This window comes from Sprattus sprattus (assembly GCF_963457725.1).
Source record: "Sprattus sprattus genome assembly, chromosome: 18".
NCBI classification, from domain to species: domain Eukaryota; kingdom Metazoa; phylum Chordata; class Actinopteri; order Clupeiformes; family Clupeidae; genus Sprattus; species Sprattus sprattus.
In genome coordinates, this window is record NC_137916.1 from 24,744,185 (window position 1) to 24,813,877 (window position 69,693).

General features: G+C 43.1%; 8 protein-coding genes across 9 annotated transcripts in view; 4 read left to right on the top strand and 4 right to left on the bottom strand.

Moving 5' to 3' along the window:
- LOC308379624 (syntaxin-binding protein 4) overlaps window positions 1-1,581 on the top strand; it is a gene marked incomplete at both ends in the record, with an annotated part of 40,347 nt that extends 38,766 nt beyond the window's left edge. The window contains 2 exons of the mRNA XM_080856840.1: window positions 571-622; window positions 1,536-1,581. Coding sequence (XP_080712966.1) covers window positions 571-622; window positions 1,536-1,581 — 98 coding nt within the window. The remainder of the gene's footprint in view (window positions 1-570; window positions 623-1,535) is intronic.
- A 2,528-nt stretch (window positions 1,582-4,109) lies between these two features.
- rrn3 (RRN3 homolog, RNA polymerase I transcription factor) lies at window positions 4,110-15,767 on the bottom strand. Its single transcript, XM_080856839.1, has 17 exons — window positions 15,292-15,767; window positions 15,120-15,176; window positions 14,939-15,028; window positions 14,718-14,847; window positions 14,555-14,614; window positions 14,384-14,447; window positions 14,211-14,280; window positions 11,867-11,965; window positions 11,240-11,332; window positions 10,774-10,906; window positions 10,262-10,392; window positions 9,801-9,931; window positions 8,938-9,122; window positions 8,335-8,443; window positions 6,692-6,844; window positions 6,206-6,293; window positions 4,110-5,595 (listed from the first exon to the last, which is right to left on the bottom strand). The coding sequence occupies exons 1-17, from the start codon at window positions 15,385-15,387 to the stop codon at window positions 5,443-5,445; spliced, it is 1,842 nt and encodes a 613-aa protein (XP_080712965.1). The 5' UTR covers window positions 15,388-15,767; the 3' UTR covers window positions 4,110-5,442.
- Window positions 15,768-17,482: 1,715 nt separating this feature from the next.
- LOC308379634 (uncharacterized protein) lies at window positions 17,483-18,031 on the bottom strand (the record flags this gene model as incomplete). The annotated part of the gene is made up of 1 exon (XM_080856852.1): window positions 17,483-18,031. One exon carries the CDS (start codon window positions 18,029-18,031, stop codon window positions 17,483-17,485), a length of 549 nt encoding a protein of 182 aa, XP_080712978.1.
- Window positions 18,032-19,235: 1,204 nt separating this feature from the next.
- mpv17l (MPV17 mitochondrial membrane protein like) lies at window positions 19,236-22,405 on the bottom strand (the record flags this gene model as incomplete). Its single annotated transcript, XM_080856850.1, has 4 exons — window positions 19,236-20,384; window positions 21,393-21,422; window positions 21,701-21,771; window positions 22,102-22,405. 4 exons carry the CDS (start codon window positions 22,403-22,405, stop codon window positions 20,196-20,198), a joined length of 594 nt encoding a protein of 197 aa, XP_080712976.1. The 3' UTR covers window positions 19,236-20,195.
- A 1,451-nt stretch (window positions 22,406-23,856) lies between these two features.
- Window positions 23,857-36,517, top strand: pdxdc1 (pyridoxal-dependent decarboxylase domain containing 1). Of its 2 annotated transcripts, none has more exons than XM_080856837.1 (23): window positions 23,857-23,999; window positions 24,810-24,886; window positions 25,385-25,453; window positions 25,929-26,003; window positions 26,651-26,800; window positions 26,903-27,092; window positions 27,359-27,427; window positions 27,518-27,596; window positions 27,689-27,773; window positions 27,933-27,981; window positions 28,127-28,228; window positions 28,437-28,562; window positions 28,682-28,732; window positions 30,759-30,819; window positions 31,165-31,235; window positions 31,659-31,764; window positions 31,921-32,092; window positions 32,954-33,075; window positions 33,305-33,426; window positions 33,758-33,850; window positions 34,062-34,158; window positions 34,439-34,531; window positions 34,917-36,517. In XM_080856837.1, the coding sequence occupies exons 1-23, from the start codon at window positions 23,979-23,981 to the stop codon at window positions 35,192-35,194; spliced, it is 2,358 nt and encodes a 785-aa protein (XP_080712963.1). In that variant the 5' UTR covers window positions 23,857-23,978; the 3' UTR covers window positions 35,195-36,517. The 2 variants fall into 2 exon arrangements, with proteins under 2 accessions (XP_080712963.1, XP_080712964.1); XM_080856838.1 differs by having other exon boundaries at window positions 23,916-23,999; window positions 24,797-24,886.
- Window positions 36,518-37,391: 874 nt separating this feature from the next.
- Window positions 37,392-50,265, top strand: gspt1l (G1 to S phase transition 1, like). The gene is made up of 14 exons (XM_080856841.1): window positions 37,392-37,771; window positions 39,459-39,503; window positions 42,167-42,415; window positions 42,927-42,960; window positions 43,078-43,155; window positions 43,362-43,542; window positions 44,097-44,251; window positions 44,363-44,506; window positions 44,656-44,749; window positions 45,379-45,459; window positions 46,034-46,207; window positions 46,940-47,029; window positions 47,212-47,380; window positions 49,534-50,265. The coding sequence occupies exons 1-14, from the start codon at window positions 37,582-37,584 to the stop codon at window positions 49,584-49,586; spliced, it is 1,737 nt and encodes a 578-aa protein (XP_080712967.1). The 5' UTR covers window positions 37,392-37,581; the 3' UTR covers window positions 49,587-50,265.
- A 3,396-nt stretch (window positions 50,266-53,661) lies between these two features.
- Window positions 53,662-61,731, top strand: nde1 (nudE neurodevelopment protein 1). The gene is made up of 9 exons (XM_080857172.1): window positions 53,662-53,780; window positions 54,678-54,802; window positions 55,134-55,287; window positions 57,087-57,235; window positions 57,560-57,696; window positions 59,142-59,327; window positions 59,732-59,817; window positions 60,433-60,560; window positions 61,071-61,731. The coding sequence occupies exons 2-9, from the start codon at window positions 54,717-54,719 to the stop codon at window positions 61,117-61,119; spliced, it is 975 nt and encodes a 324-aa protein (XP_080713298.1). The 5' UTR covers window positions 53,662-53,780; window positions 54,678-54,716; the 3' UTR covers window positions 61,120-61,731.
- A 2,536-nt stretch (window positions 61,732-64,267) lies between these two features.
- Window positions 64,268-69,693, bottom strand: part of myh11b (myosin, heavy chain 11b, smooth muscle) — a gene marked incomplete at both ends in the record, with an annotated part of 26,205 nt that continues 20,779 nt past the window's right edge. The window contains 6 exons of the mRNA XM_080855966.1: window positions 64,268-64,490; window positions 65,495-65,667; window positions 66,207-66,315; window positions 68,214-68,422; window positions 68,810-68,933; window positions 69,337-69,422. Coding sequence (XP_080712092.1) covers window positions 64,268-64,490; window positions 65,495-65,667; window positions 66,207-66,315; window positions 68,214-68,422; window positions 68,810-68,933; window positions 69,337-69,422 — 924 coding nt within the window. The remainder of the gene's footprint in view (window positions 64,491-65,494; window positions 65,668-66,206; window positions 66,316-68,213; window positions 68,423-68,809; window positions 68,934-69,336; window positions 69,423-69,693) is intronic.

Sequence of the window (69,693 nt, forward strand, 5' to 3'; positions counted from 1 at the left end):
ACCAAATGAAAGGACAGGAATACAGTGCTGTGAGCGACCTAGACGGTGATAATCTTGCCAGAAAATGCCAGTTAGATGAAAAGATTAAAACCCCATGGCGTGATTGTGTGTGAGGTGCTTGGCTCCGCTGTTGTTGTGATGGGGCATTAATCTGTCTCGTTTGAAATGCGGGATTGGAACACATCTGAGATTATGGAATCTTCTTATCTGTGAACATATGCAAAGATGATGCAGACTATCTCTGCAGGGGTGAAATTGCTTCAGTTGTGCCTGTGTGTATGTCTGTGTGTGAGGGTGTTTGTGTGTGTGTGTGTGCCTGTGTGTATGTCTGTGTGAATGTCTGTGTGTGTGTCTGTCTGTGTGTTGTGTGTCTGTGTGTGTGTGTGTGTGTGTGTGTGTGTGTGTGTAGGTGTGGGTGTCTGTGTGTATATGTGTGTGTCTGTGTGTGTGTGGGTGTCTGTGTGTGTGTGTGTGTGTGTGTGTATGTGCGTGTGTGTGTGTGATTGTTTGTGCAGGAACTTGAAGTGAAACCCTCACCTCCTTGTCTTGTGTTCTTGTGTTGCTGCTCAGCGGCGGAGGTGCGGTGCGATGCTGAGGAGGCTGGGAAGGAGAGCTGCACAGAGTGAGTGTCCAGCCCAACTCTGAACTCCGCCGTGTCTCCACTGTCCCAGTGGCCAGCCCGAGGCTCTAGAAATCAACCTGTCAGCACCTCTGTGTCTCTCCACACTCCTGCAGCAGAGAGAGAGAGACAGAGGGAGAGAAAGAGACAGAGAAAGAGAGAGAGAGGAAGAGAGTGGTATGAATAGAGAGAGAGAGAGAGAGCGAGAGAGTGGTAGGAATAGAGAGAGACAGAGAAAGAGAGAGAGAGAGGAAGAGAGTGGTATGAATAGAGAGAGAGAGAGAGCGAGAGAGTGGTAGGAATAGAGAGAGACAGAGAAAGAGAGAGAGAGAGGAAGAGAGTGGTATGAAAAGAGAGAGAGAGAGAGAGCGAGAGAGTGGTAGGAATAGAGAGAGACAGAGAGAGAGAGACAGAGAGCAAGAGAGTGGTATGAAAAGAGAGAGGGACAAAGAGAGACAGAGAGAGTGACAGAGAGTGGTAGGAATAGAGAGAGAGAGAGAGAGAAAGAGAGGAAGAGAGTGGTATGAAAAGAGAGAGGGACAAAGAGAGAGAGATAGAGCAAGAGAGTGGTAGGAATAGAGAGAGAGAGAAAATGTGAGCTGTGCTCGAGAGGGTGTCACCAGCTCAGAAGCCCATTGTCAGAGCTCACAGTGGCTTAAGCTTCGCTGTGGAAATTGGAGAGGGGAGCAGAATAGGGGGAAGTACATCAGGTGTCACAATGATGCAGCAGTCCAGAATCCTTGGGGATATTTTCACTTTCTCTTCAAGTGTCAAACGCAATTGAATCTTCACATGCTTCAGAACTTCAGAAAGCTCACCAAACAAAGTATCTCGGTTTGATTGAGTAACTGTAATTACCGCCTTGCAAGTAGGATTTATTTATGTTAATTAACTGTTCATTTTCCCTGTTACACAGCCAATCAACTCTGTGGCCACCACCTCCAGACAAGGAGTGTCTCTAGATGAATGGATACAAAGGAAATCACTTCCTGACGTTATCTTGGCTCAGAGGATATGGCACTTACTGACCTGAGACAAAACTGTAGAGGCAGAGACTGATCCTGTTGAGAAGTGAACTATAAATATTAGTTGAAAGCTTTATTTTTTCTGGATTGCTTTACTGATTGAAGGCTATATAGGGGATTTTTTTTTCTAATACCACTGTATCTTGTAAGTATTCAATATACCTTGTTACCACGCAAAAGTTAAGTCATATTGGAGGGCACATCAAGGACTGCATGTCCCATGGTGCAACAGTATCACAGGAAATCGATCCAGCCAAGAAGTTATTATGTACAGGAGTCTTCAAAGGGCGTTCATTTTAATTACCCCAAACCCCACACATCTCATTGTTTGATATGATGCATATTTGTATTTGTTCTAAGAAGTGCTCTGACAAATATTTTGTATTTTGACTCCACTCTTTTATGAAGAGAAGCTTTAGACTTGCCTGGCAATCATTGGCTTACCGTATGCAGTTGCTAGTTATAAACTTTGTAAATCTTGCAGTTCAAGAACAACCCCCTTTCTTGATGTCTCCTTCCATGTCCTTGTGGATACCACCATTCTGTTTCACAGTTACGCAGTTACATAATACTGATGCTTTCGTGACCGCATCTAAGAGAAATTACCCTCGTATTTCTGAGTGTGAACTTGGTATCATTAGAGGTGTGTATGTGTCACAGCTGTCCTCTGGTCATGAGTAAATACAGCGCTTGTTAACACAACTTCCTTGGAGAGGATTTTGGTTACCATGATGTGAAGGACTCACCCCCTTGAGTTCATATGACAGTGGTTCATTTCAAATGCTATGTCCACCAGAACATATTATATATCATATACATATATATATATATTTACAACAAATGTGCATGGTTTGAATTATCAACCTGTCCTCATTGCCAACAGTTACTAGAATGCTCGTACGGGTTCATAGAAATGTCAATAAATAAGACTGTGTAAAATATTCTGTATCATATTGAAATATCATAAAGACATGAGCGGAGCTTTCATCATAATCATTAACCCTTTCTGTGTAAGATTTATTCTGTTTATATTACTAACTGCACTTGCTTTACACATGCTGATATGTAGTCCTGTCAGTTTGATTAGTCTGCGGCATATGTGTGGCCTAAATATCTTTTCTTGTATTGTTTTTATTAAAGCACGAACAAACTGGGTTTCTGGGTTGTACTGGTTTCTCGTGACGGCTTCTCATTCATGTATACACGCTGCGTGTTGGAAAATACTGTATATGTTCAGTTGTTTGTGGTTGATAAAGGATAGTCAGATCTTTAGTTGTAGCCTAGGATTTTAAATAAAGTTCATTATCAGCTCATACAATTATTATAACTGACCATAATATCTGAAGAAAATGTAGAAAGCCATAACATTAATTGCAGTTTAATATCACTTCAGATCTGTTTTTTGCAGTGAGTCCTCTGCGCTGCAAAGCAAGGACATTCCCTACACTGGCATATTCCATGACAGCAATATTATTGCATGTTTGGCACCAGAAAGGTGAACTTTTTCAGAAATGCTGGCACCCACTGGCGTCGAGGATTTGTCACTCATCTCCAAATCCCCTGTCTGGCTGAGTGCTGGGACACATGTGACAGCAGCTACACTTCAGGGTTGTGACAAACCGTAGGGGTTTAGGGTGTAAAAAAAAAAAAAAACATTTCAAAAATCACGGTTGCACCTAAAACATACATTAGGAGGAGAAAAAAAGTCTTGTAAAACGCAAAATATTTTTCTTGCCACTGTGTCTTTGTACATAAAATATTATGATAAATTGCCTTCACTATAGGAATAAGGAATTCAGATCTAATACTAACATCTGAAGTGCACATAATTGTTGTTATACACATAGTGCAATCCATCTAATTACACAGTCGTGGCCAGAGGGGGAAAAGGGTCTTGACCTCTGTAAAAAGATACCACATAAAACTTTTCATGAGCAAAAAGTTTCTCTGTACAGATTTTTTCAAAGCAGAAAATTGCTAAAAGGCTGAGGACTGTAAACTCCTTCAATGGCTTCTACAGAGCCTAGCCGGAGGGCTCCTTATAGTTGTGCACTGTGCATTTTCTCAGCAGAACTGTAGCGGTGGCTGTTTTAGAGGTGAGCGGATGGGTCAGACTCGGGTGCCCTGTGCCACGTAAACAGACGCTGAGCACGTGTGTGCAGTCGGGCAGCACCACGCCAGCCTGCCCTGCTGCTTTTAATAGACCCGTTCTACACGCAGCTGCAAAATCAGTCGTCTCACAGCTTCACTACATCTGTGTGTCAGCTTCATCATGTTATACAATGTAGTGAGAGTCCTTGCACCTTGATAGAGCTTGTTATTCCAATAGACAACATTGCAAGGTGTATTAGAGAAACTATAAATGAAGAAGTAAGTATTTCAATTACACTGCAGAGAGATAAATACAAACATGAAGAAATATGATTTTTCAGGACAATTTATTAATTATATAACTCATCCACAGGCGCCAGAGTATTTCGTTTTGCATGTTAATACAAAAATACATCTAATATAAATATTTAACTGTTCAATGTTATCAACCAACTTTACAGGAATTTTAACTCTGATATTTATAACATTTGTTTTTACAAATAGTTCCAAAACCTTGTAAGAGAAAATACAAGTAAGACAGAGAACCAATCATTATTAACTTAATCATTAAGTCCCATTAACTGTCCTGTTAACCTTAACAGTGAACTCTGTTATCTACAATGCATGACGAACCATGCAGAACAACGGATGCTTTAAACAATGGTTGACTTCCATTAGTCAACCATCCCAATTCAAACCTGTATTAGATTCAATAGAACATCATTATTGACATCTCTAAATGTCCGCTCAGACATTATCAGTATCTGTGCCTCTAGACAAAAACACTACCTCGCTCACGTCTGACAGGTTAGTGTAATAGTTCTGTTCTGGGACCAGTTTAGGCTCATGACTGATCCCATATTTATATGCAAGGGGGTTCCTGACTCCTGACAGCAACAGCACTGCACACACTCACTAAAACTCTTTGCCCATATGAATGGACCACCAACGTTTCCGCAGGAAATAATCCCTGTAAGCCCTCGAGGTGAATGTGACCTCAGACGCAGAGAGCAACTCCAGACCTGTTTGTAAAACATTCAGATAAATCTTACAAACCCCTTTGTAAATCATTCAGATCAATCTTTTCTAATTCATGGATCAAGAGACGGAACTACAAATCCATTTCAGGACTTGCTCCTGAAGACCAGCTCTGCTTAACGCTCTCAGGGTGACTTAAGTGTCCGATGTGCTGTCGTGAAAATCAAAGTTCTTTTCCGCATCAGTACCATCTTCATGCATCATAGCCGAGTCCTCTGCAGTCTCTAGGGTACCACAGTCCCTTCAGCAGACAGAGGAGAGACTGAACCACTTCCGTCTCCACGGTGACCAGACGAAAACAGGTCCCCAGACTCTTCGGGGAGACGTGTCATTACAAGACACATTTCAAACATTACATTTTTTGATGTGCAACATCTAGCACACACACACACACACACATCCATCCACACACACACACACACACACACACACACGTGTCATTACAAGACACATTTCCAACATTTCATTTTTTGATGTGCAACATCTAGCACACACACACACACACACACACACACACACACGGCATGGATTGCACTTGAGCTTTCAGGACACACAGATCCGAGGTTTAGCTGAGAGCGCCCTTCACGGCTCTGGACCTCATCCGAGAGCGCCAGGGAGGCACCGCATGGGGTTGGCAGGGCGATGACACGCCACCCGCTGGCCTGCGCTTTAAAAGGGCCGCTGGAGGAAGGCCAGCGGGGGGGAGCCCATGCTGCTGGGGCTGCGGAGGTGCGACTCGAACGAGCTGGGGGTCATGCCCATGACCGTGTCCATCTGGGGGGTGTCGTCACGCAGGAAGTCATCCTCCTCCTCCGCAGAGGCCTAAGAGCAGCACACACACACACACACACACACACACACACACACACAGACACACACACACACACACACACACAGACACACACACACAGACACAGACACAGACACACACACACACACACAATTAGAGAGGGTGTACTACTTCAGAGAGAACTGGGGACATTTAATATCGCCGTCTGCTGTATGTGTGGTGCGCCATCAAATATGACACACAATGATTTGGGTGATTCATGGCACTGCCCACACACTATTTGCTTTCCATAGAGAGTGTGTTTGTCTAAGGGTATGCAAAATAGAGACAAACAGTGTGTCTGTGGTCATCAATATATATATTTTTTTTTCTTTCAGCAGGCGAAGACAATAGCTCGATTGAATTGCTCTCTGTGAATGCACTGTATTGTTCTCTGGTTAAGCAAATAGAGTTGCGACAATGCAAGCACACTATTTATGAAGGAAACGCTAACCCACAAGACACATGACTCAATGCAAAACATCAGGCTATAAATCACAATGCTCTCTTGTAGGAGCGAGCAGAGGTTTTTTCAAATATGCTTCTCAGCAATCCACGTAACATTACCACCAACCCAACCAACACGTGCAAACTTGCACCTACTTTTCTGATGTCCTTCTTTGGGGCGTCAGTCATGTAGTCAGAAGGCTCCTCCCACGCCTGAAAGATGGGCTCGATCAGTTTCCCTGATCTGTGGACAGAAGGAGGGAATAAGATCAAAACCAACGCCAAGCCAAATCTCTCCTTCAGACCGTCTCTCTCAGGACAGAAATATACACAGAAAAGAAACAGAATATAAGCCAAAACATCTCAGTCACTCTGCTTTAAGATTCTCTCTACAAGAAGGATATAAACCAAAGACTGCAGTTGCATTGTTGTTCTCAATAGAGTGTCTTATGGTTCATTTACAGTGTCAGTTTTCAGTTGGAAGAGTGCAGTAGTGCCAAAGTTTCATCACAGTAACACACAGGAAAACTTCCTCATACAAAGCACACACACACACACACACACACACACACACGAACACACACACACACACACACACACACACACACACACACACACACACACACACACACACACACACACCTCTTGAGCAGGTAGGGGTCAAAGGGGAAGAAGCTGTCCAGAGGATTGGTGTTGGCCGACACCGAGTCGCCCCCTACTGAGCTCCTGACGACGGGCAGCGTGTTGCGGTTGTTGCGCTCCATGATTGTGTAGCAGAAGACGAGCTGGTACTTCCTGTAAACAGAGGGAACAGGGGTTAATGTGACGAGCTGGTACTTCCTTTAAGCAGAGGGAACAGGGTTTTAATGGGGAGTGCTTGACTGGTCAGACAGGTTCCAACAGGTCCTTTTTTTTCGTGTGTAGTTTGGCCAGATAAAAGAAAATGATCCTTTCAATCCTGACAGTTCCGCAACTTGAATTATTAAGCACAATTTATAGAGCGGCAATAACAATTAAAATGGTCTCTAGGCGCTTTAAAGAGCCTATACCCCCCAGAGCTAACACTAAGGGTGACTTTTTCTTTGCCCCATTCCCCTTTAACAGGAAGAAACCTTGACCAGAACCTCAGCTCAGAGACGAGACCATCTGCTTAGGGACGCACGGGTAAAGAGAGAGAAGTTAAGAGGGAATTAGCATTGGAGTCAGTTCCACAATGCTAAAAATATGCTACATTATGGTATGGTTTGGCATGAGCTTGTAAAAGACCTTAGCAATAGCAGCCTGTAGAAAGACTGTTTTCTGATGTTTTTGCTATAATAACTTAGCCTGGATACCAGCCTGAACTCCGCCCACAAAATTTTTTGTCTGGGAGATTCAGTCTGGAGTCGAGCTAGTTGGGAGGGTTTAAACGGCCCCGAAAAGGGATCTGACCATTCAAATTGTAAGGGCGGGCTTTATACGTTGATGGACAGACATAGATAGAATACCGGTATACATCGAACAAAGATGGCGCCGTCTCGGGAGCTTAGTGGGACATATTTGATATGATTTAAGGTATCTACACGACTTTTTTTATGTCTACATTGACTCGGTTAGTTGTGTATACGCAACACCAATGTTGCCTAGGATTGTAGGTCTTAACTTATGCACTCTAGACCATTATTGAAAGGTTATGCTAACAGCGTAGACAAAAAAATCATTAGAACTAATGGTAGCTTCTAGCCTTGAGTGCTAATTAAGTAACGTGAGCAGGCTCAACAGATATTGACAGCGCATTCATTTTGAAAGAGGAACAGAGAAACGCGATCAAGGCATTTGTCGATTGAAAAGATGTTTTTGCCGTCCTTCCTACGGGATCAGGTAAAAGTTTAATCTATCAGATGGTAATAATACCACGTTGCTCTGATTGGTTCTAGGTATCCAATTCAGCGAAGAGGAATTTTCTTTCCTGGTTCGTTGAAACACGCCCCATAATCACAGCCCAGTGGTCCGGTCTCAGACTCATATTCTGACTAGAATTATGAGTATGACATCGTCAGGCTAATAATAACTGGCTCCTTCATCATTTTCAGGTGCTAACAGCAGACTTTGTATAGCAAAAACTACCTACAATTTACACAGTGTAAGAAAGATGTACCTGGTGATGGTATGACTGGGAGGCATGGCTTAAGAACCTGGTGATGGTATGACTGGGAGACATGGCTTAAGAACCTGGTGATGGTATGACTGGGAGACATGGCTTAAGAACCTGGTGATGGTATGAATGGGAGACATGGCTTATGTACCTGGTGATGGCAGCAAACATGTTGGTGATGGCGGGCAGGCAGACTTTAAGCGGGTTGAGCTGGCACATGACGATCCGCTCCAGATTCAGGCTCTGCAGGTACGCCAACCCTAGACACACCCAGACAGACAGACAGACAGAGTCAGATAATATTCACACACCTACACAACACTTCTGAACACAGGAGCAGGCTAACAAAGCTTCATTAACATGGCGTCTTCATGGAATAACTTCATGAGGATACCACCAAGACTTTCACAAAGAGCGCCATCAATACTTCACTCCACTGACTTTTGTATTTTTGTGTGGACATTTTTTTTCAGAGCAGAAGACATTAATATCCTGCCTCACCTTTCTTCAACACCAATCACACAGCTCCCCTCCTGCCTCACCTTTCTTTAACATCCAATCACACAGCTCCCCTCCTGCCTCACCTTTCTTCAACATCCAATCACACAGCTCCCCTCCTGCCTCACCTTTCTTCAACATCCAATAACACAACTCCCCTTCCTGCCTCACCTTTCTTCAACATCCAATCACACAGCTCCCCTCCTGCCTCACCTTACTTCAACATCCAATCACACAGCTCCCCTTCCTGCCTCACCTTTCTTCATGTTGCCCTCGACGATGGCCCTGTGCCTGAACACGAGCGTGTAGAAGACGGCCTGGCAGGCGGCGTAGAAGGGCCCGTGGAGCGTCACGTCACAGAAGGAGCGTGAGTTGGCGTCCTGGCTGTCGATGTAGAGGTGCAGCCAGGGGACCAGCAGGTCCAGGCACGCCCTCACGGTGCTGAGAGGAGACATGAGGAGACATGAGACACGATGGAGGGCATAGGTTTAGACACACAGAAACAGCGACTGGAAACAAGGAGGAAAGTTGGCCATTTTATCCCATACAGTATTGCATTGTGCTACACAAGGATGTCCAGGAACAGGCAGTGGTCAAAGAATAGCTGCGTTAAAAAGGAGCCTTTCCCCAGCCTTGACTGGCTGGCTGGCTCCAGTCTTACTTGGAGATTATTTCTGACGTATGACTGGGAACGCCAATTGCTCACAACTAATGATATATTTACTTCATGCACTTCAATCAATGGAAATCAATTGGGTTTCTGGGCATCCAGTACAGCAAGGCTAAAGTATCCAACACAGAAGTACTCTGGTGTTGCCAACTTCATGAGAATCTAGGTTCAAGAGTTCACTGCCAAGTAAGATATAATTTAATTTGAATCCAAAGTAACGTAATCATTTCATAAAGCCAGCGAGTTTTGAAACAAGGCTCTGGGGTTACCGTGAAAAGCAAAGTAACCAGAAAAGAGAATGTTCAAAAATCCATACAGTTTTACAGCAACCTGACCTGAGCAGACAAAGTCACATAAACAAATGTCCCTAAATAATTCTGGGAACACACACATTGTTCGGGACATCCCCTTAAAGCAACACAAGAGAGGAGATGAGGCTGCAGACTTACGGCACAGGCAGGAATTTGGCGCGTGCCAGGAAGCTGCCCATGTAGCTTGCAGTCGCCTGTCTCAGCACCGAAGGCTGGGAGGGGCTCTGCAGCTGCTTCCATAGGTGGTCTAAAAACGCCTCAGCCAGCCCCTGAGAGACAGAGAGACAGACACACACACACACACACACACACACACACACACACACACACATTATAAAGACAGGATGCAGATTTAAACAAAGGGGAACCGTTTGATACCAGGAATCATACTGTAACACTTCAAGTGAGGACACATGTGAGAATTACAATCAATAAAATGAATAAGGCCAAACACTGATCCACTCAAACACTCGGCAGATTCGCCACACATGTGAAGTTATGCTTCCAGCTGCAGAAACTCTAAATCGTGTGCGTTTAACCTGGCTTCGCACAAGGAGGTCAAACCTCTCCCCGCGGTCAGATGGCGCTCTGCTACTCACCAGGCGGAAGCTGCAGAGGTAGAACACGCAGTACTGCACGTGGTAGGAGGCATGGGTGGGCAGGATCAGCTTGTCGTACACACTCAGCAGGTCCCGGTACAGGGCTTTGGTCTTCTCCAGCTCCAGCACACCTGAGGCAGGGAGAAGGGAAGGAAGGGTAGAGTTCAGTTCCTCAATTCAATTCAATATCCTTTAATTTCATTTTCAAAGCAGCAAAACTATCTCAAGGTGCTTTACAGAGCCCAGGGCCTGAACCCCCTCTGTTTTGCTAAGTTCTTTTACCACCCAAATCCCTTGCAACTGTACTGTGTGGTCTGAAGGCGTATGTATGGAGTGTCATTTTGGATTAGAGAGACCCAAACATTACTTCTGATTTAGCGTTTATCCCCCATCCTTTCATTAGTAACATCAAGCCAAAGTGCTCAAACAATAATTATTGAGGCTGAAGTTTGAGTGTGAACTCAAGGAGCTGAATCACTTCAACACAGTGGAGTCCATATTGAGTCCCTCACCATTCTGGAGGCACTGGTCCTTAATGAAGCCCAGGAGGACGCTCATCAGCGTGTCCAGCCGCTCAGCCACAGGGTGGGCCATGGCGGTGAGGTCTGGAGGGGTGGGGGCCAGGCCCGAGTCTGTGTCCTCATCCTGCAGTAGTCAGAGAAGGAGACAGAAGGACAGGCGTGACTCCTGATCGGAAGAGGACTTACTTGAGACTTATGCGTTAGAGCTGATTTGGTGGCTTTGGATTTCATCTAAAAATACTGCCGACATTGCAGTTTCACAGTTGCAGAGTGTCTTAGTTTCATTTGTATGCGAAACAGTCTTGAGAGACTCTATAAATGTGCCTCTTGAGAGTCAAGGACAGAGTGACGTCAAAGCTCAGATTTATGCCAGAAACGCAACCATGCAAGCCCTGTCTGATTAGCATTCTCTATGACAGGGTTTCACGCCAAGGACGCCAGAGGTGCACTAACTTACCATATCAAACAGGCAGTCGTCCTGTGATTCTTCACTGTTCTTCTGCTCTGCGTTCTCTTCCATCTCCTCAATTTCAGCACGAGGCGCACTGACCTAAAGCAGACACATTCCCACCATTAAACGCTACATTTGGGTCGCCCAATATATTCAACGTCAATTTGTTTTTTTTATACTTATTTCAAGCTTTCCAAGAACTATGGTGTTTGACTATGCGGGCCTGTAAAGCCTTTCCACCACATTATGGTGAGGGGATGCAATGGGGTTTGTACACATCCTGCAATGGCCGTCCGATGCATGACACGCCACTAAAACAGAACAGCAACCCGAACACAGGAAGTGACTGATTTAGCAACTAGTCACTATCGACCACTACCACAAGCAAACGTAATGGCCAACATACTGGGCTTCAACTTTCATTATTCATTCATTCATTCATTATTACCCAAGAGGCCTTCAACCTTAGTGTGGTGTCAATATCAAAAAGACGCCTTTGCGTGGTGTCAATGTCAACAAGAAACCTTTGCATGGTGTCAATATCAACAAGACGTCTCAAGACAAACCTTCGCATGGTGTCAATATCAACAAGACACCTAAAGACAAACCACATCAAATTGATGTGAAACTCACGTCCAATGTTAGCATTTTATTGATGATGAGTTCCAGGATCTCTCGCCTCAGAGCTGGGATGTACACTGCGACTCGAAGCAGGTTAAAGACGTAACACTCCTGGAAAAACAACAATCTCAGTGTGAGGGTCGTCAACTTATTTGGCAGAATACATGATAGAATTTAGAGGTGTGCATTCTCACCGGCCTCATTATTCAAATACAACTCAAAGGGTTACAATTTGATTATATGATACTTGGGCTTCATGCTTTTATTAATAAATCGCAGGGTTTCCGCTACGTTCATTTCAGCGTGGCGGGCCGCCGCACCTTCGTCATTCCCCGCCACGCATCGGAAAAAATCGGAGCCCTGTTTTTTGGTGTGTTATTTGCCACATCAAAGGATTCGTCTGCCTTTCCCGCACTTGATCAGCGTTCCACGGCATCCACGGCTTACCACAGCCGGTTTACATACTCCCCCCGCCCCCTCTCTCGTTTCTGACACACTGGCCCTCAAACTAGAAACCGAACAAATGGATCAGAGGTACGTGACGTTGAATTAATTTTATTTTACATGTGAGAACAAGTTGTTGAACATTGTGCAGGGGTTACATCGTAGGCCTAATATGTTGTAGACGTAGACGGCTGGTTTCTCACATTGCGTCTATTTCGGGAGGCTAAATGTAAATAAGCTTCAGTAACGGTCATTTCTAAACGCACAGCTGTGTGTGGTCCCTCAATGAGCCCTGCACTTGTAGCGGATGACAACAGAGCAAAGTTTGTTAAAGGTAGCAAGTCCGAGGCCTGCGTGGTTTTAAAATAGGCGGACACCTTCGCAGAGCTCATAGATCTATTAGTTAGGCTAAGGACAAGCCGACCAACTTAGCGATTTCGTTCGTAATAAATACAAGAACAGTTAAACAAGTAGCCTAATAGCTAGTAATTCCCGCCGGAGTTTTCGAATCCAAAATGTCAACGCGTCCTCTTCAAAGATAATAATTCTAATGCATTTAGATCGTCTCACTCTGTCCTCTTTTTCAGATGAGTTTGCTGAAATACTTCACTAAAAAAAGGAAAGAGCCATTTCTCAAATTAACCTCGAGATATCCTGTGAATTCATAACCCCACTTGGACATGCGTTCGTGTGTGTGTGTGTGTTTTGCCTTTCAGCACCGCCTTCTCTTGTTTGACTTGTTGACCACTTTGCGGCACCCTGCTTAATGACGTAGTTGTAGCAAGCGCTGTACAGCATCATTAGGCTTCAGCAAGCAGGCTACTATGCGTGCAGTGTAAATATCCCCAAAATAAACACCTGCCCCTTTTGCTAAATCTTCTTATGATGACAGTATCAGTAGTCAGTAACAATAGTCATAGTAGTCACACAATGTATGTGAAGTAGGCTACTGTAAACAGTAATATTTTGTCATCATATTTCAACATGTAATGTTTTGAAATGAAATATAGGCAGGTAGTAGTAGTGGAGCTGGAGAATGCTGCCTAGAACCAAGAGAGTCAGATGTGAGGGAAGACAGTGAGAAGAGCCAGCCAACCAACAACAATAAAAAACCTGGCAAACACAGGGCTTCAGGTTGGGACCCAACATGGGTTGAAAAGCCTAGGTTTAAACCGTGGCTGTATAACACCGATCATGTTTTGCCAAATAGGTAGCTCATGAGGACCCATACTTTGTACACCTTTAAGGACCTGAAATAATGACATTGTCCCGTATTTAGAAACAAAAGTACAGTTCTGTATTGAGCTGAAACTGGGCCCACAATTCGGTTAAAATGCAGGAAATTGCGTCTAAGAAATACAAAATTTTCTGGGGGGGGGGCCCCAGACCCCCCGCTGAGGTGCCACCGCACCTTACAGGAAATCCTGGGGGAAACCCTGAAATGCAAGCACCCTGATTTGAACAGCTTTTTTCAAAAATGACAAAAAGCTTGAATACAGCTTTTTTACATTAAAAGCTGTCTCCTTTTTAAAATAAGTTTACCCCACACTAGGCCTATGACTTAATACAAAATATTGTTTAGACTACTACATTGTAAATACAATTTCTTTACAAATTGAATTATTTTCACATTAAAAGAAATTAGGCCTAGAGGATAATACAGTTACTGTACCGTAAAAAAGAAATATAACACAAACAGCTGGTCATTTAAGATCAGACACGATTTCAATCCATTATCCATATCACAAGGTAAAAAACAGAAATGCACATGTAGGCCTTTCAGTGGTAATATGCAAAACCATATTTTCTTTTTTCTGCATCTATGCAGAATCTTTCACTTTTTCATTGCCATGCATCGTAAATTCAATTACTTTCCCCAGCTCCAATATAATTATGACAGCCGATTACTTACAAGAGTCCTCGATGACTTCTGTACAAAAGGGAAGTGTTCAATGAGAATTGGCATCAAGAACCTGCTTGTCCTGTAGGCACAAAGGTTAAGCGCTCAGAAACATGTTCACACAAAAATAACCATGAATTGCATCGTATTGTATTATTAAAAGCAAGTTCTAAAAGATAACTTACGATGGAACATATCTTGAAATAATTTGCAAGGCTTGATGACAGAGGTCAAAGTTCCGAGGGAGGTCTGAGGAAAAAACAACAACAATTGAGTTCAGATGTGCATTTAAGCATCAACATCATTCAGTTCCATGTTCATTGCCAGACATTTAGATACTTGACACACATACTCACTTTCGTCATCATCGTCTGAATCTGAAATATCCACATCTCCCTCCCTGATTCTCACCCTGGCTGCAAAATGAAAAGACAAGATGTTACAAAACAAAAACACAGGCCAGCGCAAATTCGCGAATATCTTATTGAGGCAGTAAGACCTGCAGAAGTGACCACTTACCAGGTGTAAATTTGGAGACAACCATTTTGAGACAAGTCCTGAGGTACACGGTTTGGGCAGATACAAGGTTACTCAGGAAGGACAGATATTCGTCCACCACAGCTTGACTCCGTCCCAGCCATGGAAGCCGCTGCAAACATTATAAATGGTGGTTAAGTGGTGCACGTTCCACAAGCTGCAACTATAAAGATGAATGCACCATTACTCAGTGGGTTGCTCACCAACACAACGTAGATCAGCTGCTCGTGGTCTTTGTTCAACTGAGTGACACAAGCCCGAAACTCTTGTAGCCAATTTATGATTTGACCATCCTGGCCGAGAGATAAGGTGAAGAGATTAATTAAACACGAAGGTAATTCCACATTATTCAATTCGTATAGTGTAGTGGAATTCGTCACCTACTTTTATGTCGGGGTCTGTCAACTGATGCTTCAATAATTCGTAATCTCCTTTGTCACCCTATACACAAAGAAGACATGAAATAACGATTCGTTTTCTTAAAAGATGCAACTGTTACATTTACGTTACTTATACACGCCATTACATGTAATTCCTTTTTTAATGTTTACCTTACCTGTTTAAATTTAGCCAACGTGTTGGCAACATAATCGCCAAAACGCACTGTTTTCCTCGGGGGGGTATTAAGGAATTCCCGACCCTCTACTTCCATGGCTTCGTATCGAATCTACAGCTCAACTTGCCTTTCTAGAAAATTACAATTAAGACGATGATAATATTTATAGTAGATAAAATATAGCTGAAAGTACACGTATTTCAACCAGCAAAAAAGCACATTGGTTTGCTAACTTATGTCAACTAAAGTTTGCTGTCTGGCTTGCTAATGTTACCTATCCTACCTCACTTAGCCTAACGCAGCTGATATTATGTAACTAACGTTAATCCGTGCGCTACATTACGCTTGACTATTTACTCCTCTACTGTAGGATGTTTTTACTTCTACGTTTCCAGACGGGTATGAGCCTTAACCGGATCACTTTAAATATAAAGAAAACCAGAAGAATTACGAACGCAGTACATGTGCCGACATGCTGCTATTTTCACAACAGGAAATACGTCAGTCAACACAGCTGACCATAGAACAACAGCACAAAGGAAATCTGATCCTAAACAGTTAGGACATCCTGCCATCTACAGCTGTGGAGATGTAACATCATCGGACTATAAACAGCAGCCCTCTTCTGTTTCTGTATCGTTCTGTTTTTTCTTCTTCATGTGTTAATTGTTTGGAGTGAACAAAATGTGATATGCTGTAGGCCTATCTAAAATAACCTACAAAGAGCGAATAAACATAGGCTATCATTTAGAATATTATTTGTAGGGAGAGCATTTCTATATAGATATTTTACAATGCCTTGTGCCTATGAACCTTGTGAGTGTATTAAAATATGTTAGGAATTGGTGTGAATGGGCATTTATATTATTCAATGTAGTAATGTTTTCTCACAACCACCACCACCACTGCTGAACAAACCCTGAAGCTAACCAATGCATTTCACTAACGTCAATAATAGAAGGACACTTCCTTAAAAAGCGGGGTGGGGGTGGGGCCTGAAAACTGTGCTGACCAACTTATTCTTACTAGCCTACTCATTGTTTTCAATGGAATTTTTGCTGATAAATATTAATATAGATTATATGCAAGCTAAAAATATGTGTCTAATATGTGTCTACTGCCCCTCATCAGGAAGCCTACCATGAACACAGACATGATGAACATGTGAAGTAAAAAATGCTGATGATCCCCAATGACAGAGCTGCCACAACAACTGAAGTCTGACGTCATTCCAGAAAAGTTAACCCATATAATATTTCATTCTGTAAATGATCAAGCATGACTTTGTGCATGCTCCATTCACAACACATTCATTATTTACACAGGCAATCTTGCATAACTTATAATGTGGCAAAATAAGTACCATCATCAGTCAATCAAACAAAGAAGCTTCAATGAATCATAAAAAAAAAAACATTTTATTTGAAAAATGTAAAATAAAAAAAGCATCCATCTGGACCTTCAAAATTGTGTTTCCTGGCTGGAATATAAAACATTACAGCTCAGGTGGAGTTGAAGATAGTGAGAGCAAACAGAGATAAGCGGAAGCTACTTAGGTAAAATCCAGCCTGGCTGACCAAAGGTCGGTGAGGTGCGGGCGAAATATAGCCCATTGTTGTTGCGTCAGGTGGAAAGAAAGTCTTTTTTTTATGGCACACACCTTAATCATCAACTGAAAAAGTCCTTATAAAAATTATTCTGATATCAATGACTTTCAAATCTCCCCACAGACAAAATTAACGGTACACAATTAAACATAATTGAGAAAAAGGACAATCTTCTTGTAAACATCATACAAATTCAAGTGAAATGTAAAAAGTCATCTCCCTGAAGTAGAAGAGGCAGCTGATGGACCTTCTTCAATCTGTGGGGTAAAACAAGGGGGAAAGAAGTTAAATTGGTCTAAGGCAGGCAAAAGTAAATTATATAATTTGGATTTAGGCTACTTAAAACAAATATATATATTCTGAAGTGACACAACTTCATTCCCCTTTGTCCTTTGCCTTTATTGCTAATGTTGACTAATGATTAACAGAAGATAAGTCTCTTACGTTTCACTTTATGTCAAGTTTGTGACTAGGTTTGTGTGACTAAAGCTTAATTTATATTTACATACAGCTAAACTGAGCCCTCTAAGAAATGATATAAACTACCTTGTCACATAACAGAATAGCCTCATAATCTGAGGGCTTCATATGGCTGATGTTTCCGTTGTATTATGTGCCACAGGCACATCCCCTTCAATAGCTGCAGACACGGTGTGCACATTTTCTTGGGAACTCATTGGAATTGTCACTGGCACTTGGTGGGTGACTTGCAGAGTGGAGCGACCAGTTTTTGTCCTGGTGGCCCCACTGTGGCCCTGAGCTGACCCTTTCCTCCTGAAGGACCGGCTTATTCCATTAGAGAGACGACTGGAGAATCGCCTCGCCACGCCTGCCAACCCTCTGCCCTTCTTCAACAAGCCAACGTCATCCTCCAGGTCCTCCGGTGGGACCTCAATGTTTCCAACGTACCAAAACATCCACCATATAAGGCTCATGAAAATTATGATTGCTCCCGCATAAATGAGAAAATCGTAGAAAAATACGTCCAGAAACACACCAAGCAGAAGTATAATCAGACCAAATATGTCAAAGGAGACGGCAAACCAAAATGCACAAGAACATCGTCCTAAACCCCGAAAAACAGGTTCCATGTCCAATGAGTTTGGGTTCGGTTTATTTCCTCCTCCGGCCATTCTTTCGAGCACTTTTATCCGTATGTTTTGTTACGCAGCATTTCAAAAGAACCCGTTTTGTTACGGCGTGTAAACTGACACAGGTGAGGAAGCTCACCGCTTCAGACACTTACCTGTCCTAGAGCACAAAGGAGTGGCCGCGGAGGGTGGGAGTGCTTTCGTAATACCTGTGAACAGTGCCTGGGCTGAACGCTTGGCATAGGTTTTTTTTGAGTGTGGTTTAATAGTATTCAATTCATATTCATATTCGTGTACGGAAGCACATTAAGGCCACTTTTGGGGTGATTTTTTTTCTCCCGCCCATGCGGGAGGGTTGTTTCCTGAGTTTAAAGACAGTTTAAGGTCTGATCTCATTTTACATGCACCACTGTCACTTCCACTGTTTGCACTGGCACCATATCAGAAATATTGCACTACCTGTAACTCCCTCACTGGATTGTATGTAAGTTAGTAGAGGTTAATTATATGTGTATTATATGTTAGTATTATAGGCTGTTATATGTTTAGCATACTGTATTGTATATTTATCTTGTATATTAAGTAAGGTTATTATATGTTTATTACGTGTAAATTATGTTCAGAGTACTTGTACAGAGTGTACATTATGTTTTTGTTATGTTCTACTATGTTTTTATGTTATGGTAGGTTTTTTGGCGGCGCCTTGTCTTAAGAATTTCAGTGCCCAGCCTGACCCTGTGTCATTTTGTGCATCTGACATATAAAAGACATGTAATTGTGACTTGTAGATAATTATGACAGAATTTCTGAGAAATTCACCCTTTTCAGTTTGAGGAAAAATAATGTGATTGCTGTTCACCATTAAACCTATGCCAGCCGCTATGTCTTAACCTATACTACGTCAGCCAGAGTTGTTCTGCATACTATACTATGTTAGCCAGAGAGAAAGAATGCTGGTCCTGATTTTGAAAAGATGCCAAAAGGAATTTAATTAGGCTATCAAATAATAGGGCCTGAACTCATGAATGCCTGCTCATCTGTGATTGAAACCATCTTTTAAATAACAACCCATTGTTTTGCACTACCTGTTACATACTAGCTGCAATGTGCTCACCTGAACTAAACTAAATACAACTCAAGAGATTCCAAGTATGATGTCAAACTGTTTCAATAATGAAAATAGAGAACATTCACACTTTTCTTTTTAATTCAGGATGACTTTTCACACAGCCCAGACAATCGGTGTTTTACTCTATTCTTATTCTGGTCCACTAGATAGTTATCTTTTCACAAAAATAGTTTTTGAAAAACGAAAAGGCAAATTGTTACATCTATCGACCTGTATTACTTCTGTAGTGGTTGTTCTGCAACAAGAAAACAAAAGGAATTGCTTCAAAAATAAATATAATAAATAAATGTTTCCTCAGTCAAAGGTCAGCTGTGGACGACAGTCAAAGCACACCAGACAATTTGGCCCATTCAAGATTAGCAAACATGTCATTCAGTTAATCCACACAAATGAGTAAATGTAAGATCTGTGCTATCGAGTGTCCTTACCGGAAGATCACATACAATAACTTAGTTTCATGAAGTCATTCACTTCAAATCCAGCAACACATTCCATTGGAACACTGATAAAATAATGGAGGCTTCTGGCCTCTGTGGATAAAGTCGGGCTGGTCTGTGAGGTTAGGTAAAAAAGCAGGTATTGTGTTCACGTAAACTGTCATTTCATGAGATCAACAAACATCAGAAAACACCACAAAATACGTGCCACAATGACTTGCTGATGACTATATGCTCCAACACAGACAAGGACTTTTACAGAGAACAAGATCAAGTGGATAAAACACTACGGACTGTTGACAAGCTCCTTTCATGGGGGTAAGGTGTTTGGGTAGATGGCAACATGTTGCTTTTGGGTTCATGTACATTTCAAGTAATGGGAACATGGAAACACTTGAACACTAATAGACTTGACCTTTAAACTGCTGAGATTGACAGTTGCAACAGATACAGTGATAAATGACTTAAACACACTAATGACATTCGAAAACATAACAGTGAATACAAAATAATGTTTGACAGGTGAATGACTGGAGACCCTTAGTTATGGGACAACACTGACAACAGGAACATAAGATTCTGAAGGTCTTTCAGGGAAGGCACAAGCTGGACGTTGGATTCGGACGTGCCGTTGGGGATGTCACTTCTCGTCGCTTGACTCACGACGAGCCTGAAGCCTCTTCGTTGGAGACAGCAGAACTGCCAAGGCAACCGTCGCCGTGCCGTCACCACTCTGTTGTGAGAAGCAGAGGAAGGTGGCCCAGGCAAATGCCGAACAGCCCATGAACGCAGTGCGGGCGTACAGCGGCATAAACACAAAGTTCAGGAACTAAAATGAGGAGAGAGGAAGTATGCGTTTTTGTTTGTTGGTGTTAGGAGAGACACAGGAGAGGAAGAAAGAGATAACACTGAAATGTAAACAAATGACAAACAAGAGCAACAACATTTACAAAACAATACTAAATATATTGCTGTGTGTAGAAAACTCAAAGGTGTGGTTGGTTGCAAGTCCAGTAATATTTCTCAACAAAAGCTGAAAACAGTTGTCCTGTTGTCATGAACTGTCATCATTGTGTAGCCTGGATACCAGCCTGAACTCCGCCCACAAAATTTTTGGTCTGGGAGATTCAGTCTGGAGTCGAGCTAGTTGGGAGGGATTCAAGCCCACCGAAAAGTGATCTGACCAATAAAATTGTAAGGGCGGGCTTTATACGTTGATGGACAGATATAGATAGAATAGCCTATACATCGGACAAAGATGGCGCCGTCTCGGGAGCTTAGTGGGACATATTTTATATGATTTAAGCTATCTACACGACTTTTTTTTATGTCTACATTGACTCGGTTAGTTGTGTATACGCAAAACGAGTGTTGCCAAAGATTGTAGGTCTTAACTGAAGCACTCTAGACCATTATTGATCGGTAATGCTAACGCGTAGACAAAAAAAAACATTGAAACAAATGGTAGCTTCTAGCCTTGAGTGCTAATTAAGTAACGTGAGCAGGCATATCTCAACAGATATTGACAGCGCATTCATTTTGAAAGAGGAACAGAGAAACGCGATCAAGGCATTTGTCGATTGAAAAGATGTTTTTGCCGTCCTTCCTACGGGATCAGGTAAAAGTTTAATCTATCAGATGGTAATAATACTACGTTGCTCTGATTGGTTCTAGGTATCCAATTCAGCAAAGAGGAATTTTCTTTCCTGGTTCGTTGAAACACGCCCCATAATCACAGCCCAATGGTTCGGTCTCAGACTCATATTCTGACTAGAATTATGAGTATGACATCGTCAGGCTAATCATTGTGTGCAAGCAATCTAAAATTATGACCCACCTGCATAAATGGCCAATACATCAATCCAGTCTGGAGGAAAAAAGACAGCACAAAAAAAACAGTACAGCCAGTGAACATTCAATAATTCAATGAGCATTGAGAAGGACCATAAGTAAATTTGGCTGAAGTGACCTCCACTAAAGGTAGGCTACCTCGAGTTATCAAAAGTTGGTCTTTTAGAAGTCATGACACACAAGGTGACACATAGTACAGACATGCAGCTCAATTTATCCTGATGCTAACCTCACAACTCAGACATAATGACAGGTTAACCGTGACTGAGCTAACAGAGACATCTTTAACCGTACCTTGTAGGTATTGAAGAATTTCTCCCTCCAGTCCTCGAAAATGTCATCTTTGCCCTCTAAGAAGCTTACCCCTGTAAAGATGAGTGCATGAGACAGTTGACGGAAGTTTACTCACCGATATACCAGTCATATAATGTTAAATATAGGCTGCTACGTATTAAAATGATGTCAGCGCTGCGTAAGTTGTGTCAGAGACCAAGTTCACTTTACAATGGCATTTCGCTGTCCTTCGAATAAGAAAAGATGACAAGCATGACGGGTAGCCATTTTATCCTTAGGATCAATTCTCAAGGTTATTTGTCAATACCTAAACGATCGTCAGTGGGCCTAGCCCTAGCCTTTATATCGATAAAGTTAATTGGCACGCCGGACGGTGAATATACTTAATCATGTTATCTTACCGGTGTAGAAGACACTTGTTGCAAGTGGTGATGCAAAACTTTGGTCCAGAAGTAGTTTGCTAAGAATCATGCCGGCAGATTTTCCCGGGAAACGATGCTCGAGCGCCCGCAACCAGAAGTAGTTGAAGTTTCCATGGAAACTGAAAGCTACAATTGCTACGTTCCTTGTATGTTTCCAGTCTATTTCATCTCTGTGTGCGATAAACTGATGTACAAGATCACCACCAGCGAATAAACATCCGTATAAAGAGACATTAGCAATCCAGGGAAAGCACTTTGCCCGTTTTAAAAGAACCTTCCTCATGGTGGAAACTATTATTAGAAGTCGGCTGAAAGATTCACTGTGACAGGTGATAGAAGTCTGTTATCCAGTGGCACGGTAGGCTGCGCAAGGAGAGCCACAATAAGTTAGACAAGCGCTTGGCCCATTACAGTGTATTTCTTCCATCAATCATCGTCTAGATGTACGGTTGTGGGATGACACAACTTTGATGTTGGTTTGCCAGGTAATTGTTATCAACGCAGGCTTACCACTGTCCTGAAGAAAAAAAAAATATATTATTAGCACCACACTTTAAGAACTCTTCTTGTAAATTGAGTTCATTGTATAGCTTTGAAAGTCAGCTCCTAGCACACTCTATAGGCTACGAGCACAGGCATAAAAGCTGGAGTTAATTTTACAGGAAATATTTAAAAAGCCTTATTCTTAAGCAACAAACACGTAGAAGTTTGTATTACATTAAAGTAGATTCGAATATTTTCAACCATCAAGTGATCTGTCATGATAAAACCCGCAAGAAATGAAGACATGTACCACCGGCATTTTCCGAAGGGATAGCAGGTGCGCAACAAATCCTACGGGTCAACTGCTAATCTGGCCGTATGGTTTCTCGTGACAATCTAAATCCTGCGCATTCGACTGCGCGCGGCTCTGTAAATGTCTGAGTTTGACAGATATCGGGCTCGCGGCATAGACATATATGGCTCGGGGTGTATCCTTACTACAACGCGATCTTCTATACTGCGTATGTGCGCAGCACTTTACGCGCATGAGTATGTCAAGCTACGCAACGCAACAGCTGAGTATTTTCTATTGGAGCGTGAAAAAAGGTTTCAAAGGGATTTAAACCTTATTTGAAAAAAACACTGTTATGAACACGTTTATTATCGTATCATATTTAACTATACCAATCAATAGGCTACTTCTCGAATCACTTGTCAAACCTCACAAATGCACCATAAAGGCAATGCACACCATATATTGCAGTTTATCATAGGCTAAGCCTGTCCTTAATTTACTGGAAATGATAATAGGTTTGAATCACAGGTTCAAGTGGTCATTTTTTATTTCGTGACATGGTAAAGTCTATCCTTTGAACACGAACTTTCCCTGTATCAAAAAAAAAAATCGTTTAAACATTTTATACAGTTTGATTGGACTATATTATAAAAGGCTATGCTGAGAAATTCCATCCAACACTTCTAGGTCGAAACTTTCATGTCATGTGAGATGTGCGCCTCAAGCATCATTTGCCGTCAACTGACACACTGCTCAGAAATCAGGTCCCCCCTCTGTCACCGCTCTACAAGTCCTTCTAGATAGAACGCCAACTGCTGACCCCCTGTCAGTGCTGTTTCGTGCCGTTACGGGAGCGAGAGCGCAGACATACGTCAGCGCTGCCAGCGTGGAATACGACGCGGTTACCATCCAGGAAGTAAACTCACTGCTGCTCAGCAAAAGGACAGTGAGGAAACTAAGGTATCTAAAATAATTGGCGAAGTGGTTAATTCGGAAGCGTCCTTCGGTCTTCACTGTAGGCCTTACTGAAGGGATATAGACAGTCATAGACAGTCCCTGTTCGCTGGTTTCGAAAAGCATGGAACAGCCCCTTGAAAACGTAAGTATAGTCTCTATAAGCTGTCATTTTATCCGGCGGCTGCTACTGCTGCTGCTGTCAAGGCAAGGTTGTTGTCATTCCTTGGGGGTAGTGCAGGGCGAACGGGAATTCCCTGCCGATCACAGTGTTTTCTTGTGGTAATTCACGTGAATTGGACTATTGTTACATTGAAATCCCTTCCCTTTTTACTCGTAAGTAGCGTGGCATGTTTATGCTAACTGGAAACTATAATTAAAACATACCGTAGCTAGCAATAGCCCCATCTGATGACGTATGGTATGGGTATCGGCCAGCGGTTTCGTGCCAGTGGTGATGGGTGTTTTAAAATTAGGTCTGGTAAGTGAGCTTAGATCTTTTAATTTAGCTAATAGCTTGCCAGTATCTCGGCTTTTTTTGCTGCCTCTCAGGTGGACACTGGTTAGATTAAGCTATATTAATCCATGTAGCTTGTATTTTTTAAAGGAATTATTTATCGAGTCTAACATAAATGTCAGTGTCATGTGACACCTCATATGAACCCAGATTCCTGTGTTAAACGGTTGTTTCGTCAGCACACACTCCACACCCAAACTGTATTGTAGCTTCAGACTAAAGATGGAATAGGATATCATTCAGGATCCAGGGCAGTGGCTAAAGAGGGAATGATTAACCCATCTGAAACCACACTCTAGAGGAAAAACCTTTACTATTTTCCGTTTTACTGACCAACTGTTCTCTGAAAATCCAATGCATCTGTTTAAATCAATGTAATACCTGTGACTCTGAAGTTGCTTTGAGTTGGGAAAATTCTTATGTAGACTCTCTTCCTAGATAATGGTGGACCCCATGCTAGCAGAGATGGGGCGAAATCTAAACGATGCCATGAAGATTCTTGAAAATGGTCAAAAGTAAGTTATGGACCAGTCTTGTGTTGTGTTTCAGACGTGCACCATTGCTTCTCCAGGAGGATTGCTAATACATACACTTGAGTGGTGGTATCAGCGGTGACATAATATCAGTCATATCAGCATCTTTATCAGTGCAAAGACCTTAGGTGCTTGACACAAACCACCCCACCAACCCATTTACACACACACGCTGTCAGAGTGTGTGTCAGCTGACATTTCCCTATTGACATACGACACCCATAGTGTTCACATCCTAGATTTGAATTTCAATATCACATGACTTTATTCTGGCTTCAGTCAGACAGTTCTATCATACTGTGTCTGTCAGCAGCTTGAGTCATGTCTCTGTTTAACATGTTAAGCGCTAAGTGTCTCATTCAGCAATGTATGTGGTCTGCTCGTTTCATTTGAATGTGGTCGTGCAAGGAAGGAGATGTATTTATAAAAGTAATTATTTTTGTTAGGAATTGAGCATGTTCTGGTATGGTGTTTTCACAGGGAGGTAGAACAAGACTCAGGCCAACGGCGACTCAGCTGGAGAGATTTCCCAGGACCCCTGCAGGGAGAGTAAGGGTTTGGTCATTTGGTTTTGCCATTTATGAATCAATCACACTGAACATCAAAAGCAACAACTTTTGGTGTAAAAATGATTAAAACAAGTTCACTCAGAAAGGACTGAACTGAGAAAGGACTGAATTATTTGTGTTGAGACCCTGCTTTCAGAACACAGACAGAGAGCGATACTGGGTTTCTCATTGGTTGATCACTTCCAATAACACATATTAATAACTGTAATCTTTGTAAAAAGGCACACATTTTACTACAGAAGTAATTCATACCTTCCTATGTGTATGTGATTTATGTATGTATGTCTGTGAGTTGCACAAGTGCATAAGTGTTTAAGCTACTATGGATGACCTAAATTTCCCTCGGGATTAACAAAGTATCCATCTATCTATCTATCTGTTACAAAAGTGCTTTTTAATGGATTTAAAATCAGACTCTCATATTCCTCTCTTATGGATTTTTTCTCCATGTCCAGAGGTCTTGATGTTGCCAGTATTCTCCAGCTGGTGCAGAATCTAATGCAAGAGGATGAAGACAAGCAGGGTCATCGGTAACTTTCCTTTTATCAAAGTGAACATCTGTATCTATCTGAATCACACAGGTTTGGGATGTAATTTCATTCAGCACTGATTCAAATAGCTCGCAGGTGGTTTGGATGTCCTGGGTCAGAGCCATGAAAGACAAATGCAAGAAACATTTAATTGTCACCTACAGCTCTCAAAGTTTCAGTGATTATCAAGACCAAACATCCTCATTGAGAGTACTTATCCTCATTCATACCTAAGGCTACAATCTTTTGAGGCAATGTCATAGTCCTCCAGCATGTAAAACAGTGTGCCTTGTGGAGACCATTATCTGTTTCCACAAAGATTACCAGAATAGTTTAGTCACAACTTCTTGAGTTACACTGAGGCCTTCTCCAATGGCCTTCCTTCCATCGGCATAAGAGGAACTGGGACACAGGCTGTGGCACAGGAATTCGGGTCATTTCACTTCAGCAGTGCGTTGACACTTATCCTGCTGACCTGTGTCTAAATGCAACATTCTTCTAAAATAACATGCAGTCATGTCTTGGTCAGTCACCACCACTGGCCTGCATGTTTAAAAAAAAACATTAAAACAGGAATCCCATGTACTCACACTTTGTTTTGATCCTTCTGGTCCCCTAACTCCCCACTGGTCTGTGTCCCCCCACAGCAGGATGCAGTACGTGGGAGATCAGGGTCACATGGCCCTGCTGGGGCACAGCCTAGCCGCCTACATCTCCGTCCTAGACCGCGACCGACTCCGGAAGTTGACCACACGAATCCTGTCCGACACCACCCTCTGGCTCTGCAGGCTATTCAGGTTAATCAGCGAGGAATATTATGCTCTCAGAGGTGGTAGTGCATGTTAAAACAGCATGTGTGTGTACTGTATCCAGTTGTCTAAGCGACCATGTCTTGGCAGGTATGAGAATGGCTCTGCGTATTACCATGAGGATGACCGTGAGGGTCTGGTGAAGGTGTGTCGCCTGGTGATAAACGCTCAGTATGAAGAATACTCCACAGAGGGCTTCACGGTCCTCAGCTCCAAACAGCCGGTCATCTATCAGAGCGCCGCCTGCAGGCCAGGGCTGGGACAGCACCTTTGCAGCCAGGTATGAATAAAGAGCTCAGTTTTTCGTGTAGTCATTTCATTATCCGTTATTTGTAAGGACGGACGAAGATTCGGTTTAGCTAAAATGCCAAGGATGTGCTTTGACCCGGCATCTTCCAAAAGGTGCTAGGTTTGATGCATTTTAGTGAGTTGTGTACCACATTTGCCTTATTGTTGAGTTCTACAGAAACGGTGCTCCACAAGTTGTTAATGTTAAAAATGTTAACCTCTTGTCTTCAACCCTGTTTTTTTCTCTTCTCTTGTCAGCTTGGTCTGCCTCTTTCTAGCCTTTGCACTGTACCGTGCAACACCATGTTTGGATCCCAGCACCAAATAGTGAGAAGCCTTTTTTTCCTTCTTTCCGGTGGAAAGTCCACAGATGTTTGAGATAAACCTGTGAATACATCAACCTTTATTTGATTCCAGGATGTGGCCTTGTTGGACAAGCTTATTAAAGACGACGTGGACACAGGGAAGGTCCCTCTGCTGTTGATAGCCAACGCAGGTCAGAGTTGCGTTTCTTTTGTTTTGTCCAGACAGGATCGTACAGCCACGTCTCTGCACAGACTATCTGATGTCCTCTGTTTGTGTGTTCAGGAACTCCTGGGGCGGGACACACAGATAAACTGAGCCGGCTGAAAGAGCTTTGTGTTCAGTACAATATATGGCTTCATGTTGAGGGGTAAGTGAAAAGTAGAAGTGGTTTATAACAGACAGGTGGACAACACTGTCAGGGCTTTTCCTTAAAGACTCACAAATAGTTCATGTTGGGCAGTTAACATGGTTTGAATATGTGCTGTGGTGTGTTTTTCATGTTGTGCTTATCTTTTTTGTCTTCCAGGGTCAATCTGGCGATGCTGGCTTTGGGTCATGTCTCATCTCCAGTTATGGTGTGTTCAAGGACTTTTATTGTGGTGGTTGTCAGCACTTTAAAACCTGATTGTAATGTTTCTTTATCTCTCTTTTTCTTGCTGTGTTAGTGTATGGGTATCCTCATATGCTCCAATGTCATTTTCGATCTCCCCCTGTCTCTAGGCAGCCACCAAGAGTGACAGTATGACCCTGACTCTAGGTCCATGGCTTGGGCTGCCTGCTGTGCCAGCTGTCACACTTTATAGACATGAAGACCCAGCTCTGGTGAGCACACCACATTAAAATGCATTTTTCGCTGAGTCATCACAATGATAAACCGCTTTGTCTGCATCTCTCAGTGTAGCCTTTTGTCAACTTTTTCCTTTTTTAGTTTTGCATTTAGATCACAATGGCTTTAATGCTATTTTTGTAAACTAACGCTCCTCCTTTTGTTTGACCTCCATGCCATGTGGGGGTGCTGTTCCACTTGCAGTCTCTAGCTGCGGGACTGACCTCTAGCCAGCCAGTGGAAAAGCTCCGTTCCCTGCCCCTCTGGCTGTCCCTGCAGTACTTGGGGCATGATGGGATAGTGGAGAGGATTAAAACGGCCACACAGCTCGTAAGTACCCGCCTGGCAGAGTTTAACTAGGACATGACGGTCTGGAAAACGCAGCCAGAACATAATGCTCTTGCAACGCAGACTCCTGAGCTTTGCCAACCGCTTGTGTGTTTCCGCAGAGTCAACAGCTGCTGGAGCATCTCAAGACACTCGCCTCCATTAAGACCTCAGTAAGTGATTGCCATGAAGTTGTTTGTTATTTACTTCCTGTTTATGATGTGCTTTTGTAATGCTCTGTGATGAATGCTGTTTTTTTTTTTATGGATTATTTCTTCATAATTGGTTTTAATTAACTGGTTGTTGATCTGATTTTTTTGTAGATTTGTAAGTCAGGTTAGAAATAACATTACGTATGTAAAGTTATCTTATATGAAAACACTAAAAAAAGTACATAACAAATGTTTCTAATATTTGCAGATAGAAAACATAACATTCACTTAATAAGTTAACAATCGTCTTAAAGTGCACCATATTTACTTAAACATTTTACATTCCATCCATAACTTATGGGATAGCTTGACCTGGCATAGTGTTACCTCAGCCTGTCTTAAGATGAGATAGTATAGTATCTCTATCACTGTAATCTGCTGGCTACACATTGGAAAACACAGATGTTTTTATATTGTCCCACAATCAGGATGTCCTTGATGTTGAGGTGTCTCTCCTCGATGCCTTGACCATGGTAAAATTGCAATGATCTGTTAGACTCTTGTGTCCAAGCCTTACACTTAAGCAAGGGGTTGGAAGCCTAGTCTGCAAAGGGCCGACATGCCTACAGGATTTGTGTCCACCTGCCGGTCAGTAGCACACCTGATCGCCCTTTCCGCAGTCCCTTAGTTGTATCAGGTGTGCTCTGCTTGGTAGGAATGGAAACCTGCTTCCATGCTGGCCCTTTGTGGGTAGGGTCGCCAACCCCCTGCCCTAACATACTGTAGTGAGAACATGGGTGCCTTGGGTTTCAGACTGTGGTGTCTCACTCACCGCTCCCCCTGCTGGCTGGGAGTTCTCTCCGGGATGTCCTGGGCTCTCTAATTCTGTCCATTGTAGGTGGGACCAAACCTTTTTACCAGCGTCACCCCTCTCTTCCCTCCCTCCCTCCACTTATTTCCCCATCCCTTCGTTCCACAGCTCCCTCCCTCACCATATCCACTCATTCACTGATAGTCAAACTGAAAGGGGGATCGGGGCACTCCATCTTTTTTTTGTTTGTTTTGTCGTCCCCGTTGGCGATGTCGATGTGCGTTCACAGGCATGTTGCTAGCCGTATCATCTGGACAATGCCACCTTCACAGAGACTGATGACTGCCTGAGTCATCATGGATGGACCTCACTGTGTTTGAAATGGGCTGGCAGCCACAGTTGGCTGAATACCACAAAGTGAAATTCCCTTGACGACCCCCTTATCACCCAGGGCACTTTTTTTAATTGGTCCTTTGTGAGAGATGGAGCATAGTCCTGTTCAAGGATGGTGTTTTGGCTCAATATTAACACATTCCTCTGAAGGAGATAACACATAGCTAAAGGCTATCCTTGGTGTTGACATAAGGGTCAAATAGAATACCGGGAAGAGAATGTCTTTGGGGTTTTTTATTTTTTTGGGTGTGAGATTTCTCCTCAAAGCTTTGTTCCTCTCATAACAAATTCTTGGTTAATGATACATTCAGCACCAGTATTGCAGGTGAGTGTTCTGGCCATTGGTCCCTGAGTTACCATTGCTCTATCCAACCTTAAAAAACTTCCTCACTGAAGTAGACCTTCAACTTGAGTTTAAAAAAACACAGGAATGTCCATTGTGCATGAAAGTCATGGGCATTATCTTGGTCAGTCGTGTATTACTGTGAGCAAGCAACCACCAGCATGCGTTAGGTCCTCTCCTGGCAGTGGTAAGCAGAGAACTCAGTTTCCAAAAGGCTCTTTGTTGCATGAGATATCAAAGTCAAGCTAGCACTCCGCGGTGGCCATGCAGACGTGTTTGACCAGTCAAACAAGCACAGCCTGCAGTCTCAACAAAAGCATCTCCATGGCATTAGCTTGAGGCATTTCTAACAAACTCCAATCTCACAAACTCACACGGCAATGCTGACAGTTTGTCTCTTTCTCTCTTGAAAAAAAATCAACAAGTGCATACTATTTCCAGTGTGCAGATTTGTATATTCTCAGGTGTTAAGTTTCGCTCCCTCTCCACGTGTCTGTCAGGTGGAGGATGAGCTGAACTCTCCAGTGGTGGTGTTCAGGTTCTCTCAGGACACCAGTGCGGGTGAGGCCATCTGCTGGGCATTCCGCAGACATTACACCGTCTGCAAATCAGATTTACTGACAGCCAGACAGTGATTCATCGATTTATCAGTGTTCCACGGAAGGGAGCCAAAAAAAACTTTTCAAGTGTTGAAGTTATGAACCATGTTAAAAGAATGGACAACATTTTAACAGTACATGTTTTGAAATTGTCTTTGCCATTACTCATGCTTGGTTATCAAAAGCAGATTTGTGTATTGCCAATATAGTTTACAATGTAGTTTGCACTGTTTAAGTCAATTCAATTAGGGCATTTTTCTTTTTCCTCTATACATGTTTCTCCGTTGCTGTCTATCCTGCTATGAAGCATCAAGTGGTGGATCTGTGGAGGGCTATTTCCCTGGGGAGAAAGAAGTGCTGGATGCTCTCAACAGATGGGTATGCTTCATAATGAAAGATTATATATCACTGGTCTACCTAAAGATGTAAAAAATAGGGTGTGGTAAGAACTAGAACGTTCAAGAGTTCTTTAGATTGTCTTCAACCTTTTTTTTTCTTTAAAGTTTTATCACAGATACAGAGGAACATAAAAGTAAACAAACACACAGATTGACAAAAAAGAATGAAACAAAAACAAAAAACTTAACAACCATGAACATACTGAATTGCATTGATTTGACAGAGTTATCCTGAGATTGTCTTCAACCATTAATGAAATCTTGTAGAAGGGGTTCTTCAAAGGGTTCTTTCAAACAAAAGAAGATCCCTGGAAGATTTATTAAACTATTTATATGGGTTTTATGTGAGAATAGCCTGGTAGAGGTCCACATAACAGTTATTATATTGTTGTTTTCTGTACAGCTTGGAGAGCAGTTGGCACAGCTGGTGCCGTCCAGTGGGGTAGATGTGGTGGAGTTGGAAGAAGAGGGCACCTGTGTGCGCTTCAACCCCCTCATGACTGCCGCAGGTAGGGACATGTTGGTGGCAGACTGAGAACCAAAACCTGAAAGAAAGCTGATTCGGTTGTGAATGTTTTTAAGAAAAAACATCAGAGATAAAATCTACACTTCTTCTCTACAATAGCCTAAAAAAAATGCCTAAATGTTAAATGTATCCCTTTTAGTGCTGGGGACACAGGAGTCTGACATCAAGGCTCTGGTGGAAAAGTTGACAGACATGGTGCCTCTTCTGAGCAGCACACTGCGCTTCAGGCATGACTTCAGGGAGGAGGTGTACCACCACCACGCCCTCACCTACATAGAGGACCTCAGCTGGCCAGGCCTCGGGGTCATAAGGTAAGAGGTCAAAGGTCATGAAGGGAAAAGGTCAGAGTGTGTTGTGTTCAGTAACAACACCACCTACAGTCCTATCTACATTACTTGTTCATGGACACACCCATGGGCACACATGTATTTTAAAGGTGCAGGTTGTAGGATGTAGGGGCCTCCATTAGGAGAAAAGGAATACAGTATTCAAAGTTATGTTTTTATTAGTTTGTAATCAACTGTATCAGCTTAGAATTAGTGTGTCCATGTTGAAAACTATCTAATTGCTACCAGGATTGTACATTTTTGCATCAAAGCTATATTTTACCTTTGTTATTTGGAATAAAAAGACCTGGTGAGTGGTGGCTTTACAGAGATCAGCCCATAACTGCTGAAAATCATATCCAATAAAAGTGTAACATTTAACAAAAAAGCTTGTCAACAACTAACATAGACAAGCTTCACAATTTAAAGTCCATGGAAGCTATAACCTAAATAACTAAATAGAATTTCTAAATATCCATCTAAAGTAACCTCATCACTTGACATATTATAGCTACTCATTGCGATCATAGACATAGATACATCATTTTGGAGCTAGCTACTGGGAGACTACACTACACAGACACCAGACATTCTTCTAATCCACACACTTGGAAAGGGAGTGGTATTCAGCTGGTTGCAATCTGCAACTTCACCACTAGATGCACACAGTGCACAGTCCTACACAGTGCACCTTTGAAGCCTTTAAAGCAGTGTTGCTACATGAGTACAAAATATATTAAATCTTCTAAAATATTAATCAATTAAAATTGCACGCGGATAAAAAATCCTATCCAGTAAATTGTAATCAGATTTAGTTGTGACCCTGTGGATGGTTTGTGTACCCAGATATGAACCTAGATGTGAGCAAGATGATGATGACAGCAAGAGGAAACAGGATGTGGAGAAGATCAACAATGACTTGCTGAAAAAACTTAAGGAGTTAGATGCAGACATCTGCTTCTCCACTGGTTAGTGAACACACAACACATGCTTCTGCAATATCGTACACTCTCTTAGGGAATAGTGTGACCCATACAACTTCTTTTTTGGTGTCACTTAAAAGGTCCTAATTTCATCTCTGGGTTTGCTGGGGTGCCTGAAACCTTCAAACAAGCATCTATGTAAACTGCTTTCATAGATCGCCTGGTGTCCGTGGGTTCTCACACTTGATATGTAATCCTTTCTTACACCACCCAGGTCCTGAGTTTGCCACCGAGACAAACTGTATATATGTGGGGTTGGCGACTGAGGATCTTGATGTGGCAGAGTTGTTGGAAACCATTGCTGCAAGTGGGAGGGACCTTGAAGAAAATGGCAAGGTAGTGCTAACTCAGCTTGAGAATAACTGTACACCTCAATAGATTTTGTAAATCAATATAGGTTAGTTTTTTTATTTTTTATTTAACAACTCGTCCTTAAATAATATTCTTTATCAATTTGTATATTTTGAAAAACAAAAAAATACATTTTACATGATACATTTTGGTACATGAAAGGACTGTACAAGCTCATATTTTATAACAGTTCATAACAGTCTTTTTTGTGATATAATGTATCAGCCAAAATATTACAGAGTATGATACCTATGACCCCAACATGATACCAAGTGGTAATCTTTCAACAAAAATAATAATCCTTTTGTTGTTCTAGTTGCTAGAGAATATGACGGAGGTGGTGCGGAAAGGCATCCTGGAGGCAGAGTTACAACTCCTGAAAGCTAATGAAGAAAAACTCATGGAAGAGGTCTGTGTTTGTGTGTATATATTTGTGTGTGTGTTTAGTGGGTTAATGAATACATATGTTTGTGTTTGCTGTACGTGCACTGTGTGTTGATGTGTGTGTCTGTGATAGTGTACCACAAACAAACAGAATATATAGACTACGCAGATAATAAGTCTTGTTTCTGTGTTTGTCTCTTCCCTCACGGTCTCTATGGTCCTTTGCCCATCCTTAGGGAGTCCTGAGGCAGATTCCCCTGGTAGGCTCTGTGCTCAACTGGTTCTCTCCCACTCAGACGTCCATCAAAGGCCAAACCTTCAGTTTAGTTGCAGGTACTGATCAGCATGAGGTCTAAATCCACAACACTGGACAACAAGGCATCTTTGCTTTTTTCCTGAGATTTACCTTTTCGTGGTTTTTACACTAAGAAGATGTTTGTGACTTCCCACTTTGATGGGTTAGAGTGCTTAAAACTGCATAAAATATCTGATTCGCTCCAGAATTCCGACCGAGGTAAATCAAGTTATCTCTAGATCCTGTATGATGTTTGTAGTGTCTTGGGAATGCGGATGTTGCGGCACCTCACAGACTTTTGTATCTCTTTCTCCAAAGGTTCCCTGGACACGACAGAATCCACTTACTCTATGAAAACTCAGACAGGGGCCACACCTGACACTCCCACCTCTACCGCTAAGCGCCTGCCCGGTACAGCATGTCACCTCTTCTCTTTCAATCACTGTGATACGTTCAATAGTTTGACATACTTCAGATTTTTAAATATCCTCTATCCTCAATTTCTTCTGAGGTAAAATGCCTTAGAATGAATTATTCGTTCATTCATGAAAGGTTGGAACCTACAAATTGCTTCGTAGCTCAAGCATGCAACTCATGAACTCAACCGTCTATAGAATATGGTAGTGAGGCTTGATTTTCTGTACTAACTGTACTTTTTCCAACTTTAAAGGACTTCAAATTTGTCCAATCTAGGAAAAGAGGATCGTCATGATGTTGGTTGATGGGATTGTCCACATCCTGGTAGAGCCGCATTTGTGCTTCTTGTACTAATTCTTTCCTGGTCTTCTATCCACAGGGCAAAAGCTGTTCAGGCGGTCAGCAGCCGGCTCTGACACCTACAGTGAAACTAGTTCAGTGGGTCAGGTGGAGGAGGTGCCTCGAGATGCTACCCCACTGCCCCCTGCCTCAGAGGAAGGGGTAACAGAACCTCCTCAGGAAGAACTGGCCTCCTCTGATCCTTCCTCTCCTGAAATCCAACATCAGGAAGAACTGGCCTCCTCCGATCCTTCCCCTCCTGAAATCCAACGTCAGCCTGACGGACAGGAGTCAGAGGAGGTTGATACCATGAGATAAAACATTTTTCAACTGGGGGGGGGGAAATGGCCTGCAAGTTTTGTAGGTCCCTTTGGACCCACAAACAGAGAAGTAAAAGTAGTGTAGACATAGATCATCACCTTAATACCAATGCCAAATTGACATCAACCCATCTTGCTGATATGCAAACAAACAAAATGAACAGATATGATATTTCAATAATACACTGTAAATGTAAATGCATACAATTATATTCACTCCACTGTTTGTGGTCTTAGCTAGAAGGACACATTTTAGGAAGAGATATTAAAAAAAAAGATTTACAGAAAACACAAAGATATAACGCAATAGACTCGTGATCACTCTCGAGATGGGCATGGCCCTTGATGTCTCTATACATGAAGCCCATACTCGCTCTTCCGTCCCTTCATCTCAGGTGCCTGAGGATTTTCTGTTATGACATGTATAGGTTCATTGTATACATAACCAAAGGGCTATTGTGGCCTTACCTTCATAATCAAAGACTTGTATGCATTTTTCATGTTTCTACTGTCTACTCTTATGACTGCATAGGCTTTACTGTACATTAAATAGAGACGGTGATGAAGACTAATGCTTCGAGACTAATGCAGATATTTTTAACAAAAGAAAGAGAAAATAGCCTTATTGCACTAGTTTGTACAGAATGTCTTAATTTAATCAGGATGTTTTAATTATTTATTTATTGTTATACAAAATTTGCTAAATTCAGTGAAAAAAAAATTAATACACAACTTTTTTTGTTATAAAGTAGTAGTTATCCATAGAGGATGTTATGTAATGATAGCATCCAGTCAACACTCGTGTTTTCCACAGACTTGTGATTGTGATACAACGCTCACTGTGAAGTCAAATTATATTAGTGTATTTTTATAATGATATGTTTGTGAATGCCATGTTCGAGTGAGTTAGAGTACAAAGACCAACATTATTCAACAGTTCTTTACTCCATTATATTGTTGGCAATTTTCTAAGCTATTCATCGAAACTGACACTAGATCCCGAAATGACATACAGTTACATTTTGATGTCATTCATTTGACAACCTTTACTTTTCAAGTTGTAACGTTCATTGAAGGAACAGTAAATTAATTCACAGTAATATATTCTGACCAGCAGTTTTTCTTTCAATTTTTTTCTCACATAATCCAACAGATAAATTGTTTGTCACCAAGTCCATTCTTTCATGTTACCTAACTCATCTTTTTTATGTTATACTTTGCTCTCCGGTGCAATAAATAACTGGGACTTACCTGTAGAAGGATAAAATGCAGAAATGACTTGAATATACAATTGGGGGACTTTGTTTTTTTAATATATTATATAACCTTATCTTTTCTTTTTTTACTTAAGAGTATCCTGTCATTAATTGATGTATAATAATATTGTAAATTATTTGATTATTTATCTTTTATGCTTTAAGATACTGTATGTAACCGTACCACCTGCTGATCCACCTATGAAATTAGCTTGAATTTTATTTGAAATATCTGTTCAATCAAATGTATTAAAATGCAGAATTACATCTACCGGTAAGTTTGGACTGAATTCTTTATAGCTCTCATCAGTCATAGGTGAGCCTATGATAGAGCTCAAGCTTGACTCTTATGCAGTACACATGTTGTTGTGTAGTAACCTATTGAAAGCTGACCTTAAAAACAAGTAACCCCTTTTGAAAAGACATGCCCCTAATTGTTTTCTATTTTGTCAACTGATTTTTGTGACGACTGTGTGGTTGATAGCCCTGTTTGGGCCCCTTGTTTGCTACAGTGATTCTTTTGGAGAAAAAAGGGGGGGGGGGCTGTAAAGGAATGTCCTTGTTACCCCTGACTACAATTACTTCATTTGAAACGTTCATCTCCCAGTGAGGGATAGAGGTAAGGGACCTTTGATTTTCAAGGAAACTATGAAATTGCACTCTAAATTGAAGACTGTGAAAGGGCCATGTCCAAACGTTTCTCGTGGGGCTCTTCATGTGTTGAATGTTCAGTTAAAAAGAGTCAGATATGACTGCATGGAGAGGGGTCATGCATATCTATGGAAATGTAGTCCAAAAACGGTCCTTCCTTGTCCCACAAGTCAATGCGAAGATCAGGGGGACAACAATACCCACAATGCCTTGTTGATGTCGCTCCGTTTCGTCGGGGAGAGTCATCAGCACACACGAGGACTCGCGTTGAGTGCTGAGTCGTATCTCTCTTTCTCTCGCCCCTCGCCGAGAGAAACCGGCTGTTTTATCCTACGAAAAACGGAACCGCACCGCACATACAGGAGGGAAAGTTTTAGCCGTTTTAAGGGGTGACACCGGGTAAGGGGTGGACACAAAAGTAACTGCGTAGCCGACGTTAGTCTACACTTCAGTACAGTGAAAAATTCACATACCCACGATGGACCCGAGAGACACAGCCCCAGATTCTTGGGAACAGGAGGACGATGGCGAGGCCCCCGTCGACGTGAAACTATCGGCCTTCGCTTGCCTTAACGTGAACGCCAGGCCGTTTGTCCCAAATATTAATGCGGCAGAATTTGTTCCGTCCTTCGGTCCGACAGAGACCACGGAAAATACTGACTCTGGTGGTAAGTTCGCGGTCACGTTATGTGATTTAGTGCTTTCCTTAGCACTTAGCTAGCTAGCTAGGTAGCATTTAATTCGGCACACAGCTTCACGTTTTAGGTCTGCAAGTACTTTGCTACTCATGAGCCTGTAAGCTAGCTCACGCTAGCCAACTTACATCATGCTCGCTAGGCGGAAACGTTGCTAGCTCACATTAGCGAGTAGTTAATAAATAGCTTGCTAAGATTTAAGAAAATATCTGTAAAGTATCATCTTTATAAATAGCTAGACGTAACGTCCACGCTTCTTGCATTAAGGCTTGAGAATTATATGGGATGATGATTAACATCATGACTATTGGTGTTATACCATGTGTTAAATAAATGACGTGTAACTTGTGGATGTGCTAGCTGGCATAACTGGCCAATAGTCTGCTCTTAACTTAAGAGGTGGGAATCAACCGCGGGGATGGTAGATAGCGTGCTAACTTGCCATTTGACTTGACCGGCGAGCTATGCAAGTTAGCAAGAGTGTCGTGCTAGTGAAAGTCATGTGACAGTTGTTTCTATGCGAAGTGGATAGGCAAGCCAACAAATAAAGGCAACAGTTAATTGCTAGCTAGCGTGAAACATCAACTAACGACAGCTGGAGTCAGTGATGTTGAAATTGTTAGCTTAGTCGTTAGTTAATTACTGAAGTTCTGCTACATCTTGAACATCTGTTTGGCTAACGCTTGTGCTGGTTCTGTATCGATAATAAGTAGCTGTGACGTTAAAATCAACTTAAGGACTTGGTGGTTCCTGTTAGGCGGAATGTTGCCTCGCGATAAACAACACAGATATGTAACGTTAGCCAGTGTCACAAATTCAGTGGGTTACCGCTTTGACTGCATGTTCCCAAACCTGACGTCTTCTAAACCGGAACTGGTCATCACCCTATCACGGCTTACTGAAGGGAATGAAGACGTAGAATATGTTATCCACCTGTTCTTCAAACTGTCTTAATTTACTCTACGGTCAAAGTATTAAAGTGGTTTGAATATGAACTTTAAGCTGAAGCTTGTTATATTGACATTTCTAAGCTCGACCCTTTTGTAAACAATACTGATATAAGTTGCTGGATAGTTCCTAAACTGGCTATGTGACATAACTACCTCCTTCCATATCATATATGTCGGCTGCGTGGCATAGTATGTGAGGTAGTATAGCATATATCCCCTTGAAGGTTACACATTGCCTGAAGGAAGATACAACTGTTTTCTGTAGCCTATATAGCAGAATATGAAGATGTCAACCTCCAGTGTAGTAGTTAATAGCTGGTTGGTTAAACTTGGCACCCTGTTTACTATATAGTGACAGGCCACGTAGGGGTTTTTCCAAGTGGAAAGTCCAGTGTAGTGGTAGAATGGAGTATACCTCCTCCTCCCTGGAATTCTAGGGCAGTGTGTTGGTAGTTATCAGATGTGTAAGCTTTAACCCATGTGTAAGCACTTTGGAACTGCGGGGCAGTTTGTTAAAGTTCTAACATATATTGAACATCTATAAGTTTGTACCCAATGTGCAACTTGCATTTGCAGAGACTGACTCTGCTTCTTTACCAGCAGCATCCCTGAGATAGCTGTTTATGATTTACACTTAAAAACAAACTTTTTGCTTGTGAAATGACTTGTGTCCGAAGACTCAGAAAACGTGGTGATTTCTGTGTGTGCAGGTGGTGATACAGTTGCCAGCATGGAGATTGCAGAACCTGTTGTAGGTAAGTACCAGCGTTTGACTCTTCTTCCCCTCTGTGTTTGCACCAAGTAAACCAGGAGGGCTTAGTACACACACTAAGGTACAACCAACGGCAGCACTTGCTTGTTTTAGGAGAACCACAGATCGGTCTGTTACATCATGGCGCAACCCCATGAGGAGTTTCCGTGCTGCGAGCTGACATTTGCCACTCCCTACTGAGCTCTTATTTGGGTTCTGTGATGCTTATCAAGTGTTACTTTAGTGTGAATATATACAGCTGGCAGGTGCATATAATGTAAAACTGTGAAAATAATCAGGAGCATCTGTTGCATCCCCTTCTGGAATCGTGCAAACCTTTCCCCTCACCTTCCGTTAGTCTGATCAGTCAACTTTTTGGCAACATTTCTTACTAAAGCCAGCAAACAGAGTAGAACAAAGAGTAGTCAGTTGTACTAATGGATTTTGCTTGGAATTCATGGATCCACTGATGAGTTTTGATGGAATATGATCTCATGAAAGAGAAACACTGTTCGTCCCCATACAGGCCACTCACTGTGTAGAGCTTTGTGATATGGGTTGGAAGGCCGAATGTCATATAAATGTAATAACAGTTGCTGAACAGATCGACAAAATACATCACTGAGCTTGGTGGCTTGCCAGCTATGCTGTTAGTGTTGGTTTTTAGCTAGTTAGCTTCCTAGTCTTAGATGGAAACTCCTTACTGCTGCGTTAAATGCTAAACAGCAATTAATGGTGGCGTCATGTTTCTCATCAATATTGGCCAGAGTTGTTGCCCCAACACTCCCCTAGTGTCAGTGGCCTTGGGTGAAGCAGACTTCCTGCCTATAGGTCCCTACATAGGCGCAGATGGCACTGGGGATGTCCCCACCCCAGATTCATAGTCACCCCGATCCGTCCCCACCGCTCTCCCTACGTAAGGCGACTAGCATCAGTTAATAACTTAGCTGATTAGGCGATGTTAGAGTCCCCCACTATTCAAAAATCCCATCTGCACCACTGGGTCCCTAGCATGCAGGCCATATTGTGAAGGTTTGTCACGTGAACTTTTACCTCATTGCAGCAGGCTGTTTGGCCCTGCCTGCCGGGCCATTAGGATCAGTCTGGGAGTGGCCCCTGCCAGGTGAGGGACTGTTCAGTCAGTCAGTTCAGTCTGGCTTCAATCCAGTGGCTAACAGGGCCACAGACGACCAATTAACAGGTGTCTGAGGGGCCCCCAGCACTTAAGTTAATAATTCAACTTGCTGTGCGTCAACAGTGGAAAAAATTAGGCAATAACTTGACCCAGCTCTGCTGAAGAGAGCGTGTTTTAATTTGTTGGCTCGCTGATTGTAGGAATTCCCATGTGTACAGTGAGTGAGTGGATGATTTAGAGGACGGTGGTTTGGATGATTTGAGATGTGATGGCACTTTTACTCTGTGCCCTACACCTCTGATGGCTGTCAGACAGTTGCTGGGTGTGCCCTGTGGCTAATGTTGTCTTTGTGTTGTTCTATATGTAGTGTGTTGCATCTACTAAACACACACTAATCACCAGAATCGTGTGCAAGTTCTGTGCAAGATTACTTGTAATTTCACTGTAAGCATTACCCTCGCCACTGCTGTTTGGCTGACGTTTTAAAGGCAGTCTAAGCATTGTTAATAGTCAGGCAGACATATGGAGAAGAGCAAAGCTGGTAAACCACTGTGACAGTCACTAAATGCCGTAGTTGTACATCCGCATGTATCAAATTCAAGAGAAGCTACCAAATACAGAGGCAGTTTGGTCACTTGTAATAAAGTTCCAAAACTGAAAACAGGGTTTTTAACTGCCAGAACATTTTCCACTAATGTCATCCTTGTCAGCTGACGAAGCATTGTGGTCCTCAAGATATATGTGTTTATATTCATGCATATATTTAAATGTGCATGTTTGTGTGGGTTCTGAGAAGAGTGGATACCTGACCTGAGCCCGATGGGACCTGGCCGTTCAAGTCGGGTTCCGGCAAAAATGTAGAGTTCAGTTGAGGTTCAGTCACGCAGAACTCGTATAATAACTAGGCAGCGAACATTTTACTTTTGCACTGCTAATAGGGATGGGCCAGCCTGCTTCAAATTATATTTTTGAGTAAATTAACAATGATGAACCTACTATCTGTGTGTACTTCTGTTCAGTGCTAGGGTTCATTTGTTTATCTACGAGACAAGGCAACATGCTATTCCAGGTGGTAAATATTCACATAGGTTAAAGGATGGAGGACACAAAATGTATCATCTAAGACTCCATTTTATTTTCAAATGCTGGGTTTTGACATTATATCTAATGTTGACAAACTGCTTGTTACTGATTAGCAATCTAGTTAACCATAGGTGTTCGTGTTCAACACAGGGGTGCAACTACAATGTAACTATGTGTGAAGAATTGCTGTTGACATTGCATACTGAATGAATGTGTCCTCGGGTTGGGCTCAGCCCTCAAAACAGAATGTCTGTCCGGCTCGGTTACTTCTCTCTCGGACTCCGGCTGGTTTCGGACAGGAATATATGGCCCGTGCCGGACACAAGTTCAGAGAGATGGAGATAGAGAGACAGTGCCTTTGGTGTTGTGTTTGGAGTATATGTGCTTGCCAGTAAATGAGTGTGATTGTGTGTGCTTGCCAGTAAATGTGTGTTTTTGTGTGTTTTCAGCGGCTCCCTTGGAGAACGGGGATGCGGAGATGGCCGTGGAGGAGACGTGGGAGCAGAAAGGAGCGGAGCCCAGCGAAGTAGAGCCAGGAGGCGGGTCGGGGGAAGAAGAGTGTCCGGCAGACGACTCGCCACAGGACGAAGGGATGGAGGATGAGGAGGAAACGCCAGCCCCCAAAGTGGTCCCCGTCTTGAAAGACGCAGACGCCCCCAAGAAAGAGCACGTTAACGTGGTGTTTATTGGCCATGTCGGTGAGTGTGGGCCGTGCCGTCTGCAAATTTTTGCTAGTTTGTGTTTTTTTGGTTCAAGTTCCATCAGTGAACTTTCGCCCTCTGCTGCCTCTGTAATTAAACTACATAATGTGTTTTCAGTCAAAGACAACTGGCTGTTCTTGGTCTCTACATTGTGCAGATCATTGGGCGGGTTGCAAAGCAAAAAATATAACAGCCAATTTATGGGTGGGGCTGTTTTTGTTTTGTCTCAGTTGCATGTTGACAGCAAAATCCCTGAGTTATTCTGTGGATATCTTTACCGCTGCTGTTTTTGTAAAGTAATAATTTGGTTGCTGTGTGTTTACATGATGAGTAGACTCTGGAATGAACCAGTATGGCGCGCTCATGTTCCACTTCCTGACTTGTTCAAGCCTGTTACCTAGCGCAGAGAACCCATCAGCATGACTGTTTTATCAGCTGTGACCTTACCCTAGTGCTCTCTTATCTCCCTCTATCTCTCTCTCGCTCGCTCGCTCGCTCTCCCTCCCAGATGCTGGCAAGTCCACGATTGGAGGTCAAATCATGTGAGTTGTGTCTCTGTATTTGGTTTTCTTCTGAGTGCTTGGTGGTGTTGTGCGACCGTGGTCAGCTGGCCGCAGCGTGTCTCACACCTGTGCTCTCTGGCCCTCTGGTGTCTGTAGGTATCTGACGGGCATGGTGGAGAAGAGAACTCTGGAGAAATACGAGAGGGAAGCAAAAGAGAAGAACAGGGAGACCTGGTAAAAACAAAAACACTTTCCTCTTATTCCGTCTCCCTTTCCTCTGTGTACGTATTCCACCCCATTTGAGTTTGTGAAGGTCTTGTTTCATCACAAGTCTTGTTTCATCATTACTCTGGATTGGACTGTAGCCTAATAACTACAATAATTCTACCTTACAAGGTCGTTCTTAGATGGTCTGAAGAGTTCTTTGTTCTCTCTGCCAGGTACCTCTCTTGGGCTCTCGACACAAACCAGGAGGAGAGAGACAAAGGGAAGACAGTGGAGGTTGGACGTGCTTACTTTGAGACGGAGAAAAAACACTTTACCATCCTGGATGCCCCAGGCCACAAAAGTTTTGTCCCCAACATGATTGGTGGGGCGTCGCAAGCTGACCTGGCAGTGTTGGTGAGTCTGCTGGCTTGACCAACCTCTTCACATCCACAGTACAATGTTAGCACTAGAGGGATAGGATTTTGAGCTCCCATCCTGTGATTTCTCACACATCTGACAGTAGAGGGCGCTGTCTGATTTAGAAACATGAGGTTTGAAAACCAAAGTGACTGACTGCTATTGAGGATGTCATCCAGTTGCTTTAGGGCAGGGGTCTCAAACTCAGGCCCGCGGGCCAATTCTAGCCCCCCAAGACGTTGTTTAAAAAAAAAATTACATTGATGTAAATGGGCCACCCTAATATTTGCCGTAAAATCTGGCCCCCCCCCAATGACCAGACTGGACGCTCATCGGCCCCCGAGTAATTCGAGTTTGAGACCCCTGCTTTTGGGCATGTGAGGAAGAAAACTGACAGGACACCTGAGAAACTTTCCAGGGAAAATAATTTGAACATTTGTAACAAATTGCTCTCCATTTTGTATGTGTATGTGTGTGCTTTTGAAATACCTGCAGGGTTGTATGTTGTTGGTGTTATTAGCTGTAGTTAAAGTCTATATTTTATTTTCCAGGTGATCTCGGCCAGGAAAGGCGAGTTTGAGACGGGCTTCGAGAGGGGCGGCCAGACACGGGAGCACTCCATGTTGGCCAAAACTGCGGGAGTCAAGCATCTGATTGTTCTGGTCAACAAAATGGACGACCCCACAGTGAACTGGAGTCTGGAGAGGTCAGTACTGCCTGAAAGCCAAGATCTTTCAGTCCCTCGACGAGTTTCCTGTCTTTACCAGCTACCTCAAATAGCAGTATTTAAGCTTTTTTTTGCATTGGATCATTTCAGGTATGAAGAATGCAAGGAGAAACTTGTGCCATTTTTGAGGAAGGTGGGCTTCAACCCCAAAAAAGACATTCACTTCATGCCATGCTCTGGACTGACGGGGGCCAATCTAAAAGAACCAGCTGTAGATATGTGCTCTTGGTATACGTAAGTACAGCCCAATCTAAATCCTCTGGTCACTCCTTGTCTCCCTAGTATAATATGTAGTCTATAAACGCATTGGAGAGACACACTGATAGTTAATGTCACACTTGCTCTTTTGTCATTTCTGTGCATGCTTTTATCTTCCATCACAGAGGGTTACCATTCATTCCACATCTGGACAGTTTGCCAAACTTAAACAGAGCAAGTGACGGACCTGTGAGGTTACCAATTGTAGATAAATACAAGGTGAGTAGTGTGCAATGGGTCTAATAACACCAACAACATACACCAAATAATAACACCAACAACATAAAATGGCTTGCCATATCTCGCATCTTGGCTCTTTATAACACCTGAACCGTCTGAGCAGGGAGCAAAATTGGCGCCTGCCGAGTGCACCAATCTGTAGTGTAAAAACAGGTGCTGTTCATCTTCAAAAAACACTTTGATTGGCTTTCTCTTCAATCTGTTCATATTAAAATGGCTTGCCATATCTACGGAAGAGGGGTTCGGGTTGGGAGAGAGGGGACTGAGTTCACACAGAGAATATCTGAAGAATTTCTACAGCTACCATCGAGATTGCCAAGGGGGTGAGAATTTATAGTGAGGTACGGGTAACACAGGATAGCCTTCTTGAGTAGTTACATTAATTCTCGACTTTCTGCACTAGCATCGAGTTTTGTAGTTCAGTTTTGTATTCAGTCATTTTTGTATTCCAGATACAGGCCTAAAACACAAACACTAATAGTGAACAAGTTTTTGAAATCATTGGCCAAAACAGCGTGACTAGTCAAAGATCCAGCCCCCCCCCCCCCAGTTGAATTTGCTCAATTTGTTGCGCAACCTGAATTAATTTCCGTTTTGTTTCAAATCAGGACATGGGCACTGTGGTTCTTGGGAAGCTGGAGTCGGGATCAATAGCAAAGGCGCAGCAACTTATCATAATGCCCAACAGGGTAAGTTTACAGCGCACACAGTGACGCGTTCATTTTAACCAGTGGTAATCCTCACTATGGTTTCACAGGTGAAGCTAAATAACTTTTGAAGCTACCAGTTGCTATTTCAACTTTTTATGAGTTTTTTTTTTTTATTGGCCAGATCCAGAGCACATGCAAATATTTAACAGATTTATCATTTTAAGCCATATCTACTTGTTTCCCTTCTTGTTTCTCATTGTCATATTAAGTGTTAAAAAGTTATAAGTGTTGATGGGGGTCTCCCTGGCTCAGGAGTATGCGATCACCTAGCAACAATATAGTCTGTTTCTTTATTGCATCTTTCCAATGCTGTGTTTGCTGCTGCTAGTTTGGTTTCATCTGTGTAGTTAGTTTTGGTTGTTCAATTTAGAGAAGAATGCCCTCACCCCCGACTGTAAACTGCTTCTGTGGAGTTAGTTTTGGTTGGACTTTTTACAGAAGAATGCCCCCTGCCCACCTGACTGTAAACTGCGTCTGTGGAGTTAGTTTTGGTTGTACATTGTAAAGAATGATGCCCCCCGCCCCCCTGACTGTAATATGCTTCTGTGTGCAGCAAACTGTGGAAGTTATGACTTTGCTCTCGGACGACGTGGAGACGGACGATGCAGGACCAGGAGAGAACCTGAAGCTGCGGCTCAAGGGTGTCGAGGAGGAGGAGATCCTCCCGGGCTTCATCCTCTGCACCAACGAGAACCTCTGCCACACGGGCCGCACTTTCGACGCCCAGGTACAGCCGACCCACCACAGGCCGACTCGGCTGCAGCCCGCAGCGGATTGATCTTGTAATACTGTGTAATGACTTAAACCTGCCTTTTTTTTTAACATTTGTTTATTGAAACACATCATATAAAATAGCGTAGATACAATACAATTAGCTGTGTGATTTTTTTTTAGACAGACATGTAAAAAATTCAATTAAAATTTTAAAGTTAAAATTAAAATATACAAGAAAGAAAAATATACACAACTTAAAAACCCACCCACGCTCCCATGCCGTGTTGGTCCACCTTTTTCTATCAATGTATCGAGTCAATCAAAGTATCTGTATGTAACAGTAAAACTGCTTAAACCTGCCTTGGCAGCAACCCAGGACTGTGCGCAATTAAAACCTTAGTAGTCAGGCTCAAATCTTGGTTTCATAAGTTAGCCGGACTTTAACGATAACCTTGGGTCTCTACCGCTCAGCCTGTGCTGTACTGACAGTCAGGCACACAGGGACAAATCCCGGTGTGCAACTGCATCTGTGGACCATAAAAACGTTTATGCTAGCCCTCTCTGTTTCATTACTGGCTTATCTGGTGCTAGCGATCTAATCCATGGCTGGATGTCGTTCCCAGTGCACCCTTGTCTAGACATCTCGTACTTCAGGGACCTCAACAGAATGTGCACTGATGCAAGATGAACTGTTGTGAAAGTCTCTGTTCTCTTTATGACATTACATTGTTTGTATCTTAACCAGATTGTCATCATTGAACACAAGTCCATCATCTGTCCTGGTTACGGTGCAGTTCTTCACATCCACACCTGCATTGAAGAAGTGCAAATTACGGTAATTGTCCTCTCCACTCTAAAATATTTAATTTTATTGTCTATAGTTGCTTATAGGATTTCTGAGACTTTTGACCGAGCACCTGCACTACAAAATGAATTTGTCATCACACATGCAGTCTGTAATTAATTATTAATAATGATTTATTTGTAATACTTCCCTCTTATTTTCCCTTCATCTAGGCCTTAATCTGTTTGGTAGACAAAAAGTCAGGAGAGAAGAGCAAGACGCGACCTCGCTTTGTTAAGCAGGACCAAGTGTGCATCGCCCGGCTGCGGACTGCAGGGACCATCTGCCTTGAGACCTTCAAAGACTTCCCTCAGATGGGACGCTTCACCCTGCGGGATGAAGGTGGGTCCACGGCGCCAGCTTAAGTTTTATGGAGCTAGTTTAGTAAGGCTTACTAGTCGCTCATATTAGGGCTTTTGAGTCATTCATGTAGTTGCCCATAGTTTCAGGTCGCACTGATGCTTGTTAAGCTACACAAATGCACTGCAGAGGCAGTCACGAGAGCACAACAAATATCATATGAGGATGAATTATTTGGTAAAACATGAAAAGAAAATAATGTTTCTTCAACATTTCTTGAAATGGAAGAAGTTAACACTTCAGCCAGTGGAGAATATAGACAGTGGCAGACGGGTAGGCCTGAGTGCCATTTTTTCAACGGGGTTCGATATTTCCAGTGTGGGTACCACAACAATAATGCCACCACAACTTGACATTGTTGTGGTGTCCTACCTAAAGAGCACCACTAGGGGGGAGTCATGTATTCATATTGGCCACTGCACAATAATCAGGCAGAGGGACCATCACAAAACTGCATTATAAAGTGCTTAATAAACTTCAGTTTACTATACAGCTGGTTATGAATAGTTGGGTGCCAATGCAGCCTCACTGTTTGGCCCCCTTTAAGGCATGAATGACCAGAGCAAAAGCCTAAAATAGACTTGAAAAACACTAAAACTATTAAACACATTAAAAACACTAATAAAAAGAAACCAAATAGAAGGCGTGGCACAGGCTTCAGCTCACTGTCTGATACAAGATTGAATATTATTTAGAACAGACGCTCATCAGAGAAGCAAAGTGGTCGAGGGTAAAATAGTGGTGAATTATGGCATTTAAATAAGCTGGTGACGATCCCGTCGCTGTCCTGTACGTGAGACAGGGATTTTAGTTTAAGTCTAGCAGCTACAGAAAGCCAGTGAAGGGTGACCAGCAGAGCCATGCACATGTGTCCTCTCTGCCTAAATCAAACACCGGATGGTCCGCCACATTCTGAATCCTCTGCAATGGTCTCGCAACACATGCAGACAACACATCCCGTTAGAATTGCAACCCTTACCCTAGAAAGAATATAACCAGGGCCTGCACAAGAAGTTCTGTAACGTATTGTCTGAGAGAGGGCCGGCTCTCTTGAATTGTAAAGACTGTAAACTGAAAAGACACTTGAGACTGAAGCTACATGCTCTGAGTTTAAAGGTCATCGATTATTACACACAAGTTTTGTGTGGTTTTAGTTTGGGTGAGTGGAGATGATCCAAGCTGAAGGTTAATATTTTGTAGGATAGCCAGATTGGCTAGGAATACGAGGGGCTCCGTTTTTGGATGGTTAAGCTGAAAGAACTGAAGAAGCTGAACCCATGGCAACGGATGATCTCGTCTAAGGAAGTGGTGTAGACAGAAATAAATAGGAGGGGTCCAAGTTTCAATCCCTGAGGTACACCGGTGGACAGGTGATGAGATTTCGGTATTTGTTTCTGCTAAGAAACACTGAATGAACGTCCACTGAGGTACGATTCAAACCAACTCTGAGCTTTCCCAGTTTGTACAGCGAAGAGAGGAGGATGTCTAAGTCTGCAAAAATCAGAACTGATGACTTGGATTTTTCAAAAGTTTCCAGAATGAGTGAAGCATTGTCATTGTATGCGAGATAAGACTGGAGAAGGGTGTGTGGAATAGGGTCCAGAAGTCACGTCGTAGGTCGACTTGAAGAAGCTTTTAAAGTTAAAGACTTTTTTCTTCGAAGGGCGTATGAATTCAACTATGCTCCAATGTTCAGACAAGATTAAAGGAGACTTGTTCACTAATGGCAGCAACGTTTTCAGTAAAGAAAGTTTGCAAAGAGGGAAGCAACTGGTGGTGGAGGGTAAAGAAGATTTTTGAAAGTAGAAAATAATTTCCTACTGTCAATTGCTAATATTAGAAAAACATTCTGGTTTCTGTGACGTACCTTAAACCTGCTATGTCTGTGAGTCCATGCTACTATACAGTACTGTTGTTTATTTTTCATCCCACAATGCATTGTGCAAATGATGTCCACAGCAGAGAGGTGAGATTTGTGGAAGGCTGTGTGACTGTGTGTGTGGGTGTGTGTGTGTGTGTGTGTGTGTGTGTGTGTGTGAGTGAGTGAGTGAGTGAGTGTGTGTGTGTGTGTGTGTTTTCAGAGGTTTTAGGTTTTTCTTTAATTTGTGACTGACCCCTTTTCCCCTCGTCTGCAGGTAAAACCATTGCCATTGGGAAGGTGTTGAAGCTCGTTGCAGAGAAAGAGTGAACCAGTTGCATGACGGGTGTTTTCTGGAATGACCAAGCTGAGGCGGAGGTGGGCGGCTGCAGTGTCGGCAGACCCCCCCCCTTCACAGCCCACCGATTCCCCTCCAACCCCCCACCCCCCGCTCCAAGTCCCCTCTGCCTCCCGAAGACCAGCTGAAAAAAACAAACATTTCTTGTCTCAAAAAGATATCTGTTTTTAAGCAAACGGAATAAATGAAATCAAGTCCACATGTGTCAGCTTTCTCATATTGAGAGCTCAGCGATGCCATTTTTTGTTTAGGCCCGTGAAAGACCTTCCATTCCCCTTCCCGTGCTGGTCTACTCTTATGAGCAAAAGAGATGCAGTTCCTCTGATTTTTATTATTTTCTAATTTTTATTATTGATTTTTTTTGTTTTCCCTTTTGCTTCCATTAAAGTAAAAGAATGGCAGCGGTTATGTGGACCATTTTTTTTGTTTTATTTTTGGCTCTGAAAACATCAGATTTAATTAAAAAACATGCAGGGGAATACAATGTTTGAGAGATTAACCGGTTGATACCAGAATGTTAATATCTTGGTTGTACATGTCTCCCTCTTGCTTATTGCCCATTTTTGGTTTCTCAACTTGTGCAGTCCTCCGGGAACATGCACAGATGTGTTCACATGTTATTAAAGCAACTTCTATGACAATAAATATTAAATTGGGGAAATAGTCCTTGCTCCTTGTTGTTGAACTCAATTATCGGTTTTGTTGTGCCATTACAACTAATTTTGGATGTAAAAGGCAATTTTTGCCACCTGATGCCATGTTCTGATAGAAGGTTTCCTGCACATCTTGAAAAGGCTGGAAAGTACTTAGTGGGACCAGACCATCAAACGTTTTGGGTGTGCTGGTACTTTTTGGTGGCAGTTGTATGTGCTGCTTCCAGGAAAATACCAGTAGACTTGTATCAATACATCTATATGCTAGAGGTGCTTTTCCCTGTGATGGTTGTTCTTTTATTATTTTACAGAACACGTAGGTTTGTACCTGTGGATTTGCTATTCATCACTCAATAGAAAGTACACTTGATGCTCCTGTGTTCATATATTGGACATTACCGCTGTCAAACTGTAAGTGCCTCTGAAATGAACATAGTTATAACGTAATTCTGTCATGTAAGCATTCCAGTATTGAACTATTCTTAACATGCTTGACCTTAACTGATTATTTATTTGGTTCCCAGCAACCAACAAAGCATTTTTAGTTGTATGTGACCCTTTTGTGTTGATTGTGTGAAAGCAGTTATATATTCATTGCTTAATGGAAGCAATTTCATTAAGAACACGTTGATACACTAACTTGTTCACTGTTCATAAGGGACCACCAGCTTTTTTTATTATTTTTATATAATTTCATGGGGGGGGGGGGTGATGAACAGACAGAGTAGTCATAATGCACAGCTCATTGCGTCACTGATTCAAATCGTAGAGGATATGCCTCAAGAAACTGCAGGATTTAGTCTTGCTGCGATGGCAACCAGATAATCTGTTAGTTTTTGCCAACTGCCAATCTGATGAAGCCGAGGGGGGTTGGGGCCAGGCTTGTGCCCGCATGGGACCTCTTACCGCCAGATGAGAGCACTAGATGTATATTTTTGAAAACAAATATTAGAAGTGAACTTGATGGTCTTGTTTCATAGCAGCACAATATGCAAGGTCAGCTAATTGAGATAATGCTGCTTATTTCAAAACAAGGCCACTACTTCCCTACCTCATGTTCATGTCATGTTCAGGCCTCTTCCTGCATGACCATTTTCACTGACATTTCTAGACGCCCAATTCCTGTTTTTAACAGTAGCTTTTGTTTGGATGGAGGCTCGGAGAGAAACTTGAGTATCTCAGTTCAATGGCTTAGAAAGGCCTTGGTGTTTGAGCTCAATTCTAACAAAAAGCTATTACCTCTACATCTTTTCGAGAAGAAGTTACTTGTTGTGTCTGGCTGACTCGCCAGTTTCTCCGATGTAGATACGGATATTCTATGTAGGTAAATTGCTAATGTTTTCTGCTGGTACCATGCATAATTTCCCTCCAGCTGCCTTCATCCTTTAATGGTGTTTGGCCTAGACTGCAGATAATACACCTAAAGTTCAGTGGGTCAAATAAGGTCAGACAGTGGCTGGTGAATTCCTTTATATAGTGCCGATTGAACAGATATCACTCAGTTGACTCAGTTTTCAGTGACCACTCCCACTTCTACTTTCCATGGGTGTGGCTTAACCATCCCTGCCTGAAGCCTCAACTAGCCGCTGGCGGATCATCAGGGATAGGGACTTATACTGGATGGCTGAAGAGAAGACTGCTGACTAAAAGTAAGAATCGCTCTTGTTTATCTCTCCATCTATCTTGCCTTTTTATTGCTATTTATTGATATGCTGTCTCTTTATGTCTCATTAACATAAAAAACAAATCTTTTGATAATTGGATGGATATTCTAGCTCATGGATACAATTTTGACCATGACTTAATAGGTCTGAAGTTCTCTATCTAGAAAATAAAGGGGATTACCCACATTATATTTAATGGGAGTAACTGACCTAAACTGTCTGCTGCTGACCTCCGGGGGATAAATGTCTGAGCTCTCGTTCTCTATGGTGCACTTCCTGCAGAATGCTCTTAGCTGTGGCTGATGACAGGAGGCCTTCAGAGATGGGGTCTGTTTCTTCCTCCTTTCTGGAGCGGAGTACCCTGTCACCAAAACACCGTCTGTGGACTGCCTTTCACAAGCCCATCCTGACCCTGGTGGTCGGGGGGCTTCTCTTCGGCGCGGGCACGGCTGCGTCGCTGCTGTACTTCACGCAGCTGGGGAATGTGCCCTATCTGGTGGGACCGGTGTTGCTCTCTGTCGGACTCATGTTCCTGGTGACTGGCCTGGTTTGGATGCCCGTCATCAAGCAGAGGATGGAGCACAAAGCACTGACACAGATGAACTACAGCAAATTTACCTCAGAGGTGTCTGGCAACTACTCGCAGCCCTGTGCCAGCATCTCACAAAGTGTAGATTTCCTGGGCTGATGCTGAAATACCTTGTATGTGTATATTTGTTACAGTTTTTGTGTTTGTGGCAGTAAACCAGTTTTGGTCTGATGCAGATATGCATTTTTAGATTTTATATGCCAGGGAATTTATATCTTTCTATCAAATGACAACCAAACAAGGACTTTTTGTATCTCTCGTGCTATAAGCTGTCCTTTTCATTTCTCCCATTTTTGCCAGGGGTTTGTTAATCCCTCGAAACAGGATTACCATGGCAGAAAATGCCGTTAGAGGCCATCTGAATGCTGACTTAATCTAACTGATGGTATTACTCATTAATCCTAACTCCTTGTTTGAAACATGGTTTCCATTTATTTATTCCCATTTTCAGTTGTATATGTCTGTTGAATTCAAACCTACATTCTTCGCAAGATAAGAAATTATGTTTTTTTGTGTGTATTTTTTTCTCAACCATCCCTTGCATTGTAGGTCTTGTCACAAAGTATGTTTGTGGATATATGTCGATCATTTTAAGATAAACATTTTGTCAGGCTCCATTGTATCCTACACTATGTGACTTTATCATGAAGGTTATTATGTGACTTTTGTATTGTTTTATGTAAATATGTAATGGAGGTACTCAGTAGATAACTTGGTAATGTGTCCTCCAGTACAGTGAATTTCTCAAAGCAACAATGTATTTTACAATGAAAAGATGGAACATGGTTTGGTATTTATTCTCTAATCCTCAAATGTCAAACGATGGGTGGGCATGAAAAAAACTATAAACCAGCAGCTACCACGTCACCCTGGAAAACTTGTAAATTCCATAGCATAGTCCTCATTATCATGACTAGACGCTAAAATGCTGTCAGTGAGGCCGACTGTCCAATGACTACAGGCCTGTTTCATGATGTCACTAGAAATGGTCCAATGACAAGTTCCCATGCAGTCATTGAAAGAACAAATGGATAGTGGGGCAGGAAGCTATCTAGCTGAGAGGGGAGAGGGGGAAGCGCTATCATTGTTGTCACACACCCAACGAACTTTTTTGTGGCGATTAAGCTAATGATATCTGGAAGAAAAATCGGCAATTACCGATGTAAATTATATGCATACCATCTTGATGTAACCGGACCATCATTTGTGTTATTTCACGTACAGAAGAACATCTCTCCAGGACTTTTCAGAACTGACGAGGTAAGTATCGAGCTAGTTAGCATTAGCCAAGCAGCTTGGGTAACACTAGAGACTCAGTTATTTCCCTTCTTTTAAATGGCCAAGCAAATGACAAAGGATTGTCGCCAGGGGAATACAAGACTGCCTGCCATTCAAGTAAAGTACACTGGCCATCTATAGTATTTATAGCGTCTTCAACTATATTCATGTTGTGTTTCATAACGCAGTCGCTAAAAAAAGAATTGACGCTAGTTAGGTAGCGATATATTAACAGGCTATCTTCGCTAAAGAACAACTCGAGAAGTTAACTGAGTTGAAGATGCTGGGTCTAGGGTAACATTAACATTAATTGTGAGCTGGCTCTCCAAGCATAGCTAAAAGCTGTTGGTTTGTGGTTACGGGCGAGCGACTGTCATAAGCTAACTTATTTTTAATAAAAATGCGGAAAATAACCTTTCGTTGTAAGTAAAAGTGTTGGCGGAGGTCTTGGCTTTATACTTTGATGATTATTAACGTTAACTCGCCTGGACGAGGTATCATTTGCTGAATGGTCTGGTTATGTTTAAGAGTCTGAAAAGAAATTCATAGGATAACGGTCCAATCATCACGTCAATTCTTGCGATACTAAACTAGCTGTCTAGACCGTGCTAAAATGTGGAGCCTTGTGTCACACACCCTGTTTGGGGGTTCCTCAGTAAAAGTTTAGTCATAATGATGACATTTCCCGTCCCACCTCACGTTCCTGGTATTTTCAGTTGGACAGCTTTGGTGTAATGTTAACGTTTCCCATTTTGGTTGCCGCGCCTGCCACTGAAGCATATCTACATGTTAGAGGGGTTTTTACAGTTTAATTTGATAGTTTTGACAAAGGTATAGATGTGTGGTAACCGACACATTCCATTTTACTTTTGTACTTAGATTGGACACATCGATTTACTAGAAGTCGGTCTGACAGATATGAGTGATTCCGAGCCACCGAAGTTTGCGTCCATTGAAGATGAGAGAGATTACTGGAAGGAGCAAGCAGCGCTGCATCAACAAAGGTACTGGCATGACCGATTCATCTCGTTGAAAATAACCAGTGTATGTTTTGATAATTGCATAGGATATATTATTGTCGAGTATTTTGAATATTTATTCTTGATGATCTTATTCTGCTTTAAATACACAGATAATATTAGGGAATTGCTCAGTGCTCTTGAACTGACAGAAAATTCCACTGCATGGCACCCTGTTTGGTATGGTTTTGGCAATAAATAAATCCTTAGTCCTTGCCGTGGCCCCACATTTATACAGGTGGTACATTCAGACAGATCCCTTCACCGTTGTGTTGATCGTTTACAATCTGATAAATTAATCTTGACGTTCCTGTAGGGCGCAGGAGGCCCTGGAGGAGTTGCAGGAGTTCCAGCAGATGAGCAGGGACTACGAGGTGGAACTGGAGACGGAGCTGAAGCAGTGCGAAACACGGAACCGGGAGCTGCTCAACATGAACAACCGTTTGGGCATGGAGCTGGAGAACTACAAGGTACCGTGCTGACACTTACTCAGGAGTATTCATGGCTGTATGAAATGTAAGACAAAAGCAACCTTCTTACACTTGTCACTCAGGAGCCTGAGTTCTGGAGCTGGGCAATGTAAAATGAGTAAAACGTGTTCTTCACTCTGTGTTTAAAAAAAGTAATTGCCAATATCTGCAATCCTAATTGTTTTTAAGACTAGACTGTTGCTTTTTCAGTCAATGAAATGATGCACATCAGTGGATCATCACCCAGATAAACACTGAAAATGTGACTGATAATATTATAATAATAGTTAGGCTGCAAGTGTAAAAAAAATGCAATACAATGAACTCAACAGTGAGAAAAGTAAGAAAACTTATCTTAGAAAAAGGTTTCTGTAGCTGCATCCCTCAGGTAATTGACATGGCAAGGGGAATGTGGGGATTACTGTTTTTAGGAGCAGCAACCATAAACTACATGCCCCACTGGGAAGGGTCGTCATGGGCTACAGGAGTGATGCAAAATGTTTACCGTCACATGTTGGTGTCAGTCAGCAATCTGTGTGTCTTGCACCAACATCCCCTTTACTAAGACACGCCCCAACGCTACCTCTGTCCACAGTTTCCTGTTGGGTTGAAATAGGGTAAAGTGGCCACAGTATTACAATTTTCACAGGCAGGCAGATGTCTTTTTTTAATTGTGAAACGTGTCTTGGTTTATTCCCCAAGTTCTCATCAGTGCTACTCAACCCCTGAGATAATTGAGGTCAGGCTTGCATAAGATCCAGGCCACACTGTCTGTGGATGGAGGATGAGACGCCACCTCTTGATAATCGTTAAATTATGTCCGGGGGGGGGGGGGGCATACACAGATGCTGACTACATACCCATACTCCGTGATCAACAGTGGCTGATTGAGCTTTAGGAAGCAGCTGATCTGAGGCTTGTGTCTGGAGGGAAGTAGTGAAGAACGGTAGGGATGTGGGCAAATTGTTGTTATTTTTGATGGCTGTGGAGTCTTCAGGGCTCACATATCTCTACTGCCTTTTGTACTCAGTAAGTGGGTCAACATGGCTGTGAGCGGCTTGCCCAGTTAGCATCACGTATGTCTGTTGACAGATCAGTATATTACAGTGTATCAGTGTATAATTCCCTTTCTTATTTAGTCATATGTAGGAAGCCCTGTTTCATAGAAGTTTGTTCCTATGTTATTTCCATTGCTGTTGATTCCATACTGATTCGACAATTACCAAAGTGACAATATTTGTCACCATTGCCCACCATGGCAACGGATGAGGTATAAGAGAAACTCTTAAAAAATAATTGTCCCAATGCTGTTGTGTTAACCATAAATATCTTTGCCGTATCTAGATGACCATGACCATGCAATGGAGTGAGGTGGCAACAATAAAGGATCACAGAGTTAATGAAGTTGTAGGCTCAGATTTCATTGTAAGAGTCCTCGGCAGGGCTAGTTGTGCTCTGAAACTATGTTTTTTTTGTTTTGTTGTGCTGAGGATAACAGCTCTGGAATGCAAAAGAGGGAGGTCTTAACATGCCTGAACATGGGGGGCCATTTTTGTGGCCATTTACCCCCCTTCCAGAGTTTGTCCACAAATGGCTATGGACAAGATAAACTTAATCCCAAATGTGATCCAATCCAAGCCTGTGCCACAGCTGACAGTCTTTTAGTTGACTTTCTGAAGAAATGTTCGTTTTGGTTGGGATGAGGGGGCTCTAGCTGGGGTGGTGTGACTTGGTTACAATAATAACCCAGTTTATCTGAATGTTTTATTTCAAATGTACTTCCTTATTAATACGTGCAGGAGAAATACGAGACCCAGCACTCCGAGGCTGTCCGACACATATCCACTCTGGAGGGGGACCTGGCTGAGACCACGGCCATCAAGGACCAGCTGCACAAATACGTCCGGGAGTTGGAGCAGGCCAACGATGACCTGGAGAGAGCCAAGAGGTGGGTAGGGTGACAGCGGGTGAAGAGGTGGCTTGAGGACCACTTTGACGGTTGTCCTTAGATCCCAGCTGAATTGGTGATTAATCACCCAACTAAGTACGGTCTGACATTACAATTAACTTGAATTTGTCTTTATCACATAATCACTGATCCTGACCCTAATTTTTTGTATGTCTTGTAACGACATAGCTCTGTGAAACAAATATAACGTACCAAATCATTAGTTAGGAACATAGTACAGAAGACTAGATGCACTAGATGAAAGGAACAATGAAAAATGGTTAGAATCATACTCAATTCTTCCCCTTCCCCCTGCTACTGTAGGGCCACCATCATGTCTCTAGAGGATTTTGAGCAGAGGATGAACGGCGTGATCGAGAGGAACGCCTTTCTGGAGAGTGAACTGGATGAGAAGGAGAGCCTGCTTGAGTCAATGCAGAGACTAAAGGATGAAGCCAGAGGTACTGTCACCTTATGACATATCACTTATCCAACACTTTTAGTGATCTTATAAGGGCTTCCCTTTCAAAAGTAAACTACGTTAAATATTAAAAAATTCAAATATAAAGAATACTAAGTCCACAAATTCTTCAGTGATGATGTAAGATCGAGGTTTATCATTTGGAGTTCCTATTTTCTTCTTTGTGTGTGTGTGTGGTTGAGTAACATTTAAAGTTCCTCTCCTAAATAACTAATCTCTGTTCCTTAAAATTACATATTTAGAATTCTTTTTTTTTTTTTTTTTTTTTCATAACAACAATCCCTTCATGGCCCCCAAATGGCCTGGATGTAGCTCTACACCGTTGCATATTAATAGCTCTGCGAATACTAAGCAAATTAGCTACACTTGGCTTCTCCTCTGATGGCTCTTGGTTCGACAAAGCCTTATGCTAATGATATGTTAAAGCCCCACCTAGCAAGTTGATGGGATTGGTTCCCTATGTATCTGATTCTGACTGTCGTTGGAACATTGGAGTTCCATGGTGTTGACCGCTTATTTTGCTCACGATGTGTCGTGTAACATATAAAAAGACCGTATGGACATTTTAAAGTAACACGATGCAACATTTTGACAATTTATGAGGTATAGTTAGGCAACTAGTTTTGGTACCATCCTCAAAATCATTTTGATAGCATATGGTCATGTGAAGGACAGATAAACACCTGTGTCTTTCCCACTAGCCACCCAGGATATGCCCTATGTAGTTCTGGGTACCTGGCTGCAAAAAAAGAAGAAGAGTTTCACAGTCTGGCATTGCCAGCTTTACTGTTAAAAGACACCAGTTAGTGTGTTGGCACGCTTCTGTCAGTGTCAACTGGGCTGTTGGTGGTGTTTGCAACGTTTTTGCATGCCTTTTTGGTAGCTGGCTTGCTAGTTTCGGAACAGAACTCCTTATTGCTGCTTTAATAGGGTTAAAAACTTGATTTTCACTGGAGGGGAGCCTTTAAAAATACAACTTTGTGTAAATGGAGCAGCGCCTGAGGCTCAGCTGAAATGTCCCGCTCATGTGAAGACTGAGATTGGCAGGGCACTGCGGGCCTGGTACTTTGAGGTCCGCTCTGCTGTTATGTGCTGAAAGGCATCTTTGTGCTTGAGATGGAACAGGCTGCGTTTGTATTTTCTCTGTTGGTTTGTTCTATCTCTCTGTCTGTGTGTGTGTGTGTGTGTGTGTGTGTGTGTGTGTGTGTGTGTGTGTGTGTGTGTGTGTGTGTGTGTGTGTGTGTGTGTGTGTGTGTGTGTGTGTGTGTGTGTGTGTGTGTGTGTGTGTGTGTGTGTGTGTGTGTGTGTGTGTGAGTTTTATCTCTGTCTTTGCACATTGGGGTGTGTCTGTGGTTGGGTCTCTCACTGTGTTTCATGCTCGTGTGTGTGTGTGTGTGTGTGTGTGTGTGTGTGTGTGTTGAGCAGACCTGAGGCAGGAGCTGGCGGTGAAGCAGAAACAGGAGCGTCGGCCGTCTCTCAGTCTGTCCAAAGACGCCGTGGCAGCGGAGCCCACACCCCCACCCTCCCGGCCCACCTCTGCGCTCCCCACCCCCTCCAGAACCCCGGGCTCCCCCAGCGCCTTCAACACGCCGCCAGCCTCACAGAGCAGGGGTGAGCCCAGCCAGGAGGGCACTCAGTCTTTAGCATGTGGAAGAACTACAGATGAAATTAGGAATGTGTGTGTGTCTACGTGTGCGTACGTGTATGTGTGAAAGTGTGTGTGTGTGTGTGTGTGTGTGTACCTGTGCGTGCCAGGTAAAAGGTACTTCTAGGTTGAGGATGGTATTACATGAGGATATTAGATGAACTGTATTTTTCAGGCAATTAACTGGATTTGATTGGACATCTGATAATGGAGGCCTTACTACTTTGATGAGTTGTCCATTTGTAATGCTGCTCCTCTCTCTCTCTCTCTCTCTCTCTTTCTCTTTCTTTCTTTCTTTCGATCTCTGTCTCTGTCTCTTTCTCTCCCTTGCTCTCTCTCGCTCTCTCTCTCTCTCTCTCTCTCTCTCCAGGTGAGGGTTTGGTGGGAAGCCCTCTGACTACCTCAGCACGTATATCAGCTCTGAACATCGTTGGGGAGCTCTTGAGGAAAGTCGGGGTGAGTCTGCTGTTTTTGTGTGTCAGGCCTTCAGGGGGCTTGCGTTCCATGTGTTTTTCCCAAAAAAGCCTGTAATCACTTGATCAAGTGGGGAATCGGAACTTTGTGTAGTTTCATGTGTATTCACAAGCGCCTCTGTATCTCCGCCCCCCCCCGCCCCGGCACAGTGGTTCCCCATAGTCTGCCGCTTAAAGGCTTGCTCTTTCTGTCTCGGTCATGTGCTAGTCCAGGACCGCTGTGGCGTGACCGAACAGAGCCTTGATTGTAGCGTATGAGAGCTCTGTCTCCGCTAAGCCCTTCCCCTCCATCCTGATGTACACGGCAGCATCCAGGCTGTCCACCCCCTTGTGATGATGACTTAAGGCTAACGCTAGTTTACACGGCACTTTCGTGCGGGACACTCACCTCACATGTAGGGATGGGATCCGTTGTATGCAATGATGGGGCAATGATAAGTCACGTCTCTTGTCTGCTGACACTTCACCACATGTCTATTTCATTTCTATCATATAAATGTAACGAAACATAATCTATTTAGAAATAAATAAAAATACAATTTTATATATATAAATATAAAAAAACTGGTATAATAATCATCTAACCCATGTGTTGTAGAACCTGGAGTCTAAGCTGGCTACCTGCAGAGAGACCCGGCAGAACCTTCCGGCATCATTGGGGACGCCCGCCGGTCAGCGAGAGAGCCCCGACATGCAGGCCAACACCAACGGCCTCTATGACAAGGGGTGAGGCACCAAGGGCTTTTACACTCTTTGGGTGGGATTTCTCGTGACTATTCATGTCTATCCATGTACAATAAGGTTCGACTTCTCTTCAGTGCCCATTGTGTTGACCGCAGCTGGATTGGCGTCTAGCTAAAGTTTAAAAGAGCTTTAGACTGTGATTGATGTGATGACGGATGGGTTTGACTCGTCTCAAGAACTAGCCAGGCAGTGCTCTCTAGCAGCATAAACTGGACATGCTTGTGTTTAGTATTGTTATATCTATTGTGTTCCCTCGTCATATTATCGATGTATGATATATATCCGTCGTTTTATCATATAAACCTATAGTTTGAACAGCGCTTTCCATGGAAGTCCGCCATCTTTCAGTGCAACAATGCCCAATCTAACAAGCACATGAATTCTATGTATGTGTCCTGTCTGTGTTACCGGAAGAGATGAATGGATTATTTTTCATGTTCAAACTGTATGACTAAAGTTGTTGATTTTTTTTTGTTCTCTCCCACTTTTTAGTTTGGTGAGGCGGCTAGATTTCGGACCAGGACCTAAGATTCTGCTCTGAGTGCTCCCAGCATGCCTTGCACCGCTCTTGTGCTTCAGCCCATACTGCACCCATGTGGCTTCTCACCCCGACCCCCTGCACAAGACCCCTTAACGCAGGCACCCTCGTCAGCACCCCCTCCCCTTCCTCGCTCCTGGAAGGCACCCTCGTCAGCACCCCCTCCCCTTCCTCGCTCCTGGAAGGCACCCTCGTCAGCACCCCTCCCCTTCCTCGCTCCTGGAAGGCACCCTCGTCAGCACCCCTTCCCCTTCCTCGCTCCTGGAAGGCACCCTCGTCAGCACCCCTTCCCCTTCCCTCGCTCCTGGAAGGCACCCTCGTCAGAAGCTCCGTCTCCTTCCTGCAGCGTTCCTCCCTCTTCCCTTCCATGGCACTGGAAGAACACAGTTTTGGATGCACCTGCCCACCAGTGGCGAGTGTTGTTTTTCTCTCACTGCATTGAGAAACGCAGCTGAACAGGAAGGAAAGGAGGAAGACATTTTGTCTCAAAACCCTGATGACTTTAGTCATTTCCTCAAATTTCAAAAAAAGATTTTTTTTTTTTATCCACAGCATTACATCGGCCATTCATGATCTGATAGAGTGAGACCACTATGTACATGTAGAGGAAGACCTAGGAGGACCCGCTCTACTGCAGCACCGCTTGACTCGATGTGTGTGAGATGTTGTTGTTTTTTGTGACACACTGGAGTTGCCTTTGGAGGGGCTGGAGGTCTACACTTTTATTGCACACTTTTCTTCCCCGACAGGAGATTCTCCGTGATGAAGGATAACGAAACGTTTATGAGTTGTTAGAACAGAGTAGAGTTATTGGTTATTTAGAACCGATAGAGCGAGAAAGTGGAAGTGAGTACGCGAAAGGAGATATAAAAAGAACCCTGCACAGGTCTGAGGTAAACTCAGGAATGGAATAGATAAAGAAAGAGAAAGAGAGAGAGAGAGAGAGAGAGCGAGAGGAGAATGTGTTTACTGTAATGCTGTGATCAGAGTGTTTGAGAAAGCAGACTTTCTCAGCTGCCTATGAGATGGCTCTTACTGGCCGTGATGGATGAATTGAATTGTAAGTGGATGTCAGTCAGATTATATTTGTTGTGTCTTGTTTGTGTGATTTGTGTCTTGCTGTTTGTCGTAACATTTTGTCTTACTAACACTGCAGAGCTGTTAAGTAGTCTAACTCGAGCACAGAGAGACTGTTTTGTTGCTTATTACGGCTTTGTTTTAGACTGGGACTGAACTTAAATGTTGGGATGCCATTGCATGGTCAAGGGCTTGTTTTCCCGTGTGTGTGTGTGTGAGTGTGAGTGACTTGCTGCTGTTTTAATGTTTTTGTAAAATGTGTGGAATGTCTCAGGGTTGTGTTTGGGTGATGTTTAGCAGGAGGCAGGTCTAGGCCTTTATTAACAAACTTAATGGGACCTTGTGTTGAGTCACACAGTGCTATTCATAATGCCTTGTTCTCTTACACACACAACTGATAGTCTGTTACACCCAAAAAGGCCTTGTAGACTTGGCATAACTGGAAAGGTGTACTATTTTTATAATAATACAAACTTTGTGTGCCTTACAAAGTGTTAGAAATTCTAAGCATTTAAGTGTATTTAGGGGATGGAGTTGTCGTCCCCCAAGGCACAATATTTGGGCCTCTCTCAGTTCATATATTTTCTCTGTTACCTCAAGTGTTGCGGTTTCTGTCTGGAGAGAACGGACTGAGAAAGTTTGTATTTTTTTTTTATGTGGAGTTCAAACTCTGAGCCAATAAGTAAATCTCTCACTACAGGGGGGGTGTTTCGAATGTTATGAAATATGAATACTTCAGTGAAGGGTACGTGTGTTTTATGTTAAAAAAGTTAGGGAATGAAGAGAGAATAGAGTACATTTGCTCTGTTCCTCTTTACATCTTTCCCCTTTAGTGGTACCAGATTACTGTAGACAGACTGATGGATAGGTAGGAATCGGTAGAATAATGTAGGATAGAAGGCGATGTAGCTTTAAACAACGGCCTTATCTTAGGAGGCCATTTTGTCTCCATACCTGTTAAACATTCCAATGGGTGCGTCCGAAACTAGTTGCGTGTTTGCGGTGGGATTTGTGGTAGTCACTGAAATCCACAGACGCGTCACGGTGTTGCTTTGTGTGGCTTAGTGCATCACCAACCTGTTCACCCGTAAGTGTTTCTTCCTCTGCAAAGCAATGCATTCTCTTGTCCTGTTAACCTGAGGTGTTGTGTTTTTTGTTAATGCAAGTCTCTCCTACCAAATGGGCACAATAAAGATCATATGAAGCATTTGCTGTTGTCATGAAATGTTGATGGGATGGTGTCATGCGTTGCTTGGAGTGAATTAGACGTAATGAGGGGTTTGAAATCCGTTTATTCCAGAGTGATGAGTGGAGGTGGCCTTTAAAGGGTTAAAAATAGTGGCATATGATGTGATAATTATTTGTTATGGTTTGTACTTAAGTAGACGACTGAGTACATATAAATAATGCTGTAACTTAACATGTGAACCCCATAGTATAAGACTCCAGAATATTACTGGTACATTAAAAAGCACAATTGACTAACCTCTAAGAACAATACAGTTTTTAAATTAAAATTTGTCATGAATAGGGTATATTGTTTTTGAGAGAAGTGCTGGCTAGTCTCTTACGTGTAAGGAAAGCACTCCATACGCTACACCATCAATTTAAGTTAAGTACATTTTGGGGGAAACTAGACAGTGGTGAAGGCTTATGCGGTGAAGCAGAGGCAGCAATGAAAACAACAGGCGAGATCCCTGTCTGACTCAAACAACAGGAGAGATCCCTGTCTGACTCAAACAACAGGAAAACAAGAGGAGAGATCCCTGTCTGACTCAAACAAGAGGAGAGATCCCTGTCTGACTCAAACAGCAGCCGAGACTGGAGCGCGTTTCACTCTGATCCACACTAGATCAGGGTCACACGCGTTCCGGAATCCTCTGCTCTCTGAGTAGATATTCGTCAATTTCATATTCAATGAAAAGGTACGATTTTTGTGAATATTTTGAGTGAAAGACCAAGAGGATAAACAGCAAAGACATATTTTTTTCATAGCCTGTTTGCTCATATTCACTAGGGGTGCCAATAATTGTGGGCGGGACTGTAGCTAGGTGTGAAGGCAGGGTAAAGGGTTCTAATCGTAGTCTTCGGTTCCGTTCATCTCTCCCCGCAGTTCGTCCTCCTCCAGGGGATCCTCCATGGGAATGGGTGAAGGGGAACGGGAACGGGGCGGCCCGTCCTCCCCAGCGACCTCGGAATTCTCAGCAACCCCCCTCCGATTCCCCAGAAAACTGCCCCCACCACCACTGATGCGCCGCGGGGAGCTGCTGAAGGAGGCCGCGGGGTCGTTGCCACGCCTACGAAACCCATGGAAGACAGAGGTGAGAGGTTATGTTAGGGTCGGGGCTCGGGGGGAAGGGCGAGGTTGAATGGATGAGGGTCTATAGTCTCACAACATGCAAAGAAACAAATCAATCCAGCCTGCATTCCTGAAGGGGCTAAGCAAGAGGATTAGTAGAAAACATCTCATGCATGCTTTACTGGGTTTAGAAAAGATGTGTTCAAGTTCTCATCCGGTTCAGCTGTTCCTCTACCATGTCATTCATTATATTTAATTAGGACTTGGAAATCAGAGAAAGGTTGTTGCAGACTTTAGGCTCCGCAGGTACATACTAGACACTAGAAACTGAACATTGTCTTTAGGAACAGTTGATAGGGGAACAGGCAAAGCTGGAAGAGAAAAACACCTTCGGCTGTGCAGTTATTCTCATTTAGGTTAGTCATTGGGGACAGTGAAGGAGTTGTGAGGAGTGATCAAGAGACGTCGCTAAATGAATTGATTGATCTGTTTGCACGAAGCAAACAGTCGGCTCCCTGTCACTGACCTTTACCAAGACAGGTAATTGGTTTCTGTGAGAGCCTATGGAGAACTATTGGGACTTTGAGAAGAGCACTGACTATACTCGGCTGAGTGCCATCTTACAAAAGCTTTTGTCAAGGTCACCTATGCATTAAAACACAGATCATTAGTTAGTATGGAGACATGCACTACATACACCTTAAGAAAAGTTACTATCAAATCAAATGGTCTTAACTGGAACTAAACAGGGGAGTTGAACTCAACTGGTGTAAAGATCAGCTAAGATAACAGTGAGATAATGAAGAACTAGTGTACTATACAGTGAAAACCAGTAAAGCAGAATAGTTCCATTACAGTAAGAATGTGTTTTGGAATGGATGGAAGTTCCACAAACGTCAGAAAGAGGTCATAGTCAGACAATGCAGTTGGGTAAGTTGTGAGTGTGTGGTGGTGGAAGCATGCACTACATACATTCAGAGACAGATGTCACTGTCGCACCACCTGAGTTTGCTCTTGAGTGAGGACACCTCTCGAGTGAGCATATCGTTGGCCTCTGTGGCCTCGTCGAGCTCGCGCTGCAGCTTGCGGCGGGCGGCAGTGGCGCGCTGGGACTCTTCCTCCGTCTCCTCCACCTGCCGCTTCAGCTGCTTCACGCGAACGTTGGCCTTCTCCGCCTGAAAAGGGGGTACAGTGAGTGATGGGGCGCAGAGAAAAGAAGGGGACTGGGCTTTGACTGTTTCTGCTCAGTCATTCGGTTTTATGGAATGGAAGAAGTTTAATTTATTGATCAGAAAAGAAATTTCAATATATTTTGTCTACAAAGCCTAATGTGATGAATGTATGTGACTGTACACTGGGATCAACATAAAAAAAAAATGCTTGGGCTGAAATCTGGGGCTGAGTCAAATCCCAGGTGATTATTTATAAAAACCTACGAAACTCTGATTACTGTAATGTAGTAAAAGTTCATGAGAACTATGTCTCACTACTGCAGGGTTCTCAAATTCAGGCCCACGGGCCAATTCCGGCCCCCCAAGCCAATATATCCGGCCCGCAAAGTTCCATTGATTAAAAAAAAACAAAAAAAAGTTCCATTGATTTAAATGGGCCACCCCAACGTTTACCGTAAAAATCTGGCCCCCCTAATAACCAGACTGGACGTTCATCGGCCCTCGGGTAATTTGAGTTTGAGACCCCTGCACTACTGCATTACCTGGTCCTTATACTGCTCTGCTTGCTTGTGATCGTCCTCCATCTGCATTGTCAAGTCCTTCATCTTCTTGTCCTTTTGACGCACAGCTTTGGAAAGGGCTTGTTTCTCCCTAACAGAAACATACAACATAAAAATATGTGGTTACCAGAGATGGCAAAAGACACAGCATAGTTAGATGATCGTGTAGGATCTTGGGAAGGAGAGGGGCGGTATGTTGTCCAGCCACAATCGTGACAGTCACATGAACTAAAGGTGAAACTTCATTAAGGTTTTGTCATTTGTCGTTCATTATTTTCTAATAAAGCATTTCAATGCCGGTTCTTCTAGACCTAAGTGCTGCTTTCAACACTATAGATCACCATATTTTACTACAGAGACTTGAACAACACGTTGTTATCAAAGGCTGTGTCCTGTCCTGCATTAGGTCTTACCCTTCTGACCGTCTCCAGTTTGGGCAATGAGTCATCCAGTCATACAAAAGTAAGTTATGGAGTTCCCCTGGGTGCTTTGGACCTCCTGCTCAATTCTTTGTACACGCTAACCTTAGGTGCTGTAGTTAGTAGAGCATGGCATTAACCTCCATTGCTATACTGATGACACCCAACTATACCTATCAATGAAACCTGAAGAAGATTATACAACTTCCTCTGATTGAAGCTTGCTGGAAAGATGTTAAAGCAAAGATGATTAACAATGTCTTGCTCCTAAACACAGAGGACCGCACCCGTGCTTACCTCTCTACACTGGTTCCCTGGCAAAAGTAGAATAGATTTCAAAGTACACCTTCTAACATAAATAACTCAAAATGGCCTTACTCGAAATGACCTCAAGGAGTGAATTGCAGCCCACTGCCCACTAAGACCCCTTTATTTCCAGGGTGCAGGTCTTCTTGTTATTCCATAGGTATCAAAAGGCACAATAGGAGGCAGAGCTATCAAGGCCCCCCCTCCTGTGGAATAATCTTCCTATCTCCATCGGAGAAGCAGACACCCATCTTTATGTCTAGACTAAAAGCCCCCATATTTAGTGCATCCTATAGTTAAAGAAGTATGCATCAGGATCAGGCACCTGTCTCAATATACTCCCCATACGCCGTGCCAGGCAACCCCTCCTTCTACCTCCTCTTCTCTCTCTGGACAGTATCATGTTGTGCTACGCTGATGATACTGATATAGTGGCCATGTTACTTGTCATTCTCTTTGTGTGCCTAAGGTGACCAGGGTTCGTATCCCGGGTTACTCCCTTCCCTTAATCCGGGTTCATAATCCCACCCTCAAAATCCTACCCTTGCCCTAACCTGGGATTGAACTCAGAAGGGGGTCACCCCTCACCCCTTATGTTGGGTAGCCTGTGGCAGGCCGTAGAATAATGAAATGGTCGTTTAGATATTTAGGCAGTGTATCATTCAGACACTGAGATATGGCTGTGAAGTCTTTTCTGTTTACTAACCAGTCTCTGTTCTCTCCCATATAGTAGGACCTAGCTGCAACTGCTGATGGCTGTGATACCATTGTTCCTCATCGCCATAACTTTTAATTACATGTACGCATAGAAGGAAATCTAGCTCTGTCCAGTCACTTTGTCTCTTTTATATACTTCTACCCACTAGGCCCCAAGCAGATGGGTCTGCCCCTATGAGCTGGGCTCTGCCCCTATGAGCTGGGCTCTGCCCCTATGAGCTGGGCTCTGCCCCTATGAGCTGGTCTCTGCCCCTATGAGCTGGGCTCTGCCCCTATGAGCTGGTCTCTGCCCCTATGAGCTGGTCTCTGCCCCTATGAGCTGGGCTCTGCCCCTATGAGGCTGTGTGCTCTGAAAAGCGCCTTGAGACGATTTAAATTGTGATTGGCGCTTTATAAATAAAATCAAATTGGATTGGATTCTTTTCTTATGGAGAGACCTGTCCCTTTAAGGAGGCAATCACCTAACCTCTCTGCATTCCCCCCACCTGGCCTCTCCATTCCTGTTCACGCTCCTCTGCACGCTGAGAGCACCTGTGTGCTGGCTCACCTGCTCTCCAGGTCCAGCGACTCCTCCAGCTGCTGAAGCTTGCCCTCCATGGCAGAGATGGAGCCCTTGAACTTTGACCTGACCTGCGCCTCCATCTCCTGCAGCTTGGCCTTCAGGTCCTTGTTCTGCCTCTCCATCTGCAGGCGTGCGTTCTCGTTGCGCTGAGAGCCGGAGCGCTCTGATTGGAGCTCGTTGGTCAGCTGATCCACCTGCAGGACCACAGAGGAGAGACACGGACACCGGCGAGATTAATGACTCATCTTCCCTGTCTACTGATCACAGTCACAGTGTTGACACAAGGCAAGGCAAGGCAAACACAATCTGTTACTGATTTGAGTCGATCTGTATGCTCTAGTCTCAATCACACACATTTTTAATACTTTTCATTTCCCACACCACCGAAAAGACCTTAAGTGGCTGGGGGTGGAATGTTTTAACTCATGCCTGATGGTCTGTCAAAAAAAGTTACAAAGCTACACCAAATTAAGTTTTTTTGTATGATGTTGTGTGTAGATATGGTTTGTATATCTATGGATTGTATATCTTAATCAATATAGATAATGTGTATCACCTCACAGCTGTGCAGTTCCCCCCACCTGTTGCATGCTCCTCCTGAGCTTGTCGTTCAGGGTCTCCAGGTTACCCTGCTCCTCCTCCAGCTCCTCCTCCAGCTGGGCGATCTTCGCATCCAGGCGACGCTTATCCTCACTGTTTATGGACCTACAGACACAGGCTGGCATCGCTCAGACACAGGCTGGCATCGCTCAGACAACACAGGCTGGCATCGCTCAGACAACACAGGCTGGCATCTCTCAGACACAGGCTGGCATCGCTCAGACAACACAGGCTGGCATCGCTCAGACAACACAGGCTGGCATCGCTCAGACACAGGCTGGCATCGCTCAGACACAGGCTGGCATCGCTCAGATACAGGCTGGCATCGCTCAGACACCGGCTGGCATCGCTCAAAAGCAGGCTGGCATCGCTCAGACAACACATAGGAGCACTTATTCCACACTAACTAGTGACATCACCACAGCCCTCTCTTAATTTAAGTTTATAACCCTCTGTTGCCCGTGTCAGAGAATTATAGTTGTGATATCAATATCATCCTTGTACTCACTTTCCAGAGTTGCTGGTCAGCTCGTCGCCAATCTCATCTCTCTCGGTCTCAGCCTGTTTGCGTGCCCGCTCTGCCGCGGCCAGTTCCTACGGGCACAGAGAGACCGCACGCAGGTCAGCTCACCACACATGTTCCACGCCAACTCAGTAGTGGTCAGTGCTTCTTGCTGCTCATTCAAAAATCTAATTCTAATAGAAGAGCCTCATGGCTTCATTCTCCTAGCAAAACAAAGGAGAGGTCACCCTTCTTATTTTTTCCTTTTTTTTTTTGTATTCCTGCAATCTATGATCTCCTCAACGAAATAGGGTGGGGCAGTGGGGTGAAAAGTTTACAACTGTGTATTTTCATTTGCGTTAT

Coding starts and splice junctions, on each gene's coding strand:
- rrn3 (XM_080856839.1), bottom strand. CDS start 15,387: ATGGAAGTAGAGGGTCGGGAATTCCTTAATACCCCCCCGAGGAAAACA. Junction 11,333..11,866: donor ATAAAATGCTAACATTGGAC/GTGAGTTTCACA, acceptor TGTCTGCTTTAG/GTCAGTGCGCCTCGTGCTGA. Junction 9,123..9,800: donor GCCAAATTCCTGCCTGTGCC/GTAAGTCTGCAG, acceptor GTCTCCTCTCAG/CACCGTGAGGGCGTGCCTGG.
- pdxdc1 (XM_080856837.1), top strand. CDS start 23,979: ATGGAACAGCCCCTTGAAAAC. Junction 28,563..28,681: donor TTAAAACGGCCACACAGCTC/GTAAGTACCCGC, acceptor GTGTTTCCGCAG/AGTCAACAGCTGCTGGAGCA. Junction 32,093..32,953: donor CCAGGCCTCGGGGTCATAAG/GTAAGAGGTCAA, acceptor TTGTGTACCCAG/ATATGAACCTAGATGTGAGC.
- gspt1l (XM_080856841.1), top strand. CDS start 37,582: ATGGACCCGAGAGACACAGCCCCAGATTCTTGGGAACAGGAGGACGAT. Junction 44,507..44,655: donor GATATGTGCTCTTGGTATAC/GTAAGTACAGCC, acceptor CTTCCATCACAG/AGGGTTACCATTCATTCCAC. Junction 44,750..45,378: donor CAATTGTAGATAAATACAAG/GTGAGTAGTGTG, acceptor GTTTCAAATCAG/GACATGGGCACTGTGGTTCT.
- nde1 (XM_080857172.1), top strand. CDS start 54,717: ATGAGTGATTCCGAGCCACCGAAGTTTGCGTCCATTGAAGATGAGAGA. Junction 59,328..59,731: donor GCCAGCCTCACAGAGCAGGG/GTGAGCCCAGCC, acceptor CTCTCTCTCCAG/GTGAGGGTTTGGTGGGAAGC. Junction 59,818..60,432: donor AGCTCTTGAGGAAAGTCGGG/GTGAGTCTGCTG, acceptor CATGTGTTGTAG/AACCTGGAGTCTAAGCTGGC.